General features: G+C 44.1%; 3 protein-coding genes across 4 annotated transcripts in view; all 3 read left to right on the top strand.

The window, feature by feature from the left end:
• The first annotated feature begins 11,672 nt into the window (after nucleotides 1–11,672).
• MTMR11 (myotubularin related protein 11) lies at nucleotides 11,673–26,225 on the top strand. Of its 2 annotated transcripts, none has more exons than XM_053475488.1 (17): nucleotides 11,673–12,015; nucleotides 16,941–17,010; nucleotides 17,500–17,636; nucleotides 18,166–18,238; nucleotides 18,659–18,801; nucleotides 19,074–19,152; nucleotides 19,552–19,693; nucleotides 19,960–20,047; nucleotides 20,122–20,210; nucleotides 20,775–20,899; nucleotides 21,537–21,609; nucleotides 22,344–22,414; nucleotides 22,569–22,741; nucleotides 23,144–23,314; nucleotides 23,575–23,814; nucleotides 23,906–24,175; nucleotides 24,454–26,225. In XM_053475488.1, the coding sequence occupies exons 1-17, from the start codon at nucleotides 11,794–11,796 to the stop codon at nucleotides 24,580–24,582; spliced, it is 2,295 nt and encodes a 764-aa protein (XP_053331463.1). In that variant the 5' UTR covers nucleotides 11,673–11,793; the 3' UTR covers nucleotides 24,583–26,225. The 2 variants fall into 2 exon arrangements, with proteins under 2 accessions (XP_053331463.1, XP_053331464.1); XM_053475489.1 differs by lacking the exon at nucleotides 11,673–12,015 and adding an exon at nucleotides 15,979–16,277.
• Nucleotides 26,226–26,885: 660 nt separating this feature from the next.
• Nucleotides 26,886–38,139, top strand: SF3B4 (splicing factor 3b subunit 4). Its single transcript, XM_053475493.1, has 6 exons — nucleotides 26,886–26,999; nucleotides 27,948–28,076; nucleotides 28,886–29,422; nucleotides 31,914–32,078; nucleotides 36,784–36,930; nucleotides 37,691–38,139. Exons 1-6 carry the CDS (start codon nucleotides 26,966–26,968, stop codon nucleotides 37,852–37,854), a joined length of 1,176 nt encoding a protein of 391 aa, XP_053331468.1. The 5' UTR covers nucleotides 26,886–26,965; the 3' UTR covers nucleotides 37,855–38,139.
• Nucleotides 38,140–63,815: 25,676 nt separating this feature from the next.
• Nucleotides 63,816–66,834, top strand: part of LOC128504392 (CKLF-like MARVEL transmembrane domain-containing protein 3) — a 3,542-nt gene continuing 523 nt past the window's right edge. Inside the window, exons 1-5 of the mRNA XM_053474424.1 lie at nucleotides 63,816–63,873; nucleotides 64,296–64,420; nucleotides 65,296–65,451; nucleotides 65,733–65,853; nucleotides 66,417–66,834. The exon at nucleotides 66,417–66,834 is cut by the window's right edge and continues 523 nt beyond it. Coding sequence (XP_053330399.1) covers nucleotides 63,816–63,873; nucleotides 64,296–64,420; nucleotides 65,296–65,451; nucleotides 65,733–65,853; nucleotides 66,417–66,445 — 489 coding nt within the window. The 3' untranslated portion in view covers nucleotides 66,446–66,834. The remainder of the gene's footprint in view (nucleotides 63,874–64,295; nucleotides 64,421–65,295; nucleotides 65,452–65,732; nucleotides 65,854–66,416) is intronic.

The raw sequence follows: 66,834 nt of genomic DNA, 5'->3' as shown, positions 1-66,834 counted from the left end.
AACCACTTTGGAAGAACGGACGTCGGGAGCGCAATAAATCCAACTCTGACCCAGACCCTTTCATTATTATTTTTTTTTTCTTCCTGGGCCTTTTTATTTTTGTACCATCTCTAAGATCTGCAATTTTTCAAACAGCGGCTAAAGTGCCTTTATATATTTTTTTGTTCTTTTGCTGGCGTTCCCGGGCCGTAAGTACTGACTGTTCCGTCTTTTTTTCACAGCGAATGATGTCATAGTACAACGTTTCCCTGAGCATTGAATGAACTCGCTCATCCTGCAATAACAAAACAGCGCGGTCACATTTTAATTACTTTTTGGCAAACGAAAACCCCTTTTTTTTTTTTTTTTTTTTTTTTTCCTGTCGTCGTCGGGTGGTAATTTGCGATATGCCTTCTACTAATTGACATAACGATAACTGCCGGGGATTTTCAGCTTGGTAGATTTGTTAAAGCGTGAAAGAAAATGTTAACATCCTAATTATTAAACACGTGATGGTTTTTACTTTATAACACCCAGCAGTGGTTCGCTGGGGGATGTTAGACTGACAAGAAGAGTGTATAAATGTATATACTTTTAACTATGCAATTGTGTTGGTCGTTCTACTTTATCACTGACAACTTACTGGGTATAGGCAAAAGTGTACTTAAAATAAACTATTCTCCATGCCCGACAATTTTTGGTGGTCTCCCTTAAATGTGATTGAATGCGCATGTTCGTGATACGGCCGGCCTCGGAAAAGAGCTGAATAGGGGGACAGTCTGAGCTTCGCAGGTGGATGAGAAAACGGTCTATGTCCCAGCAATTTGGGAATCAGACGACCATCGCAAATCCAAGATCTATTCATGCTTCAAAAAATATCTCTAAACATTTATATGTAAGATCAAAAAAAACAGATGTATTTTTTTTTGTTGTTGTTGAGATATTTCACTTCCTGTTGGGCTCTACCGCAGCTTCCTGTTTAGCAGGTGTAAAGAAAAAATGGTTCCCCCATCTTCAAAAATTCTGTCAAACGAGGGAATTTCAGGATTTATGTTACTTGGCTCTTAAAAATATATCTCCGCCTATCGCACTATTTGTCAAGTGGAAATTCGGGTGAACCCGACGGAATTTCATTCGCCAGAAAAAAAGATTAATAAATGTAGCTGCTACACGAACCTACAAACCCTTAGGACTGCCGGCTACCGGACGTGTATATCAACAGACAGGAAAAGCTAATGTAGTTTGTGAAATGTGTGGTATATATCTATTTTTTTTTTCTTCATTTTTATTTTTTTGGTAACCCTATTAATTCATTTTGCTCTAATTGAACCAATTAACGGTCAACATGCATAGAATACAGGTGCTAGCTTTAAAAGATCTTTGCAACCAAAGAAGGCAGAAACCAACAGAATGTTATGAAAAGTTAAAAAAGAGCGTTTACACGTTAAAGCCAACAACAGGAATATTTTTAATGGATTTTCAGAGCCATATTTGCCATTTTTAGGAATTTTTGCTGAATTGTTAAGTGGCTTCCTGCATCCCTCCTATGCTAATCGTTTTGGCCTTCGGTAGTACAATGGGGATTGAACCAAAGAATTTGCACCTGGTTATTTTACTACACTTTTTTTTTGCTAGCTATATTCTGGTCGAATAGATCATTTTAACACCGTCACTTTAATCACCTTTATATTTTCAGGTCCCTTTATGATATTTAAATCGTTATTTTTCACACGGCCGACGGAGTTAATATCCTCCGAATTTCCCCCGCGACATTCAAGAGATTCCTCCCATTCAATCAATTATTCGTGATTTAATAGTTTAATCGAAATCCGCTTTTGGCTGTTTTAAAGACAAGTAGATAGTAAAGAAAATACTGTTTTTTTTGTTTTTCTTTCTTCTTCTGATAAGTACTTGAAATTTCGCCCACAAGCCCAAAGCGAGCAGCGCATCTCGCGATGTATATATATGTGATTGAATATGTATCGAAGCGTATCGAGCATCTACGTCGTACGGGAAAACACTCTCACCTTGTAACAATATGCAAGCCGGACGTATGGACTGTTCGGTTTAATGGTTCGCACGTCTAAATCTCGTTAATAATATACTGATTGTATTTGCATTTCTGACTGTGGAGTGACTGGCTCCGAATATCTGTAACTTTTAGGTGCGACTAACCCAGGGTATGTTTATTGAGGGTTGTTTTTTGTTGTTTGGGTTCACGTAGAAGGGAAGGGGGCAAAATAAATCTCTGTCCTTCTTACAACGGGTTGGGATGCGGACATTTGGTTTAAAAAAAAAAAAAAAAGAAGTTAGATGTTTGCAGAAAATGGTAAATATAAAGCTTTTATTTTTCTCAAAACATGCTACCTTTGTCTTTTTTTTGCACCCGCACAAAAACATTTGTCTCTGTTCCTGCAATGGACGTCATCTCGTTTTGAGATACTCTTGGGTAATTGACCAAAACAACAAGAAATGTAAAATGATGACAGAAACGACGAACACTCTAACAAAAAGTTCCACGTTGTCTTTCTTAACATCAACCCCCCCCCGCATTATGAGCTGTTCCAGCTTTGAGAGTTCAATGAATTTACTGCCCTTACTGTAAAAAAAAAATTCCGCCATTGATGCCGAAACTGATTTTCTTTTAATCCTAACGTGTATGCCCATTGATGGGATTTATTTGAGAAGAAAACATTGGTACATAGACACCAGGTCGCCTCACAAATCAATTTTTAGGTTTGAGTTTGTAAAAGAAGTAAAATTGGGAAAGGCCAGATACTGAGAATAACATTTACATTTCTACTAAATGCTGCAACGTCCAACCCTTCATGTGTAATGCGATACGCTTCGAAGTGCTTATGATAACAAAACTTTAAAGAAAGTGCCTCCTGTCCACGTAAGAACATATTGACCTCTTAGAACCATTTTTTTTAGCAATATTCCAAGGCTGTATCTAACTGGTGGCTTCTGGGAGAAAGATCCCGATACCTTGATTTTCTTCGGACATCCCCTGTACTTTAACCAGCTCTGTTATTAAAAAATTGTACCAAAACTGGACTTGTGTTTTGACGCGTCTTCACCTTGGCTTGACCACCAGGAATTCCCTTAAAGATGGTCTGTTGTTCTACGTGTCTCTCGTCAGTCCTATTAATGGCTCTTAATGGTCTATAGTCTGTGAAACATCCAGAATTACAGTCGGATTAAGTCTCCCTGCGAAACATTGGTAAAGAAGCAGCCCTACTTGTTCCAAGGAGTGACTCTTAGTGGGTAGTCCTTCTATTGTCCTAAGGATCTGCAGTTGAATTTCAAGGCTCATGCCCATACTCTGCGGTTAGCATAGACCCAAGGGTCATTTTTGGGAGCAATCTGACAATGACTTGAAGCACTTGACCACTTAAGTACTCGATCAGGTTCAGGACTCCATAATGCCCTCTCTTAATAGTCCACGGAATTCCGTGCTTGTCTTACTACTGACCTACGAAGAAAGATCCGTGTATCTGCTACTTTATTAAATTCTCACATTTGCGCAGTCCTGATCTGTATCGTTATTTCCATTTGGTGGAATGTTGGCTGTTTAAGTGAGGATTGAAGAAGCAAGCGGAGCTCAAATGAATGGCTGTGCCTGGTTCTTCACATAAAGCATGAGAGAGGGAAGTCCCACCAGTAGGTGCTCCACAGCAGGTCCTCCACAGCAGGTCCATGCATGGGGTCTACTAACCTTAAATGGAGATATTAGGAAGTAACTCATTTCAAGACACCCAGCCATGTTTTCCCAGACTCTGTAGTGTGAGCAATATATACAATTCTCTTGAGTATCTGCGATTGTATATCCCATCACAGGAATGCTACAGTTTTGTTGTCTTGGATAATCTTCTTCCAAACTCTTGGGGTCTTCTACAGAACTTCTCCAGGTACCGCTACAGACCAACAATGGAATTCCTCTGGTCCGTAGCTGCTGTCTCCGTGTCCCTCGCTCACCAAAATAATTGCCCATTAAAAGAGCTTGGTCTCTCATTAAAAGACAATATCATCCTCGGTAAGAAACGGGATTAGGTGAGTATGATGGCTGTTTCCAAGTGTGCATGCTCACAAGACAGATACAGACCATGACAAACATCACTGATGTCTACAGGCATTCTTGTTTTATGTGTCTGCTCATGTAAATTAGCTTAATACGTGGTCAATCTCATTTAGACCCTCAATCACAGAGCACTTTTCAACCTTTTGGCCACATTGGCAATTTTATTGCAAAGTTCCAAACCCGTAGTGAGTTTCTGATCTGGAACTTTGCAAATAATGTCTATTAAATTTGTTCTAAAACAAGATTACTTTCTCATATGTAGCTGTCTTCATGTTATCCCTCAACACACGTCAAATGTCGTCTGCTAGGAGAGCAGTAGCCTAATTTTTCTCATTTGCATTTCTTTAGGTCAGGAGTTTCCAATGTTCGCAAAAAGCGATGCAGAAAACCGCTACCCATCATTCAGAGGTAATTTATCTTTCTTATGTATCATTTATTTTCCCTTACGTGTGGCATCTCCTACAGATCAGAACAAACACATCCTGAACAAAGGAATTTTGTTTATAATTTATATTATTTTTTTATTTTTTTTTTAAATCATGTTTAAAAAATATATTTTTAAACCCCTGGGGATAAAAGAACATATGCATGGTTTATTTAAGTACACTTCTAAGCCCTAATATCTAGAGATGGTGGGGGCTGTATTTGAAAGTATTTTTTTATCGCAGAAATGTATCCGCGTAACATTTTCCACCGGTTTATACAAGATAAGCAAGCCTTGTGTTTTCGGACAAAATATTTCGGGTTTGACATGCAGCGTGAAGCTACTACAGTAGGTGGCGCTAGAGGGCTAGTGTGCTTTTTGGCTCCATATAAAACACCAATGAAAAACTAGGAATTCCCATTCCAGAAAAGTAATTAAGTATTTAAAATTCATGACGAAGGGGGGCGAACAATCTAGTAGTGTTTTGGTAGGTAGTCTAGTTACACATCATGTGGATTTGGAGGTGTTCTGCTTGCATGCGGATCTTAAATGTACAATGCAGAGTTTATTCGCTTGGTTTTGGGAGCGATATATATATTTCACGCGTTTGGCTTTAACGTTTATTTGCAAAGAGCGAGACGTTTTTATGTTATGTTGGAGACACCAGGGGTTGATTTATCCAGATTGGTGATCTCTATACTAGCTCTAGAATACAATCTAAAATGTATTCGCTAACCCACAAAGCCCACCTTTCCAAAATGCTGAAACTGTTATGTCCCCTCCGCCAACCGATGCTCTACAAGTTCTTACAACCGCAAAACTTTTGTTCCTGTTCGGAAATGCTGTTCCTTCCGCTATCAGATTCTCTCGTTGTGGTTTACCTTCTTTAAAAGGCTTCCTCAAAGCCCATCTTCTGTAATATGTGTCTTCGTTTTATGTAAAATAACCCAAATTACTCTCAGAATCTCCTTTTTTTTATGGAGTCAAACTTGGGACATTTTCCCATTTAACCCCGTGGGTCACAGCTAATATTTATGGTGTCTATTGGATTTGCCAACTTCACCAACACTTCCGCCTGTTGGATCCTTATGTTACAGTCTGTTTCGGTTTCTATTAGGAATGTTTGGAAATATATATATATATATAAAAGCTACGTCCCGAAGCGCATACTGTCTGCTCGTGCTCCTGGGAGTACGTTATGTTCCTTGACAGGACTGGATTGTTCTAAAGAGAAGATTGAAGGGTATTTGAACGCATTTCTGCTGTTTCCTGCACTTTCCTCCCTTCTGTAATGTATCCGGCACAAACAGCTGAATGACAAATCGTTGAAGTGGACTGCGTGGTCACGAGCTGTTCAGATGTGGGCAGGAAAAGTATGTGGATTAGCGAAGCCCGGCCTTTACTCTCTCTGGCCAGAAAAAACAATGGCATTTCTCAGTGTATGTAGATTACACGCGTCCGCTGTAAGAAAGAGCATGTTCATAAATATTTATAGAAACGTCCCCAAAAAGCTCATTATTATTATTATCGGCAGGCTGGGGGGAAGGAATTTCATTGTACGCTCAGGTCTTCTTTGGGCATTTCAAGCATGTGTAGGTCAGGACGCGGGGAGATCGACAGACATTTGATTGCTCTGGATAGGAAAAAAACAAGGCCAGGTAGGACGATACAGCCCAAAAGAAGAGGTCCACCTTAAGCTCCATCTTAACACAATACAATGCCAAGATGGAGCTTAAGGTTGATTCACAAACATTCATGAACAATGTAGGAAAATCCTGTGATTTCCTCTCAGTACTTCTTAAAACACCTCCTAGTAAACCAAGTCCAGTTTGTGGAAGAGCGTATCATAGTCCAGAGGGTTCTACTCCTCAACATGGCAGAGCCCGTCCAGTGACTTAAGAATCTAGAGTCTTTTCTGTCTCCAGAAGTGGATTTCATTCTAACTGTAACATTGGAGGTGATTCCAGTAGATCTTGTCAGGTTTTGGCTTTGAAATGGTTCCAGTTTTTAAGCCATCCAGTGGTGGCAACACAATCGCAAACCCTTGCCTCTGGTAACCATCATCGTAGCAACTTGGTGGAACCATAGCGAGACTCTCAATGATCAAAGTAGTGGTGAAATTCACAAGTTTTACCCCCAAGATGAGCGCCTTAAAAAAAAAAACCCTCAATGAACAGCCCAAAAGAAGAGGTCCCAGAGGATTCTCGTCTCGTTCTATTCTACTGTCCACTCAACACTTACCGAATGACCACCATTGAATTTTTTATCGCTTGTGCTGATAGGGCAGACCCCCAATCCATTTGTAGACATGGCTTATCCCCAAATCACCTTTTTATTTGATTTTACCTGGACCGTATTGGTTTTTGGGCCACTATCTCAGCACAGAAGTCTCCCAACTCCAAATTCCTAACTGTCTGTTGCTCCAGACTTGATGCTCCCTACGGTCTGCCGGCCAAATGTACGAATTTGGCCCGGACGTCTTCAAGATTTTAATAAGCAGAATGAATAGCTTTGTTAAGATGACGGAGAAGCCAACCCTCCCATATCCCAGCTGTTTTCATTTTGCATTTCTCTGATGTGAAAAACAACTGCTCTGTATTCTTGCCAGATATTCACGTGGCTTTCGAAAGATAATCTTCTCTGTTCGGATGACATATTAAAAAAAAAACAAAAAAAAACATTTCTTCCAAACACACCCTGCACATTTTTTAACACAAATATCTCATAATCCTTTATTAGGATCTTTTTTGCCGTTTTTCTCTTTTCATTTCCATTTGGATATCCGTTGCTGTTTGTCTTTATGGATTCCAAAGAACTTTGTGAACTGCGAATGAACCAAATCTGGTTTGTTTTAGAAGGCGTTCGGAGCAGTTTTAAATACTTGGAATCGATTGAATCTAAGTAGTACTCCAACGCCGTTATACGCCCGAAGCATGGATGTTGTTATTAATAGGAGCAGACCGTCTCTGGGCAAATATGTGGTTTTCCATAAAAATATGTTGTTTTGATGTTTTTGAATGAATAACCAAAAATTTTAGTCTAACCCGTGACTCTTAAACTTGGAATATAGTTCCGGGCTCATTTAACAAGACGGTGTTCTGCCTCGATCTCCGGGAGAAAGCTTGGGACTTTTGATTGGACAAGAGGTCAACCTAATGCAAAATTTGGCGACAGCAGAACAGCCGCTGGCGGCTTTGGGGCTTTAATTTGTAAATTGTGATGCGTCTTCAACCCCCTCACTTTACTTTATGAAAACCACCTACAAGAATATCTAGATTGGTCTTGTCAATGAATTGGTAAAAAAAAAAAGGCTTTATGCAGGGCCGGCTCCGCCATTCTTCAAGGAGAGCATTTCCAGGGTTGACCGTTCATAATCCATGTCAACAGAGCCGGACTGGGAATTAAAATCCTCCCTGCGCTCTTATGCTCTCTCAGCGTGCGGACGCGTGTATCCAGGCCGTGGAGTATAAGAGTGTATTTATCGAATTACTAAATCTGCCATAATGTAGGTACGTGGGAAGGTTCACTGGACACCGGCCCACCAGAAATTTGCCCTCACCACCATGTGAAATATCATGATGTTGGTTGCCTCTGCCCTACAGTCCTCGTGTTGAACAGGACCAATTTAGACTACAAGCTCTTTGGCCCGTTTAACGGAGGCTCTGTTTGTTTCTATGTATCCGTCTGTATTGTTTGTTTATGTTGAATGCGCATTCCTATAGAGTAAGCCGCTGCCTGCACGCCTCACACATGGTCGCCACGTTTGCTAATTGACTTCAGTATCCTCCGCGAGGAGTCTTGCAGTGGGCAGTAACGCGCACTCGTCTGCCAGATGGGACGTTGCGTAATCCTTCTGGAGATCCAAGAGAGGGATTCCCATTCCTCTGAATTAACCCCTTTCCTCGCAGTACGTAAAACTGGACAGTCTGAGCTTATTTTCAGGAAGGTAACAAGTTCCACAACCTGATCTCATCGCATCTCTGTCCCTTCCTTTTGGTCCAGATAGAGAGTCCCACGCGATCTTCATGATGCGTCGGATCTTAGCGCTTGTGGGCACTCAGCAAGAAAATGGATAACATAACCCATGAGGAGCGCAGACTTGTAACGGAGAGGTTAAATCAACTACATTATTATGGCTTGCTAATGTTCTGAGCTCCTAGGAAAGAGGAGCATCGGGAAGGGGAAAGGGGTACATGGGTTTGAGACTCAGAGGTACTGGTCATAGTGAACACGGAACCTTTAGGAGATATGCAATGAAACTTCCCCAAATGAATACGAGTAGCTGCTATGTAGGGTCGTCCCCTAGCCACAGGTTTAGAGACAGGCTAGTAGAAAACGAGAAGTTCCGAGAGGTCTTCTACCACAATACAGTTTTCAGGCGAGGTACTGCGAGTTATGGCCATTTCAGCTCTCAATAAATCTAAAATGCTGCTGTGGAAAGCAGGGCACCCGGAGAGATCCACGATGGTGCGCATCCAAAAAGCCGTCCGCGTCCAGGCCGAATTTCTATGTGCAGATTACACGATGTGGAAGAAATGAGCAGTCTCAGGCTAGCGAGGCAATTCCCGCTGATCTCTTCCAGATGGGCTTCTGTAGGAGCGGGGCGCGCGTCTCTACCCCCCTCCCGTCCTAAAAATACACTGATTCCGGAGCAGGGCTGAAGTACGTGTGGCCAAGACCGGCTTCCATCTGGAGAAAAATATAAAAATAAAACCGCGTGACTGCTCCCAGCCGCAGGAGGACGCGCATGACACTTTAACCCTTTTATTCCTAATAAAAATGTACAATGCCACGTTCCCCAAATCGTACACTTTTGGTGCATAAAATAATTCTAATGGTGTTTTCACATAAGTATGTATATTTGTTAAAAAGCCTCCTCATCTGTATACCATGGGAGCAGTCGCCTTAACTGCCTGTTATCAGATTCTGCATGGTTATTTCACCCCATTAAGTTCTTTCACCCCTTGCTGATTGTTACTGGATTGGATAATGCAATAACATGCATCAAATAACAAAAAGAATAAGCTACGGGAAGTTTTAACCTCAACATCTTCTCATTTTTGCAGCCGATAGCTCTTCAGAGGCCGATGACGCACAACTCCCAATACCCTCTGCCGGCCACGGATTGGACGAATCACGGGCACTGAATCACCCGGCGAAGGTGAGTTGCTTTGGATGAAGTTACATTATTCTGTTTAAAATGGAACCTTCTACCAAAAAAAAGGATGGAAATTAATCAACAAGACATGAAAATGTTGGTGTTATTTTTAGGCCGAGTGGTTAAAATCTGCACTTTATGACATCATCTAAACAGAACTCTACGGATTAAGCCATTTCCTGCTGTTTCTGTACACACTGTGACGTTTGGGGCAGCTGAGTGCAGGATTATGGCGCTGTCACCGGCGTTAAATAATAGATGGGGATCGGGCTATTCTTACAAACTATATTGCAACGGGATCCAGAGTCTCACGGGGTGTCCGTTTCCAAACCCCGGGTCACTTTGAGCTTGTCGGCAATTAAAGTCATCCCTTAACCCATGCAGCGGCTCAAATGACTTAATAGGACTGTTTTGTTAAGTATTATTTATACGATATACGTGACCAGCATTCCCACTATTTCCCAACATTCCAAAGAAAAAGGAGAAAATAAATAGAAAAAAAAATACACAATATGGTCACAGTGACTCTAAACCATGCATTTTCCACATGGAATAACTTCCACGCCACCTTAGAGGGAACAGTCGTACTGGAACCCCGATACAGCCGTGATTTCTTATTATTTTACGTTTTATTATATAGTGCCAGCAGATTCAGTAGCCGTGTCACATAATAGAGAATTAAAAATAACATTAAAAAAAAGAGAAAAAATATACAAAATAAATAGCAGCGTAAGCAGATCGAAAGGAGGAGAAGACCTTGCCCCAGTGAGCTTACAATCTATTGGCGAGTGCATTTGTTCGAATGCCCGTGTGTTTAATAAGGTTTCATGTTTCGGCTGGAAGGGCCGCTTTACTGTAACCGGCAGCTCTTTGTGCCGGGGCTCTCCTGTCATTGTGAGAATGTGGCGATTAAACAGCTGACGACCAGAGTCCATTAGAACAGCCGAGTGTTACAACGAACAGTCAAGATCCGGGCAAACTCCACATTCTTCCTGCTCCGGATATATTTAACTCTTCATAGCCTCGTATTCAGATATTAATAAGTCATACGCATACAATGTTGTGATTTTTATGGGACGATGACTTGGTGAAACTCCCAGAGACGCCATATTTTATAAGCGCCTGGAAAATAAAGGGACTGCAGGGTGGAGGCAAAGCCAGGGTTTAAAGGGCCACCTTTGAAAGTTGTTTTGGGACGATTTATGGGGTTTTTGTGGTCAATTTAGGGCCCAAGTTACCCCCCATTTTAAAGCCGAATAATATAATTCCCTCCATGGGTATCTGTGTTTAAAGAAATAAAACTGCCCCCCCCAGCAAAAAGACCCCCTTCAACATGGACTATGTTGGCCATACACAACCCGCTTTGGGATCAGTTCCCATATCCCCCCAACGGACACGGAGTGCTTTAGGCGAGATCTGAACCCCTTCTTCAGCACCGTCCGTTATAATGTACTCGTTTTCTACTTGAACCCACAAAATAGGGCTATGGAGAGAAGTGTAAAAGCTTAAGTCAGCTTTCCGTACGTTTATTGAGAGATATTGAGCCGGTCCGGAAATCATTCCCCCTCCATCTAGTCTGAACGTTTCTCTTAAATCAGCCGTTGGTGTCGTCTTAGATTCAAGAGCCGTATGTCCATTCCATGCATGTTTAAATCCCCTCGCTGTATTACCCTCTACCACTTCTGCTGGGAGGCTGTTCCACTTATCTACTGCCTTCTCAGTACTGTGAACCTCCCTTACATCCCATGTAAGCCTCTGACCCTCTAGTGTTAGCTTCTGGTCTCTTTGAAATAAACTTGTACTTTGTTAAACCCCTTTATGTATTGAATTGTTTCTGTCACCCCCCCCCTTTCCCTCCTCCAGAGGGGTTAAAGAAGTTTATTTGTTTAAAGATATGCTTTTCTCAGTTATTCCACATGCTGTTTTTATTTTGCTAAGAAGAGAAGGAGTTAATGAGTGTAAGCTTAGCATGCGGTGAGCCTGGCTGTGTCTGCCCCTTTAAGGCATGAGATCAGCGTGTGGCTGGCTGATCAGCGCCTCCGTGCATCAGACGGTGTAGCAGGAGGCTGGGCGGCTGTCTGGACCCCCCCTGCAGGGTCGGGGAGAAGGAGGGAGCCCCCCATATACCCCACAGGAGAGAAGCTCCACTGCATGGTCTGCTGGGGGCTGCCATTCCCACCGCACTCAGCCCAGGACAAAGTCCTCTCTGTTCCTTCATCATGGAAGCTGCTCTGGGGACCTAATTCTGCCCCCTTCTCATTGTTTTTACGTTTTTTTAGCCCCTCTCCGGAAGAAAGGCACCCAGACCCATCTATGATGCTGCCCAGACCCATGACCTCTTTCACTCTCAAGCAAGACCCCCTGGAAGACATGGTAAGGGTCTCACATTCTACATGTCGTGTGTGTGTGTGTGTGTGTGTGGGGGGGTATTTACGTTTGATTATAATATTTTGTGCTGTTTTGTAAACAGTCTGTGTAATTGTTGCGATTGGCAGCTATGTGAATTTGTGTAAGAAAGGCAGGATTGTAATATATTCTCCCCCCCCATCCTTACGAACGTTCTATTATAAGATACTTTAACTCTGACCACTCTGAGCCATTGGCCAGGGGAGTGAGTTAAAACCCTATCCACACTAAAACCCCCCACAAATCTGATCTAATGAGAGTTACTTGCCAATATGAGAGGAAGGGGTCTGCTAGTCTGGGGGCAAAGGAAGGGGCAGAACCATGATGGGGCTGCTACTGGCTGAGGGTGATGGTAGTTGTGCTTTGGAGGCATAGACAGGGGAGAGCAGTTCTGTTTATTTTACATTGTGTAATATCTCAGCTTTGCGAGAACAGAGGGTTATGAAAATGCTATTCATATCACGAAGCTGTCATTGGATCCCCTGCCCTGCCCCGCAGGACAATGTACCCTCTGTGTTAGGTATCTGGGGCAATGACTGCCTTTGCCTCACCCCCTATTAAAAAACTCACGTTAACCCCTTCAGTGTTCTATGTCACAGTCTCGTCTCCATAAACTGAAACATAAAGGGCTGTTGTACGGGGAATAGAGATAAAAGGGAGCCATCAGCGGCAACATTTCAGCGGTTGCTATGACGACTGCACCGCTTTGCAGCAGAATGATTCTTTATACATAGTTTCTAAGAGGCACGGCAGCCAGACGGGACCTGCCTTGGTGCTGATATCTGGCAGGTTCAGAGCAAAATGTACATCTGCAGAAAGTGTAGTGGAGTCATGGGCAAGCCACCCAGCAGACATGGTAGGAGCCTACTTTTCTTTCTAATAGTCTGTACTGAATGTACGAGGGATACACAGATTCGGGTATGAGTGGAGTCAGACATCTAATCCCTAAAATTATATGTTTTGCTGTAATCCTGTCTGAGGTTCCTCCCCTCATTAAAAGATGGTTTGTTCTAAGCGTGTTTGGGAGTCCCCAATGTAATCCTCAGAGGGGGGATCTGCAGGATCAGCTGGTTAACTCCTTCCTTGCTAGGCAGCTCTCTCACTGAATGGTAAACCGAAAGGTATTTCTTGCCATGGAGTTTGTAGTTTAATGGTCCTGTCATATATCTAGATCAACTTAACCACTTCTTTCTCAACTATTTGTATAAAGCTTCCAAACAAAGGGTTAACCGCTGGTGGCAGCAGCAGCAGCAGCACTGGCCAAGGGTCATTCAGACTGGAGAAACAACATAAAGCAATATAAAGAAGGAAGCGATCATCCCAAAAATACTCATTACCTTAGAAGCAGGTACCCTCACTGCCCACTATTCTCAGCAAGCCCATCGGTGGCTGGCAGAGACTCATGGGAGTTGTTTAATAGTTTCAAGGTGTGCTGAGCAGACTTATGCACTGTCAGCAAATACAGGTGCGTTGTATTTATTTCTCTGGATGAGCTCAGGTGTTTATGAGCAAAACTGCTTTAGAGGCAAGATTCTGCGTGTTACGACAGTAAAGGAGATCATGACGACTCAAACTCATGCATTTCCCAAGGACAGTGTACCCCCCGTGTGCTGCTTAATATATATATATATATATATGTATATATGTACACACACAGTAAATTGGCATTGTATAATCAAACAAGAATTACTGTTCTGTGGGGCAAACTAAAAATGCTAATTCAAATTTTAGCCTTAAAAAAAAGTATTAAGAAAACAGGTAAAATTCATTTATGGGCCAAACTTTCTTGATGCCGTCTGTAGGAACCGCGGGGGCGTTGCCTCGGTTAGCCACTCCCCCGATGTGCATGCTGAGCTTACCGCCACGGATGACTCTGTAAGTAAAACATATGATTGGCCAGGTACCCCCTAAGAATAGCATGGAGGACCTTATAAAGGCGCCCTCTGATTGGCTGCAGCTTTTTTCCCACCGCATCCCTGCGCAGCTCCATCCTGGTTGATCAAGTGTCGGCTGTAAAGCCACCCGCCGCCTGGGGCTTTATCGAGGTCAGGTTTGCATCTCATCGGCTTCCAGACCGCGGTTTTTGGTTTCTTTCAGCCCGTTTCTTTTAGAAGTTCGCACAGATCAGGTCGTATGTCAGTGTAACACGACATTCTCTCTAAAGACGGCAGAGCTAGGGCTACTATACAGTAACGTGGCTGGAAAAAGGGTAGCCACTAGGCAACAAGGCATGGGGGTCAGTATCAGCGGCCTCAGCCGGTGGGAGAGAATACCTAATGCAAATGGGGTGCATATAAAGGGTTGCCAGGGCAACGTTTGAAAAGCGTTCTTCCAATGGAATCTCCATGTAGATTGGACCGTTCCCTTGGTTGCTATGGTGATATGACCACTTTTGTGATCCTTTTCACTCAAATCTCTTTATTTAAGACCACCATTGTGTACTAAATAATATGAATGAAGGAACTGGTTCTGAATGTAGAGGTGAACAAGGGAGGAGTATTTTAATGTCAAATTCCATTATTTAATCATTTCGGTGTTAGTTCTATGGAAACAGACGCTGACGGGACCCGTGATGGGAGGTTTTCGCGTCTCCCTGGAAGGGAATGTCTGTGTTGGAAGAGAAAAACACTTTTATGTCCAGAATGAAAAGGTTTTAGTGAGTCATCCCGGGTTCTTTTGGAAGGAATTTGTACGCAAAACTCTCCTCGGACTCCTTCTATAAATCGATGCCAACATTAAGAGAACACATTAACTTCCAACAGAGAAACATTACGGAAACTTAACGACTTTATTCCGGAAGAGAACGTGCATGAACACGTTAGCTGCTGTTACTATAACTCCCATTATCCGGGACGTTGACGAACGTTTTCGGATCGTGAAAAAATATTCTTCAAAAAAGTTAAATTATAACTTTCTGCTGTAAAGTCTCATACCTTAATCAGCCGTTGGTCTCGTCTTAGATTCAGGAGCTGTATGTCTATCCCATGCATGTTTAAATCCCCTCACTGTATTACCCTCTACCACTTTTACTGGGAGGCTGTTCCGCTTATCTACCACCCTCTCAGTAAAGTAAAACTTCCTTACATTCCACCTAAGCCTCTGACGCTCTAGTTTTAGATCGTGGCCTCTTGTGCTAACATCTCTCCTCCTCGGATATGTTTCATCTCATAGAAAGCCACCTCGGTGTCGGCTGCCAAAAAGCCGCAGCCCCCCTGGCAGCGAAGTGTTAAAACTTTTTAAATACCCTGAAGGTGCGTGAGACCGATTGTACTAACAAGGCCGGGAAGCCCTACCATGACGTATGGAATCCCATACATACATCAGCGTTGTAAAGACCCTGACTCTTTAACCTTTTAAATGCCAGCCGTGTGTGCGATACTGCAGCGTCATCTAAACAGCACTTAACTGTATGAATACAGGGATTTCAAAACCCCGGCGCTGCGGGATCTGCACGCTTTGGATTATCTTGACGTGGCACCAAAATGCAGATGAGCTTATTTGCATGTGTGTTTATATGCAAATTAGCCAATTGCCCTTCCGTGGCTTTTAAAGAGAATGACACAAATAATGGCTCAAGAAGCTGTTCATCTCAACGTCTAATTCCCCCCCCCGTATAGTTTTAGCGCCCGTCTCGTCCGTACGGCGGTCTGTTCCGGGTCTGTGTTTGTTGCGGAGAAATCTGTCCGTCTGTGCGCTCACGTGGCTTCGCACACATATACAATTAACGCGGTTGAAAGATCTGAACGCTCTCCTCGTGTCCTTGGCAGGTGTTTAGAATTTTTCACGGGGTGCGACCAAGTTGGCCGCGATGTTTGGATTCCAGGTCTCATTGTCACTGCTCGCTATAAGAGACGCTCCCCGCTCCCATTCATGGACATGCTGTATGTATAGAGATATATATGTGGATATACATATGTATATATATATATATAGTGTGTACGTGCAGTCAGTTGCGACGCCGCTTGCTGTTTTCCGCGTGCCTTTGTGTCGTGTGCAGGGAGCTGTTAATTATTAAACAACTGGTTAATTGCAAGCTAACATTAGCAGCGCATTCCTCCCCGAGTATGGCAGCTGGGTTCAGAGATTAGGACTTTGGTTGAGGGATCCAGACGTTAACATCGAGGGTTTACCTATACAATGATTGAATAGGTCTTTGTGCACCGCTCCGTTGTCCAGCGGTGATCAGGAAGCTCGCTGACCCGGTTGCCGGTAAGAACAGGCTTGCAGGTGTAAGTGTTAATGAATATTAATGTCTTTCCCGACCGCGGCTTGCGTGGGGCATTATGAGCTAAACAACGCAGCAAAGAGATAACGTAGTCCAACGCAGCGGCAACGGGCATCCCGTAGAGAGGTGACCTGGTTCCTGTAGGCCGTTACTAAAAAGGATCAATAATCTAGAATATAATATTTTTGTGCTAGTTGTTCTTTTTTTGGTGTTCCTTGTGCTATATATTTATATATATATATATAATATGTGTATGTATTTCACGATATATATTTGACAACCATTATTGGAAAAATTTAGAACATTTCTCTGGATGTGGCTGAGGGGTGGCAGCTCGTACCCTTGTGGGTCCATATACAGGGTTAGGGGTTGGTTGAGGCCACAGAAGAAGACGCTTCTTTGTCGCTCCGCGGGTAACATTTGCAGGATTCACATAGTCCAAAAGGTCATGAAAAGATCTGACGTGAGAGCCCAGAACCATGTATATTAGAATCACGCGCATTGTTCTCGGTTCTCGATGTGTTTACACTGCATGACCTCGCAACGATGCGTGTGAGTGATATTTACTTAGTGTATGAATCAGTGCCGTATAATAACATGACACTGACGATGCCGGCCCCGCGACATATTCTTCCTAACAGATCGCCGTCACTTGGTGTCTTTGCAGAACAGGAGCTCAAAGTCTCCGGATATCAGTAATCGCTCAGCCCGCAACGCGGCCATGAAGTTCCTGCCCGGTGAGTGATTTCCATGGAGGGGGGGGCAAAATCCGTTATGGGGGATCTATCACCCATCTGCTAGGGAAACATAGGCAGATCAGACCCATTCGGCCCGTCTAGGCGGCCCGTTTTGGGAAAACGATGGAATGATCGTCCTCCCGACATTCCACCTGTCACTGAATCCCGACATACGGAATGAATTGTACCGGTTTGTTGATACAAGTGTGTATCGTGTTATTGTCTATAAATATTCACGATTGTATACAAAATACACATTTGGTTACTCGTTTTGTATGAAACAATTTCTTTGCAAAAGCTGAGCTTAAAAAAAAAAAAGCTTGGCAAGTTTTTATCGCATTCTTTAATCGTTCCAGCGGTTATCTAGATTAAAAAACGACGACCGACATAAAAATCATTTATACGCGATTGCAAGAGGTCAGGCGGCGGGGTCCTTTCAATGTTTTCATGTATTGAATGTTCTGTTAACGAGAGACTTCTGTTCTTCAGGGGAAACCTTGTGCGAAGAACCGATAAGAGTGAAAAAGCGCCTCCTTTTTCAAGATGGCTGCGCCAACGTGCCCGGCACGCTATACTGCACCAACTACAGAATAGCCTTCCGACCAGAGACCCCCCACCCCTCGCAAGTGAGACCACCTCGTACACCCCCATAGCGACTGCCTAGAAAGTCAATACACGCAGCGGTGACGCCATACTTTGCGTCTGCATGTCTCACCCTATGTAGTGGTAATATCAACTGAATCCATGTGCATTCAATTGAGGCCTGTAGGGCTGTCCGATTCTCAAGACTGTCCGGCCTGAATTGTTATTGTTGGCAAGTATTTTATGTGTTAGGCGTATGAACATGTCTTGCCTTCGTCAAACCGAACGGTAGCCATGTGACCTCAGGTTATCAACGATACAATGTATTTACCTCATAAATGATTCCATTCATTATTCATTACATTAGATTAGCGATTGATTTTAAAAAAGCATGGACAATTTTTTGTTGTTAAAGAAAAGTTATCAAACTTTTCTGTGGAAAACTTCTGGGTTCTTTTCTTTGATTTTATACACTTTTTCCTTAACTTTTTTGAAAAGAAAAAAAAAATGTAGTTGTGTTATTCCCCGGAGCTGTAAGGGTTAACAAACGTCTTTATTTTCTTTCTGCGGCAGGATCCGTCCAGCGAGGTGCTGTTCGACAATGCCAACGACATAGCCCTACCCTGCGTTGAAAGGTTCTTGGCCGGTGAGTGCCTGGTGCCTTATCTCGCCAAGACAAGCAGAGCAACTAAAAATAAGAGCTGGTGGGAAAAAGATTAAGGGCAAAAAAAAAAATCAGGATTGCTATAGAGACGAGTGAGCCAAGATTCTGGTTCTAGAAGAGGGGGTGTTAGCTCTCTGGCTGCTTGGGAACTACAGTTCCCATGATGCTTAGTGCCTGTGAGTCAGGGCTGCCATCAGAAATCTTAGGGCCCAGAACAAACCAAAAGACGGGGTCCCCCTACCCTATCCCTCCTGTGCCCTGTCCCAAAGTCTGCAAGGGCCCAGACATGGGTAACAGGCCATAAGAGCCCAGTCCCAGGTAGTTGGCCACAAGACCCAATGAGGGGCCATACATCGGTTCCACATTTGCTCATTGTCTCCCCTAATGATTTTACATTTGCAGTGGCCAGCCAGACCAAAGCAAAGGTAGTGACCGCCCAGTCGAACCTAAAGTTTATCCCAGAAGAACTGCTTATTTATCACAGAGGATTCCGGGTCGTCCACTTTCAATTTAGTGACACCGGCCTACAGCCTCTGGCTTACAAGGTAAGAAACTGTTACCCGTCTTCAAGTAGCCTTAACCCTAATCTGAAATCCTGCTGCTGGCCAGGAGACTACGTTGGGCCTGGAATGGTTCAATGACCACGAATCACTAGAAAGTATTCTAGAAAGAAAACCTCTAAACTCCAAATCCTTCACATAAATTAGCCTCTATATCTGTAGGTTGAAAAGTTTTTATCGTTTTTGTTGATCGTACGCTGGCTGGTCCGCATTGTCTGATTCTAGATGCCTGTTCTGTACACACCTTCCGGTTCTAGATCACAAAAGCCATGCTGGTGAGCCAACAGAAGAGCAGCTTGAAGATGCAGTTTGGGAACAAGGTGTTCCAGAGCTTGGGTGAGAAGCCTAGAACCCTAAAACCGGAGAGGATTTCCGGAAAACCTTAATTAAAAACCCACATTTATCAAAGCCCATGAATCAATCGACCTAGAATCCAAAAGAACATTTCCTTTGATTGTTCCAAAGTTAGTTATTTGGAGATACCTTGTGTTGGTCTGAAGAAATAACTCTCCTATCCTCAAAGACGGGTTAACTGCCAAGTGATTGTCGTAAATAAGTTCACATCGTTACTTATAACAAGTATATATCCTAGCATTGATCGTACAAACTACAATTACTGCTCCCTGGCACTATCCTGAGAGTTATCGCTGTTATTTCCGGCTTCTAAGCGTAATCCTAAATTTCGTTCCTCTGAAGTTTCTCACCACACGGTGGGTTTTCTGTCCTTCCATGCAGATAACAGGCCGGCCCATGCGTCCATGGACTTCCCTACGCGTTTGTTTGAGTCGTCGGCCGACTGGGAGAATGAAATAGAGAGGTTGGGAGCCTCGGCCTGGAGAGTGAGCTCGGTCAATGAGCGCTGCGACGCCTCTACCAGGTGACTGATACGGGGTAGCAGATAACGCCTGGTGATACGCTGTAGTATTGTATGGCAAGCTGTCTAATATGACAAGACAGGTCACTACCCAGAATCCGTAGCTGCGGGTCTATCAGATCCTCTTGGTTTTTAGAGCTTCTTGTGTTAAACGGAAGCGCTTATTACCACTAGTAACGATTGCAGGGTAGCTATGTTTGCTTTTTTAATAGTTCCGTGGTATAAAGCCTGAGCCGATATTCTCATTTTTGTTAAACTTGTTCTTTTAGCCTTTCCAAATACTTTGTGGTTCCATGCAAGCTCCTGGACCATGATCTGAAGAAGACCTTTGGACACTTCATCCAGAGGCGTGTTCCTGTAAGTTTTCTTTTTTTCATGAGACTTAGATTGATAAATAACTCACAGGGCTGACTTAGACTACTGCTTTCCAGAGATGGTCTTGGCATCACCCAGCGGGCAGTGACCTACTGAGGTCAGCCGGATCCCAAACCAACACAGATCCAAACAAGGACGATGTGAGGTGAGAGCATCAGAGCATCCTAAACCTTTTCCCCTTACATATATTCCCCTTCGGTACACATTCTTCAATTATTTCCACCCCAGTTGTTCTGAAGGCTGCTGCTTATAGAAGGGAGATCTGACCTAAATGTAAACACAAAGGGGATCTCCTAGAACCCATAGTGATTTCTGACAACAGCGGCCCAACCCAACTACTCAAACGCAGAAACCTTCTAAAGATCAGAAAATGGGTATTGGAACGAAGGGATAGACATGCATCCATTTCTGATAAGACGTGTAAATAATAACAATTTATACAATGTATGAATTAATGGGGTGCTCGGTGTATGTATATGTGTGTATATGTACGTGTCATATATATACTGTATGATGTCCTTTGTCAGAGACATTGATGTATTACTTATGACCTATCATAAAAAGGTGAATACTTCATTTGTAACAAGCCCAGTGAGCGTGCTTCTTTTTGGACTTTGTGGCTGAAGCTTCTTGCACCCGGGCATTTGTTGTTCTTATTTATTGGAGCCGAGTGCATTTGTATCTATAATGAATTCATTATCGATTTCAGATCTATAAGGTCCCTGCTCTTTGCCAACCATTCTCAATGCGTGGTTGTCGACACAAGTGAGGACCTTCCTGGTGTTTCCGACATCCAAATGTCCTACGTTAAGCTGCGCGGCCTGTGTCTCGCTGGTACGTAAGCCTCGTTGTTACCGTAACGCTCTATACACACTGCATGCCGGTCCAGACCATAACTATAGGTCGTCTGCATAATGGATAACATAGGGCTTGTCTACAACTAATCCGGATGGAAGTATTCTAATCGGATTCATATTAATCTTCAGGAAGCAAACTTTAAACCCAGGTGATCGATAAGAGAATTATAAAGAGACAGAAAACAAGTCGTTTCCGACTTCGGCAAATTGTAATGAACTCCGAGTCATTGTGTAAATGTTTTAACTGCATGATGTATAACATCATTCTCTCTAACATTTTGTGATTGTCACTGGTATAGACAGATACGTGGATATGCTTAAAGAAATATTTGGTGTGTAGCTGGAAAAAATATATATCACCTACGGCCATATAATACACAGTCATATATTCCAGACATATATTTAATGCCGTGTAATATCATATTTTCTAACGGCTTGTTAACTCTGCTGCGTGTCAGTGGTCCATATTGAAGATAAAGTAGATATTTCGTTGACCTCATGCCAACAGATGTCCATCCTGAGCTTGGCGACCATCTTGCTTAGAGCTATTAGATCTATTAGATGCCGAAATATGGGGATTTTAAAAACCTCTTTTTTTGTCTTTCTTGATTCAGATCCTTCTCCGCAGGTGTCAGACGAGAAGTGGCTTTCTACTTTGGAAAGTACTCATTGGCTGGACCATGTAAGGTAACTGTCTCCAGTTATTAAAGGACTATGCTTTTGTCAACAGCCACAATGTCAAAAATGGCCGCCCAAAGACTTAAAGCGAGTCTCTCGTTTTCCAAATACTCACACTAATGGGGTCATTCTTTTTGACCTGATAAATGTTATACGACGAATAATGTACATGCCGAGCACTACCCTGTACAGCTTTCTATGAGCGAACGCCACTAATGGCCACCTAAACTCCGGTTACAAAGCAATATGGAAACCGCTTCATTCATCTATATTTAGATTTAGAATTCGAAGACTTTATTTATGCTTACAGTAGTTAAAAGTGCTCTAAATTCTTAGTTATTTTCACCCCGATTCCTTCTTTTTTTTTGTTATTTGCTGGGTTACATTTTGCTAAAATAGGTTTTTTGGGGTGGGGGGATTTGAAGCATTTAAGAAACCCATCGTGTTAATAGATGGTGGGTTGGGGTGAAAATGAGCGGCCGGTCCCTATGAGTATCTTTTAGACCTGCTAAAAGTTAATACAGTGTGACAATAGTAATGCTGATTTGGGGGGAAAACCGACGATGTGGCCATTTTAGGTATTAACCACAAAACAGCTCACCATCAGCAGTTCTACAGTTACTGAAAAAACGTCGACATTTATGCATAAAATATCTTTCTATTTTTCTTTCTTAGAAATAGATGGGGAGGATCTGTTTGTTATATTACGTTTATAAACTCTTGAATCTGGATCCCTCTTCTAGGTTATGTCTAAAGAAGGCCTCTGAAGTCTCCATTTTGCTTAGTGAAAAAAGATTATCGGTGGTCCTTCAAGGTAAGTAAAAAAAAAAAATGAAAACACCTAAAAATAGCTATTAAGAACAGAAACATCTTGGTTGGAGAGATGCAAAGGAGAGATTACATACAGTATGTATGTAATGTTGTTAGTACAGCCTCCTTTAACCCTTTAACCACATTCCCTCCTGTAGAGCCTGAAGACCGTGATATGAACTGCGTGGTGACTTCATTGGTCCAGGTGATCTCGGACCCGCATGCCCGTACCTTGTCTGGCTTCCAGAGTTTGGTGCAGAAGGAGTGGGTGTCAGCTGGTCATCCCTTCCTGCAAAGAATAAATCCCTTCAAATACACCGATAAAGAAGAAGTGAGTATCTGATGGGGCAACATCAACTAAATATGCAAAATGTTCCCCTAAGGGCTCTGCAGAGTGTTTGATGAGATCACCATGTGATGTGTTTTATATTTGTTTGTTCTTCACGCGGTGATAATCCTAATAATAAATTATCACTGGTCGGATGTCATAGTTGGGGTTCCTGGCCACTGTAGACCATGTAGAGCTTAGCGTTGAATATAGATTGTCACTCTACTATAATGGGTCCCCTTCCCGTTAACCTGCTGGGTCCCAACCTCTGCCATGTCACCTTTGGGGTTTCAGGATTGGAAAAATCCAATTTTTTTGTCGTGTACGTTCATGACTTCCTGCAAATTCACCGTGAAGACCAAGTTCATATACAGATATGCGGCATCTTTCATTTTCCTTTTCCAGTCTCCTGTGTTCTTGCTTTTTCTCGACTGCGTCTGGCAAGTGATGCACCAGTTCCCGACAGCCTTTGAGTTGACGGAGAGCTACCTGATCGCGCTGCAGGACAGCACCTACAACCTCTTCTGTAGTAGCTTCGCACACAACTGTCAGTGGGATAGGATCCGGGGGAGTCAGGTAAGCGCTTGCTTTGTGCTGTGGTGGGAACATTGTGGCTGCAGTATGTCCAGTAAGTCATTTTAGATGTTTCCTACACCCCTGGCTGAGCTTCGGTTCGGGTTGGAAATGATTTGCAATGTGGATTATATTATCATTCTATACGAGTTCTCCTTATTCGGTATTTCAATGATCAAACCAAACAAACTTTGTGTGTTTCCAATATTGTTCATACGGACCCACCTGTGGTGTGGAACTTATGTTGTGTCTTGTTGATTCAGAGGCACTCATTTACCCCGACGTACACCCCTGTGAACGGTTGGAGAGATATTGTGCGGGAGAAGATATTTCTCAACGGAGACTACAAGACGGCGGAAGAAAAAAAGACTGCTCCCCCAACCGTCTGGGACTGGCACCTCTTCTATAATCGCTTGCATCGGCAGCAGTTCCGGAATCCCACGTACCAAATTCCAGAACGCGGCGTATTGAACGGAAACGGTATCTCACACAATGCAGACAAGGCGAGTTTGACCGTAACCGGGTGAAGGGGGGGCAGTTCAAGGTGTCTTTGACTTTTACAAACGAAGTTAATTTGTTTTTCGCATCTTTCAGCTGGAAGCCCCCAACTCTAGCAATGTATTCCTGCTTTCCAAAGGATTCCTTATCCCGCAGTCTCCCTTATTCCCGTGGAAAAGCGGCACGGTGTCCAAGCGTAGCAACCGTCGGGCCCAGTCATTGGAAAACTTGTTGGAGGAGGACAGGCAGCTCCGAAGTAACATTGACTCTTCCAGCGCCCCGACGGATCTCCTGCTCCCTGTGTGCTTCGGACCTTTCATTCGGCTCTGGAAAAGGTGCTATTTGCGCTTTGATCTAGAAAAGCAGGTAACGCGTCACAAGCCCCCCCCCCGGTCTTTGCTTAACCTTTTCATAGATAAGGAAAAGGCCTTTGTTTTTTAAACTGTAAAATTCTCCCCTGCCTGGAGCTTTTCTATATTGTATGCCTTGTGCCCCCTTCCTTCTTCCCAATACTGGAGGGTCTCTCACATTCATAACTTTTCATTTTTCCGTATCATTCACGTGCACCACGCATTGATGTGATCTCTTATTCACCGTTATAAGAAATGCTAACTCTGAGTCTTATTCGCCTTCCCTCCGCTCAGAACAAGTTGGCACCTCCAGCGGAGACTCCCTTGGCCAAGGAGGTTACGTCTCTCCAGGAGAAACTAAGAAACCATCCTTTACACACCAGACACGATATAAACGGGCTGTCCCCGTCATCCTGCCGGTAACAGGACCATACGAGACCTCTCCGTGCATCTAGAAAAAGAAACACAAAAGTGGGACAGCTCAATCGCACAGGCCATGAAATATCTGTTATCAGCGGGGCTGTGCGTGTCTTTGCTTGTGATGGACCATCGAAGATGGTTCCGGGAGCTGGAGAATAAGCCCCCAGGCAGAACGCTGTGATTCAAAAAGAGTTGGGTGTCCCATTGAGATTCGGGGGGAAAACCCTTCTGCTTTTACCTACATACATATGCTATATAGAACAATGTAGATAGTCATCTGGAGATCAGAGCTTTTAGGAGAACCAAGCCAAGCCCTTTTTGCTGCTTATAGCTCTATTTTTATGGCTCGACACACATAGTATTAACGCATCACGACCATTGGCTCACCCAGAACAGGCATTTAGCCCAAGGCTACCACACTTCACCTTGGGCTCGTCACACTTCAATATCTCAGTAGCAATTTATGTGGGGGGGTTCTGCACCACAAGGCATCCCGGAACACTTTGCTTTCCCCCAAACGGTCATCCGTCGTTATAAATATCATCAAATGGAAAGTTTAACAAGAAGGATCTCCATCTTGGTTCTGTGCATGGAATGTGGTACTTGTTCCTATTTATATAAATATTTATTGATGAAAATGTTATATTTGCAACGAGAAAGTGAGTCGGTTTATTGAATCGCGCCGTTCAGTTGGTGATAGGCGGCCATTTTGAGATAATAGAACTCTCGTTACTTAAGTCAAAACAACCAAACAAAATGGCCGCTCTCACGACAAATGATTTACAAAGAAAGCTGAATCATTGGAGCCTGACAAAGAAAATGATACTTAGCGTTACATATGATTAAAGCCTAATTGGGGCGAGGGATACATGCCCCTTAGATTGATTATAATGCTTATTAGAGCATTTAAACACTGTTTATCTGTTCCCGATCGCGAGATTATTGCACTAGAATTCCTGTATTAAAAAGGACTAATAACCTGCGGCTGCTGAAGCGCACCTAATCTTATTTTTAAAGAATTTTTCTTATTTATACAGCTCTTCCATAACTCGAGACGTAAGCCCTTATGGGATCCACTCGTAACCATCTTTGCAGCTCTTCTACGTATCGCTCGCGTGCGAGTCCCGCACCAGTTAGAAGATGTCAGATTTAAAGGAACAGTTGCCTCCAAATACTGTTGTGACTTTTGTTTTGTTTCATATTAAACGGAAATAAATATACGCAGTTTTCCATAAGGGAGGCAATATGGCGCCTTTCCAGCGACCTTTCTCTACGCCACGTTAAATGTACGAAGCATATGATAGGAGGTAAGTGTTTGGGCTGCATTAGATATATCTCAAATGATGGGAATCGCTGTCCCTTTACAAAAATTCAGAATAAGCAGCCAATCAGGAAGAGAAGTGAAATGCATTGTGGAGCGTATTCTAAGCACGGGAGACAGGCATGGTGGAAATGTATTATGATAAATAAGGACTACAACTCCCATGATGTTCAGTATTGAAGCAACATCTGTATTTCCATAGCTAATTAAGGATCATGGGAATTTTAGTGCATTTATGGATGCCGAGGACACTCCGTGAAATGACGCACGTCATGATTTCATGCCGAATGTTTGTATATTTTTGTAGTAAACATATTTATGTTCAGATTGTTTCTTTTGTACTTTTTGTGTCTAGTTACCTTTAGTGTTTGATGTATTTGTTTCTTAAAGCCGTCTTCTGGGGACCCCTAAAGACAGGAGCTCCCCTGCCCAGTCCCACCCCATGCTTCTCCCGTCAACTTGCCCTTTGCTTGCATGTTTTCGGATTAAGTAGGTGGGTTTTATCTATTGATTCCTGTTCATACATCATTCCTCACGTTGCCGGGAACACTTAATTGTGACGCAAAATCACTGACCAGCAGGTTGTTGGCATAGAAACTGGCCAAAGCTGTTTGAACGCTGTTCCCGTAAACAATTGCTGGATAAAAATGTCATAGTTGTTTACAGATCTGTCTAGGCCTGTTTAATGCTGCAATGGGTATGTAGCACATAGGTGACATTGGGACGCTACAAGGTATGATGTCATACCTGTGCATGATGTCAATGCAACTTTTGGCAACCATAAGCATTTTATTTTATAAACTACACTCTAAAGGCAATGAAACCACCGTCATATTTGTATTTATTTAGATTATATGTAATATTAATGTATGATATATATTTAACATGGCGCATGGGTATCAGCAACCAGCTTCTGAGTTTGGCAAAAGAAATGATTTGAAACACTGAGCTTGTTAATAAAGTTATGTGAAAAAAAGACCAGCAAGAACAGTAGAGCGGATGTGAGGTAACGGAAGCTGGAATCCTGAGGAAAGCGCGAGGCGTTTGTGCGACTGTGGAGGCATCATGGCGGCCGGGCCGATTTCTGAGAGGAACCAGGGTGAGAAAAAAGTGGCATGAGGGCAGAAATTGGGTATATAAAAGACCGAGGGTAGCTGGTAAAAGGGCAGGAAGGTTGGTAGAAGAATTCGGATAACAGAGTGTGGCATAGGCTAGAAAAGGTGCTGGGAGTTAGCGGTCACAGTGCTGGTTCTGTCCCGCATATGACTGTATTGCAGCCGCTTATTTACAGGCGCAATATACTCCAAATAGAGATAACGTAAAGCACAACTAACCCACTTTATCACTTGAGTTTATTGTATCACGTTCTTTATATGTGGGAAGGGAAACCCCATTGACAATGAGCAGCTTCTGTGGGGTTTAGGCGCTCGAATTGTGAAATATTAATTACAGAAAGGCCCAGCTCAGGCAAGTAGGGCTCCTTGGCAGGGTTTCCATGAGGGGACTTTTAGATGGGTTTTGGACGTGCGGTTAGCAACGACATGGAACCTTTCAAGTGCCCTAGGGGTTAACTAGCATGTACCCCTAATTAATAGCTTATGTTTTGGGAGGGGGTGTCACCCCTTAGACCCCAGCCCGTGCTTGCTGCGGATGAGTGTAGTGAGGGGGCTTCTACCCAACTTCTCTCCTGTACATACAGTTATTTGTTGCACAATGAAAGTAGTGTTTATGTGAGAAACGCTGTGTGAATAAAACGATTCTGATGCAAAGTGTGAAAATCTACATATCAACCGGTAGAGTGGTGCACAGTCTTCTGGTTGCTATGGTGATAAAGCCAGCAGTTTCCTAGAAACGGTGGTCAGACAGCAGAGACAGAGCAACGTCCATCATTTACTTCATTGGTCCCGGCAAAAAACCCAAAATGGGCGCACGTGCCTCTTTGAGATGAACCTGTGGTGACGTTCAATGACAGGGGGAGGAAGAATGTGACCTTGTTTTACTTATTCTCGTACATGTGCCCTACGTCATTGTTATCATTCTTTCCTAGACGCCACGGTTTATGTTGGAGGACTTGATGAGAAGGTGACGGAACCTCTGTTATGGGAGTTATTCTTGCAAGCCGGACCGGTGGTGAACACACACATGCCCAAAGATAGGGTAACAGGGCAGCACCAAGGTGAGACTGTGCATCAGTGGCAACATTTTACTCCCAGGACGTCTGACAGCCTGTTATGAGTGACATCATATGAGTGACATCATATATAGTGTTTTATATATTAAATGCAACTTGAGGCTTTTGCTTCCTGATTTTGGTTGGTCACTGATTTTTATGCATGGTCCCTTTCAGTAGCCCTCATAATTGGTGTTAATATGCTTGCGATGTGAGAGTATTTTTACAATTTGCTTTTTTGACCACATTGACGGCCTCTGCTCGCTAATCCTTTTGTTTTTTATTTACATTGTGCCATTGTTTTAAATCAGTAACGTTCACTTCATATCGGGTTTTAACCCCCCAGTTCTTCTGTGTAAACCTGAGCCCTGCCCCTAGGGCAGAAAAGAACCGACCCCAGACTGCTGTGCATGCTCCACAGCAAAAGAGGCAATTGATAAAGATACAGCTGTGTGTGTGTGTCTGGGCGCTCCTCACACATGGATATTCGATCGTTATGATTATATAATACTTTGTTAAATAATCTATAACCGGTGTATCCGTGAAATGGTAAAGCGGTATGACCGTAGATCATTTTTATTATGTCAGCTACACATTTTATAACAAAGTGAATATAATAGTGCCAACCGTATGCTAGCGTACGTCTAGCCAAGAACAGAGTCAGAGGGGTCATACCTGCTCGCAACTGTTTGTTTAGTGTTACAGACGGCATTTTAGGTGCCCCCCCATGTTTACATTTAATGGTGGCCGTGAACCGCTTTTACTGATTAGATTACTTTGCGTTTTCAATGAGCTGTTGGTTCTCTCATCCCCAGGTTATGGTTTTGTGGAGTTCCTGAGTGAGGAAGATGCAGATTACGCTATAAAAATTATGAATATGATAAAGCTGTACGGGAAGCCCATCCGAGTGAATAAGGCTTCAGCACACAACAAGAATCTGGATGTCGGCGCCAACATCTTCATCGGAAACCTGGATCCGGAGATTGACGAGAAGCTGTTGTACGACACGTTCAGCGCGTTCGGGGTTATCTTGCAGACCCCAAAGATTATGCGAGACCCAGACACTGGGAACTCAAAGGGCTACGCCTTCATCAATTTCGCCAGCTTTGATGCCTCTGATGCATCCATTGAGGCCATGAATGGACAGTATTTGTGCAATCGGCCCATCACAGTGTCTTATGCCTTTAAGAAGGACTCTAAGGGTGAGCGGCATGGTTCGGCAGCCGAGAGACTGCTGGCTGCACAGAACCCGCTTTCCCAGGCCGACCGACCTCACCAGCTCTTTGCAGATGCCCCGCCCCCTCCCAGCGTACCGGCCGTCATTACGTCTCTCACAAGTGCAGTGGCAGCTGGTGAGTAAAGCTTCGTGTTACACGCTCACGATGGGTGCATTTTGAGAGGTCACTTACTGAATTCAGGGCGCTCTGTCGCTTGGTGTTCTAGAATGGGGTTTCCCCGTGTTGGTACTCAAGTACGCCTGTTACTAGTGGCTCTCTTATTAGCACTGATCTATATGGCAGATGTTGTTTTAGCAGCTTGTGCTGATTTAAGTCAGGTTGCAGGTACAAGGCAATGACACCCTTCCCTGACGTGTTAAAGTACAACTGTCATTTTAAAAGCCTTCCTCATTCACAATGGCAGCAAAGGCTTTCAGCCTACCAGGGCACACTCCTTGTGTCACCTGACTGCAGACTTTGAGCCCATTCGGTAGTGTTTTGGGGTGTTTAAATGTGATAAAGTTGTGGGAAGCCTGTGTGAGTAAATAAGGAAACACATTGTCTCAAGCGGAAGTGGGAATAAGTGCTTGATCCATGCATCGTCCTGCGGTTCTGCTGGCAATGTAAACGTTGCATGCTGTCTTTTTGCTTCCCCACTCTGAAGTCCTCCACTGGCTCTCTGTAACCTTAACTCCTTCAATCCCAGGGGTTTTTGGTACCTCAAAGCCCAGAGCAATTTTGCCATTTTTGGGGTATGTCGGTTTAGAGATGATTCTCTTTTCCTGTGAATAGTGTACCCATGTAAACTATATATTGTTTTTTCAAGGAGAGATAGAGCTTTCGTTTGATGCCATAGTTGGATGATTAGCTGAAAATTTAGAATGAGAAATTTAGTAAAAACTAGCGAAGATTAGAAAAAAAAAATATTTTTTTACATTTTCCCTCTGAATCCTCACAAAATTAGGTAAAGTGATGGAAAATCCCCTCCAAGTTTATCAATTCAGGTGTCCTGATTTCAGAAATACCTAATTTATATAGATTTTCCAGACTTTCCCAGCACCAGGGAGCATACTATTAGGTGCACAATTTTGTGTAATTTTTATGCCTATGGCTTAACGGGTTTGGGGGTTGTGAACGGGGGCAGGAGGGTTATACTGGCTAGATGTTATGCTAGGGCAATGGGAAGTAAGGTTTTTTATTATCTTTTTTTATATATTTTTAATTTTTTTGAATTTAAATTTTTTTGAATTTAAATTTTTTTTACGTATTTTTTATATATATTTTTTTTTTACAAAGTAATGGTTAGAGGTCCTCCTAGGGACCTCCTGAACATGCCAGAGATGTCACAATGACATCACAGCTGACATTATAATTTTTTTTAGTATTATTTATATCATTATTTTAATGATTTATTTAATATTATTTTTTAAATGGTTTAACTTTTTTTTTTTTTTTCAGCTTTTCCATTTCAGGACGGGAGGGGGAGTGAGAGAGATGGTTTCTCACTCCTCTCCCCGCGATCCCCCTGCACCGATCACACTGTGATCTCCATGCAGGTCCTCACAGACCTGCGTAGAGATCGCAGCGTCTCTGTGCCGTCAGCAGTGACGCAACCCGGAAGGGAATGCCCGATCGCTGCTTTGCAACTGCATTTGAAACAGCTTACCGGCTTCTGCTGCCAGGGGGGAGTCCAGGCTGTCAAACGACAGCCTGGTCTCCCGTGCAGCAGCAGGGATGTGTCCCTGACGCTGCACGAAGGGCTGGACGTACCGGGACGTCCATAGGGGTTTCTTAGTGGGCGTTTTTTGGACGTCCCGGTACGTCTATAGGGGATTGAAGGGGTTAATTACCATATTTGCTCGATTTATAAGATGAAACCTTGTCTCATATTCGAGGTTGTTTTATAATCCAATCTCAAATAGAGGTCTGACTACAAGACTAAAATCCAGATCCCCCGGAGCGCTGCCGGGGGGGACCTGTATCCTCCTCTTTGGCGGCCGGCGGACATCTGTGTGATGCTGGGCCTTCAATGATGGAACGCTGGCGTGACATGACCTTCCGGTGCCCCACCATAGAAGTACCGGCCAGCAGCAGCAGAGGTCTTCCACCAGCTGCCCCCCACTTGACACCAGGGAGTCTGGAGTACAGGGGTACAAGTCTAGGGATGCATTGGTGGCAAATAGGGGGGAATTAGGCATATAGGGGGGGCAGAGTAGCAAGCTGTGGGGCAGATGTGCCTAATGTATTAGTTTTCCTTAGTTTGTCATTCTAGTCTTGTTGGACCCCTTGAATATATGATTTGTGAGAAGCGCTATATGAATAAAATATAATAACCACAATTTCTTTCCTTTGTGTATGTTTTTCGATGATTGGTCAGCTGTAATACCCGATCCATAATTGGTCTTAATAGTCTATTAGGTAGGAAATAGTAAATATGACAGAGCTCTCCTGCTTATCATCAGGTTTACTTACACTTTATCTTTTATTTAGGTATTCAAAAAACATCTTCCTTCAAGATCTTGAGTTCCGTCACTTTTTTTAAATTCCATTTTAATCCTTCAAATTTTGTCTGCTTTTAACCTGTAAATGTTCTAATCTCACTTGTTTCTTTTTCTTTGCCCTTTAGGAATGCCTGCGTTCCCTCCTGTCCCCCCGCCCGGAGCAATGCCTCCTGGGATGCCCCCTTCTATGCCTCCTCCACCCATGTCTCCAGTTACCGGTGCTGGCCAAGCTGGAGCTGGGGGTCATCCTCAGGTGCCACATCCCTTCCAGTCTGCGGGTCTGCATCCTGGTAAGTCTCCACTTTATGTCGTACTCAAGTTGCCATTTCTGGCCTGTTTGACGTTTATTTTCTATTACATTATGAAGGGCCCGCCCTTCAAAAAAGCATACATAGTACGATCAGGGAATCAAAATGCTCAACTCTCCTCCTTTAGTGAATACACCCCATTTTGGGGAGTTCTTCTACCTTGCACAAAACCTCACGCTGGGGAGTGTTTTTGTGGGTAGACAACGTCATGAAGTAGTTGTGCCACTATCCCTGATCCAGCATTTTACAGTAAACAAATGTGATAGTGTTTCAGGATTCTACTATGTCTTGTAAATGTAAGGAGAAGATTTTTTAGTGTGTATACCGTAAAAAAAGGTATCAGAATTTAGCATTCTCAGGATCTCCATGATTATTCCTCCCCATTATGTTACATCTCTCCTGCTGTTAACTGGCTCCTTGTTGATTGGTTCAGGCTGCCTTTGTAAGTGTGGGGTAAGGAGAAGGGACACTTCAGGACATAGCTGGCTTTGACATAGACCTCATCTTCGTTAAGATAGAGTCCCTTACGTTTAAATGAAATATCCAAAACCACCACACTGCTTGGAAATCAAACCCCGCGCTGTACCATGTTTAACCCCTTAACGTCCATTGCCGGGTCATGCAAAACGGTCACGTGCCTGACACGTCATGAGTCTTAAACAAGCTCGATGTCGAGGCATTCAGCAACACCGAGATCAGCATCATGGGCTATATCAGACCCCTCCCCGCGGGCGTCAACATCCGCCATACACTGTATGGAGGCGGACGTCCGTTTTAAAAGTTTAGGAAGCGATCAACGATCACCTCCTAAACTTCAATGATGTTGCTGAAATGTGACTTCGCCAACCGCAAGATGGCGGCCGCCCTGAAAAAAAGTTGAAAAAGGTTCGCTAGATGGTCTCCAGACGCTCTAGAGAACTCTGGCTCAACTTGCAGGTTGAATACAGGTACTGCGTTCATGGAGCCCAGCTTTCTAATCACTATGTGATTAGTAAAATATAAAAAAAAAAAAATAAAGTTAACATTTAAAAATTATTATGCATCAGAGGAACCATCCAGTTTCAGCAATATGTAAAAAAAAAAAAAAAAAAAAAAAAAGAATAAAATAAATACAATTTTATTAAAGGTTTATTATTATGAGCAAGTGCTAAAATTAGCGCTGTATCTTCACAAAAATCCTGACATGGAAAAATTTAAATAAAACCATTTCAAATACCCAAGGGGTGTCTAATTTAAAAAAATGAATGGTTTTATAGGGTAAATTGGAGTGGCCGGTCTCAAAGATAGGGCATAGGCACAGACTGACCAAAATGGGGGGGGAGCGCACTTCCAAAATGTGGCCTTTTAACCCCAAACAGCAGTCAAACTCATGCATGGGTGGTATCACTGTACTCGAGATGTTGTTGAACACACATTGGGGTGTTGTTTGATAGTAACGTATACCTGGAGCTATAAATGTATGCCCAAAATACAATTTGTGTAAAAAAAACCACCAAAAAAATACTACCACAAAGTGTAGCAAAGGTTGGTGGTAGAATCTCATGCATGGAAAGGGTTAAATACTAGCATTTGAAATACCTGTGTCTAGTTCTCAAAAATATATGGTTTGATGTAGGGCTGCAACTAACGATTATTTTAATAATCGATTAGTTGGCCGATTATTTTTTCGATTAATCGGATAAAAAAAATGAATGTAAATTTTTCATTTATTTAAAATAATTTACTAAACAAATGATGTTAAATACAAACAGCAGAATAAAAAAAGTTTGATAATACATTTCTTGTCTTTATATCCCAACCAGCCCCCCAATATATGCACATTTGAGCCCAGGCTTGCTACGCTGCCTCCCAGACATGCCATGCTGCCCCCCCCCACATATGCCACGCTGCCTACCACAGCACTCCACGCTGCCTCCCACATATACCACACCACGCTGCCTCCCACATCTGCCACTCCACGCTGCCTCCCACATCTGCCACTCCACGCTGCCTCCCACATCTGCCACTCCACGCTGCCTCCCACATCTGCCACGCCACGCTGCCTCCCACATCTGCCACTCCACTATACCCCCCACATGCCACTGTGCCTGATACGCCTTATACCCCCTGAAACACCACTCCATCCTCCCCAGACATGCCACCCTGCCTCCCAGACATGCCACTTCTCTACCCCCAGATATGCCACTCTACCCCCAGATATGCCTTATACACCCTGATACACCACTCCGTCCTCCCCAGACATGCCACACTGCCCTCCCCACATATGCCTTATATACTGTATATGCCTTATACCCCCAGATATGTCACTTCACTGCCCCCAGGATTTAGATTCCCCTAAATTAACCCTAAACTCCCCATTAACCATAACTGCCCCTAAATTAACCCTAAAGACCCCATCAACCACAGCATCCCCTAAATTAACCCTAAAGACCCCATCAACCACAGCATCCCCTAAATTAACCCTAAACACACCATTAACCACAACTGCCTCAAATTAACCCCAAACACCCCATTAACCACAGCTGCTCCTAAATTAACCCTAAACACCCTATTAACATAACTGCCCCTAAATTAACCCTAAACACCCAATTAACCATAACTGCCCCTAAATTAACCCTAAACACCCCACTAACCATAACTGCCCCTAAATTAACCCCCACCTCCCCTAACTTTCAGTAGCCCAAATATATATATATTACATACATATATACACATATATATATATATACACACATACACATTATATATATATATATATATATACACATTATATATATATACATATATATATATATATATACATATACTTACAGTTAGATGAGTGTCACAGCCATGTGGTTCTGGCCTGGAGAAGGAAGGGGCGGGGCCAGTTGTCACAGTGATTACAGGGAGGGGGAGTAAGTAGGAGCTGCTGCTGTGAGACGGTGAGTCAGACTAAACGGATTATATAATGAGGGGGATTTTTCAGAGCGTTTGCTCTGAAAAAACCCTCATTTTATAATCGATAATAATCGATTCAACTAATCGATAATGAAATTCGTTGCCAACGAATTTCATTATCGATTATTATCGATTTTACCGATTAGTTGTTGCAGCCCTAGTTTGATGGAGTAAATTGAATTAGCCGGCTTCAAAGATGGCCCTATTAGGACATGGGGGCAGTAGGACCCGATATTAATAAGCAATCACTGTACTCGGGAGATGTTGCTGAACATATTGGGGTGTTGTTTGAAAGTGATGTATACCAGGAGCTGTAAATCCATACCTGAAGCGCAATTTTAGTGATAAAAAAAACCCACAATAAATTACTACCACAAAGTTTGACAAAGACTGGTGGTAGAATTAGTGCATGGCAAGAGTTAAAATTCTAGCATTTGAAATACCCTGGGGTGTCTAGTTTTCAAAAATATATATTTCATGGGGGTAAATTGTGTTGGCCGGCTTCAAAGAGACCTGAAATGGCACATGGGGGGAAGAATTACCAGATTTGGAAAAAATGGTTTTGAAATAGCAAAACGCTACTTGAACTTATTGCTCCATAACGTGCAGAAAAAGGCAAAAAAACATAAAAACATTGGGTATTTCTAAACTCAGGATAAATAATTGAATCTATTTAGTAGGTTTTTTCATTAGCTTTTTTGGATGAGTAAAAGATTTTTTGGGTAAAAGTCAGAAAATGTTTGTTTTTTTTTGTTTGTTTTTTTTTAAATTTTTCATCATATTTTTTTTATTTTTGAAGGGGTTAACGCTGCACTTTTGCTCTCATGGAGCGATCAGGCAGCAGGGGGATGTTGTGTCAGGTCCCCACACTTGTGTGGTGACCCAATCAACACTCAACCCCCTTTCCTGAAGCTGCCTGTGGCAGCTGAAAAGCCTACAGAATCACACTCAGCCTACAGAATCAGACTCTTGGGCAGACAGCAGCGCCCCCGCGATCACAGGCTGACAAACACCTAGGCGGGATTTGTTGAGCCCTGCCTTAAGGGGTTAAAGAATTCCATTTATTGACGCTAAAAGCTGTTTGGGTGTTAACTCCTTCCATCCTCCGTTGGCTGCCGAAAAGCACTTCCGCTGCAATTTTCCCTGTGTAACGAGTAAGCACGATGTTTATCCGTAAAGTGTGACCAACATTTTAAAGCAGATAAGAGGAAGGGGGAATGTGGCTCTGTATAGAGTTTGGAGTGACTCTTAAACACGCGGCAGGAGCTTTACTAAACGGACAGACATTTCACACCTTGAACTTAACCTAAAAGATTTGGACTGTCTAGAATCGGGTCGGGGGTACAACGTGTTTTTATAAAGCTACAAGCAGCATCCTCTTAATACCCCGATTGTAAACCTTTTGCTTAAAAAAAAAATAAAAAAGTTACGTTCTTTGCTATTCATTGTTTGTACGCGCTGCTCCTGCTACGAGCGCTGCTCCTGCTACTACCGCAGGGGCCAGGCTGCTTACCTGTGCATTGGTTGCACAGTGTGCAAGCAGCGTCTCTCGTACCAGCCAGGAAAAGCAGGAACCCAGCGGAGTCACGTGCATGCACGTCACATGACTCTGCTCCGTTCCTTTTTACTAATAGTAGTGCTGCTCCTGCTGCTACTACTACTACTGCTATTGTTTTTATATGGGATCCTTCTTTATGGTGAATACCGGGCTGAGTTTGAATTGAGCACTGACCTATTTGTTTTACAGGGATGCAGATTCCACATCCTGGGGCCCACAACTTGGGACCCGGTCACCCAGGAGTGTCACAGCTTGCAGCTCGTCCTCACACTATGGGCCATCCTGGGCCACCACCGATGGGAATGCCTCCACGAGCACCACCATTTGGCGCCATGAGTAAGTTGCATTTTTTAAAATTTACATTTATGCTCCTAGATTCCGTTTTAGAGCTCTGTTTTGCCTCTGCTCCAAGATGGTGTGCTAAAGATGCTGCTCCTCTTCGACCAATCGTTGAGCAGGTCGTTATTTTCTTAGCTTCTGTACAGTTTGCTGCCGTGAGTAAACCTATAGCAAAAGACTGTGTGGCGTTTAAAGAGTTTAACAGCACTGCTAGTTATTTCTAATGCTGTCTTGGTTATGAGGAGAGTTAAGCCTGGCCGAGCAGGTGGCCTCTGCTATTGGCTATGCCATATGTACGATAAAATTGCTCCCCTGCCCTGTATGCTAGGCAAAGCTTTATCCAGCAACGAAGCATATGACACCGTTTTATACGTAACCCCTATATACTCCTTTGTAAAAATGCAGAGCTTGACAGACCATGTAGATGTTTGTTTGCTGACAGGGATTGCAGATGAGTGGTTAGTGTTGCTGTGTTAATTAAGAATGGGGGGGCAGCTCACTTCCTGTATAGTGCATTGGCACCCACTCTCTCTCTCTCTTACGTAGTGGACTGGCGCCACCCGCTTTTATACAATGCACCCACAGCCACTCAGTCTAGCGTCATGCGCTAACAGCTCGCACTCAGTGTTCCTGCAGATAGGTCCATTGTAACTGCGTTGCACAACAACTGTTGTTTAAACAAAACCCCCATTTGGGCTTTAGATGTTCTTGGTGGTATAGATGTCTGGTGAACAACCCACTTTCTGCCCTTTCACAGGTCACCCAGGAATGCCACCAGGCATGCGCCCTCCACCTCTGATGCCACCACACGGCTACAACGGCCCGCCCAGACCTCCTCCATACGGATACCAGCGTGGCCCTCTGCCCCCACCCCGGCCTGCTCCACCTCGGGGTCCCATGAGGCTCCCCATGTCCCAATGAGCAGGAGACGGACCTTTCAGCTCTGCATGTTTTACACCTCTTCACATGGACAGGTCTACTTTATTTCTTACCTTCTTTACCAAGTCTGTTTACAAAGAGCGGCGGAAACCAGCAGTCGAGATGAATTCAAGCCATTACAGATTTACATTCCACGCCAAGGAAGCAAGGCGTTTCCCTAGAGATGTGTTAAACATGCAAACCGTTTGTTTTCTAATTTTGTTAACTTCTATTAAGCATGTTTTTGTAAATGGTAGATTGTAATAAAGAAATGGTTGCCTGTTTAAATTAAGTTTTATTAAGCACCAACACCTACATGCTCACTGGCTCTAGCACCATTGGATAACGCCTACTCAGTTACCTGTGACACTGCGCTGACACCCACCCACTCGGTTACTCCATGACACTGCATGCTAACAGGGAACTTATGCACCCACCAGACATCCACCCACTTCTGCACCCACCAGGGAACTTCTGCACCCACCAGGGAACTTCTGCACCAACCAGACATCCACCAACCAGCAAACTTATGCACCACCCAGACATCCACCCACCAGGGAACTTCTGCACCCACCAGGGAACTTCTGCACCCACCAGGGAACTTCTGCACCCACCAGGGAACTTCTGCACCCACCAGGGAACTTCTGCACCCACCAGGGAACTTCTGCACCCACCAGGGAACTTCTGCACCCACCAGGGAACTTCTGCACCCACCAGGGAACTTATGTACCCACCAAGGAACTTCTGCACCACCCGGACATCCACCCACCAAGGAACTTATGCACCAACCAGACATCCACCCACCAGGAAACTTATGCACCCACCAGGACACTTAGACACCCACCAGGAAACATATGCACCAACCAGACATCCATCCACCAACCAGGGAACTTCTGCACCAACCAGACATCCACCCACCAGGGAACTTTTGCACCCACCAGGGAACTTTTGCACCCACCAGGGAACTTATGCACCCACCAGGGAACCACCCAACAAGGAACTTATGCACCAACCAGGGAACTTATGAACCCACCAGACATCCACCCACCAGGGAACGTATGCGCCCACCAGGGAACGTATGCGCCCACCAGGTAACTTATGCACCCACCAGACATCCACCAACCAGCAAACTTATGCACCAACCAGACATCCACCCACTTCTGCACCCACCAGGGAACTTCTGCACCCACCAGGGAACTTCTGCACCAACCAGACATCCACCAACCAGCAAACTTATGCACCACCCAGACATCCACCCACCAGGGAACTTCTGCACCCACCAGGGAACTTCTGCACCCACCAGGGAACTTCTGCACCCACCAGGGAACTTCTGCACCCACCAGGGAACTTATGTACCCACCAAGGAACTTCTGCACCACCCGGACATCCACCCACCAAGGAACTTATGCACCAACCAGACATCCACCCACCAGGAAACTTATGCACCCACCAGGACACTTATACACCCACCCACCCACCAGGAAACATATGCACCAACCAGACATCCATCCACCAACCAGGGAACTTCTGCACCAACCAGACATCCACCCACCAGGGAACTTTTGCACCCACCAGGGAACTTTTGCACCCACCAGGGAACTTTTGCACCCACCAGGGAACTTATGCACCCACCAGGGAACCACCCAACAAGGAACTTATGCACCAACCAGGGAACTTATGAACCCACCAGACATCCACCCACCAGGGAACGTATGCGCCCACCAGGGAACGTATGCGCCCACCAGGGAACGTATGCGCCCACCAGGTAACTTATGCACCCACCAGACATCCACCAACCAGCAAACTTATGCACCAACCAGACATCCACCCACCAAGGAACTTATGCACCAACTAGACAATCACCCACCAGGAAACATATGCACCAACCATGGAACTTATGCCCCAACCAGACATCCACCCACTAGGGAACTGATACACTCTACTACACTCTTTTACACTCTACTACACTCTCTTACACTCTGGTATTGTCTCTTACACTCTGCTACGGTCTGTTACTCTCTGCTACTATCTCTTATACTCTGTTAGACTCTGCTACTGTCTCCTATACTCTGTTATACTGTCTTACACTCTGTTACTGTCTCTTATACTCTGAACTTAAGCTCCAACCAGGTAACCTATGCACCAACCAAGGGACATGTGCACCAACCAGACATCCACCCACCTGGGAAACTTATGCACCAACCAGACATCCACCCATTAGGGAACTGATACACTCTACTACACTCTCTTACACTCTGCTACTGTCTCTTATACTCTGTTACTGTCTCTTATACTCTGTTACTCTCTTACACTCTCTTACACTCTGTTACTGTCTCTTTCACTCACCTACACTCTGTTACACTCTCTTACGCTCTGTTACTGTATCTCACACTCTGCTGCTGTCTCTTACACTCTCTTACACTCTGCAAATGTCTCTTACACTCTCTTACACTCTGTTACTGTGTCCTACACTCTACTACACTCTCTTACACTCTGTTACTGTCTTTTACACTCTGTTACACTCTCTTACACTCTGTTACTGTCTCTTATACTCTCTTACACTCAGCTACTGTCTCTTACACTCTCTTACTGTCTCTTACACTCTGTTACTGTCTCCTATACTCTGCTACACTCTCTTACACTCTGTTACTGTCTCCTATACTCTTTTACTGTCTTCCATACTCTGCTACTGTCTCTTACTCTCTGCTACTGTCTCTTACTCTCTGCTACTGTCTCTTACTCTCTGCTACTGTCTCTTACACAGGTTTACGGTGTCTATGCGAAGAGATCCCCGAAGACATTCACAGTACTCTGAGATCATTTGGGACTATGTGATCCTAGAGGATGGTATATGCCATGTGACACTCTCTTACACTCTACTACACTCTACTACTGTCTCTTTCACTCTGCTACACTCTCTTACACTCTGCTATTATCTCTTACACTCTGCTATTGTCTCTTACACTCTCCTACACTCTGCTACTGTCTCTTACACTCTCTTGCACTCTGTTACTGTCTCTTACACTCTACTACACTCTTACACTCTTACCCTCTGCCACTGTCTCTTATACTCTGCTACTGTCTCTTGTACTCTGTTACACTCTGCTACTGTCTCTTACACTCTGCTACTGTCTCTTACACTCTGCTACTGTCTCTTACACTCTGCTACTGTCTCTGTCTCTTACGCTCTGCTACTGTCTCTTACACTATCTTACACTCTGTTACTGTGTCTTACACTCTGTTACTGTCTTACACTATACTACACTCTCTTACACTATGTTACTGTCTCTTACACTCTGCTACTGTCTCTTACACTCTACTACACTCTCTTACACTCTTACCCTCTGCCACTGTCTCTTATACTCTGCTACTGTCTCTTGTACTCTGTTACACTCTGCTACTGTCTCTTACACTCTGCTACTGTCTCTTACACTCTGCTACTGTCTCTTACACTCTGCTACTGTCTCTGTCTCTTACGCTCTGCTACTGTCTCTTACACTATCTTACACTCTGTTACTGTGTCTTACACTCTGTTACTGTCTTACACTATACTACACTCTCTTACACTATGTTACTGTCTCTTACACTCTGCTACTGTCTCTTACACTCTACTACACTCTCTTACACTCTTACCCTCTGCCACTGCCTCTTACGCTCTGCTACTGTATTTTATACTCTGTCACTGTCTCTTACACTCTGCTACTGTCTCTTGTACTCTGTTACGTTCTGCTACTGTCTCTTACACTCTGCTACTGTCTCTTACGCTCTGCTACTGTCTCTGTCTCTTACGCTCTGCTACTGTCTCTTACACTATCTTACACTCTGTTACTGTGTCTTACACTCTGTTACTGTCTTACACTATACTACACTCTCTTACACTCTGTTACTGTCTCTTACAGTAACAGAGTGTAAGAGAGTGTAAGAGACAGTAGCAGAGTGTAAGAGACTGTAGCAGAGTGAAAGAGAGTAGTAGAGTGTAGTAGAGTGTAAGAGAGTGTCACATGGCATATACCATCCTCTAGGATCACATAGTCCCAAATGATCTCAGTGTACTGTGAATGTCTTCGGGGATCTCTGCTACACTCTGCTACTATCTCTTACACTCTGTTACTGTGTCTTACACTCTGTTACTGTCTCTTACACTCTCTTAACCGCGCTTCCACCACCTTTGGAGACAGAACTGTTATGGCTCCTGATCGCTTGCGTTGCTGCGTGAGTAGAAAATCCCTGGATAAACCGAGTTGGCTCGTGGCCTGCACCCTGCATTATTCATCGACGGATACTGGTGTAAAGTCCAACCACAGCAGGACTTTTTTCAATGCTGTCTCGTGTCCCAAGCCCCAGCTTGGCAGGCTTACCCAGTCCCATGTTCGCTGTGGGCCACCCAGGGCATTTCCATGCTCTGGTCCTGTTGCATGTTCCTGTGGCCAATTGAGAAAGGGGTGAAGATTTTGCCTGTTTTTGTGTGTTTTTTACAGAAATACTTTGATGGATTGAATGGTTTCTTCGGTGTTTGTTTCCATCCCGATATCCTCATCTAGAAATTCTAAAGCAGCAAATCTTTTCCAAAGACTACTGATGGCTTGTTCGCTCTGTTAGTGACCATCGCTTTTTACACAGTGAAGCCAAACCGTTTATTTTCACATAAACAATGTTCACATTTCTGTCTGGCATCAAATAAATCATTTATATCATATGTAACTGTATGTTGTGAAAATGCTGACCCCTGTTGGTCACTTGTGCGCATGACAGTTCCATTAACAATATTAAGTTGGAATTTGCTGTACTTTGGTGCCGTCGTGTGGACATACTCTGTAATTACATGTCTGCTTTAATGGTGTGACGCTGTGATTTGACATCCTTTGGCGCCATCTTGTGGAGTGAGCGTGAGTGAAGGGCAGTGAGTGTGGCACGCTTAAGAAGATGCTGAGTGCGTGTAACAAAATCAATATGACAACATGAGGGAGGAGAGTTGTGTGAGTGACATCACAATGTTGCAGGTGAGTGTGAGTAAAATATTCTTAATATTTTATGTTGTTTCCTAGCGAATCGAAATGTTATGGTGAATCAAATTCTTTTAGAGCGTTTTTCCCCATTCAGCTGGACACCGGCAAGAACAGCTGCTAAATAATCACGCTATTTCCATTATCTGAATTTTGAGGGATTTCATCCCGTTTTGGGATATATAGCACGGCTTATGAGACGGTAGCTGATATCCTGAAACCACGGCAACGCCGAGCGCGGTATTTAGCGGAGAATTTAGTGTGTGAAGATTGCCAATATTTCTGTCTAGTAATAATATCCGGATAATCTGGAAATATTGCGTCTTTATTAATTGCCGTTACTAGTAACATTAGAACGGACTAGTGCATGCCATTTTTGGCTTCATTATTGCTTAGTAAGCATTTGGTGAGTACACGTGGTGATGTCATTTTGATGAGAGTGACATGTTTCTGCGCTGTGATGTAATGCTTGTGCTGTACATCGGTATGAGTTGGAGCTATAACCCAGCGAGTTCCAGCCGAATAATAGACATATTTTGGGATCTTTTTCATGTTGAGAAGGTAAATGCACGTTTTCACAATAAATTCTCTCTCTATTACCTTCCGCCATGATGTCATTTATCGACTGTATTTTGGGGGGATTTGAAAGAATTTTGGATCAGAGGTAAAACGTAGAATCTCTCTTTATGTTGGCTGCGCTCCTGTTAAGTGGAAATGCCCCACAATCTGCATATGCGATAGAATATTAATCCCCCATTCATATCCCTAACAGTGTGATTCCTCTTGGTTGAAGAGCCGGTGTGTATTTGATTTGAGGATATCTATCACGGACGAGCTTGCTTGGGTCGCTGCTCTTGCGGCTCGGTGCTAGGCGCTTTGCCTGCTATGTAGTTGCTCTTTGGTTCTAATCTCCGTGAGTCCTGGCGAGTGGTTGTGGTTGTGATGAGAATGTGTATGAGTATGATCGGTGGAGTATGATTGGTGGAGTGTGAAAGGAGTGTGGGTCAGGACGAATGGGATTTAGAACCAGGAGGCGAAGCACCTAGTTTTTTGTCCCCGATGTAAATATAATTAATGTAAAAATATAACATTCCAGTGTTTATTTATTTTTAGGTATCAGGTAAGGTGTTTCTAGGGGGAACTGAACCCATGCTCCGCAGCACCGCGGGTATCACACCTACCCGTTACACCACCCAGCAGTTTGACTGTGTTGTGTCCCACGTACATATTATGCCTGACCCACTAAAACTTTAACTATACAGAGCACCTTTTTATTTTTAATTAGTTATATTAGTTTTTCGTCCTCCGTCTCCCGTGATGCTTTTTGAGCGGCTTTAATGGCGAGGTTGGTTTCTTCTAACGTTTTTTACTTCATCATCCTAGGCGTTGAGGAAGCGCAGAGCAAAGCATACAGCATTGTGAGTACCTTACCTTCCAGCTATAGGTGGCAGAGAGACAGATGACACCTAGAGGAGGCAGAGAGAGAGAGAGACACCTAGAGGAGGGAGAGAGAGAAAGACACCTAGAGGAGGCAGAGAGAGAGAGACACCTAGAGGAGGCAGAGAGAGAGAGAGACACCTAGAGGAGGGAGAGAGAGAAAGACACCTAGAGGAGGCAGAGAGAGAGAGACACCTAGAGGAGGCAGAGAGACAGACACCTAGAGGAGGCAGAGAGACAGACACCTAGAGGAGGCAGAGAGACAGACACCTAGAGGAGGCAGAGAGACAGACACGACACCTAGAGGAGGCAGAGAGAAGGACACCTAGAGGAGGCAGAGAGAAGGACACCTAGAGGAGGCAGAGAGAAAGACACCTAGAGGAGGCAGAGAGAAAGACACCTAGAGGAGGCAGAGGGACAGACACGACACCTAGAGGAGGCAGAGAGGGAGACACCTATTGACAGCTATAGGTGGCAGAGAGACACAGGGGGACAGCTATAGGTGGCAGAGAGACACAGGGGGACAGCTATAGGTGGCACAGAGACACGGGGGGGACAGCTATAGGTGGCAGAGAGACACGGGGGGCAGCTATAGGTGGCAGAGACACACGGGGGACAGCTATAGGTGGCAGAGACTTAGGTTCCCCCCACAGTTGGCCGCTTTGTTTGTTTTTAGGTAGCAGGTAAGGTGTTTTCCGCAGCACTGTAGGTGACCCGCTAAAACTATATATATATACAGACTGTCTTTATAACAGCCTCCAGTGCTCACCTGAAAATAGAGCCAACAACCCCCTGGATGTTAGTTAACACAATTACCCTCTACACCACCAGACAGCCGGATTGTGTTCCTCCTCCTGACTCACATACACTCAAAAGCACCCACTCAGTGGATCTGGAACAGACAGGCATAATATGGCCGGGGGAAGGCAGAAAGTGTGGCTTCTTTGTGGTGTAAAGGTTATGCCGCTATCTATAATACACTGTGAGATGATTCTAACCCCCTTGCCGTCTCCATATGTGGCAAGAGAGAGACACACACAAGGGGGCAGCCGTAGGTGGCATGGGGAAAGAGAGGGAGACACCTAGAGGAGGCTGATGAGGGCAACACCTAGAGGAGGCTGAGAGGGCGACACCTAGAGGAGGCTGAGAGGGCGACACCTAGAGGAGGCTGAGAGAGAGGCACACACAGGGGTGACAGAAATAAAATGCGCGGTTACAGCTATTCACAGCCAACTATCTGCCCCCAATGCTTCCTCCTCCTCCAGTTGGGAAGCCCTTTGATCTCACGCCTCGTGCTTCCCCCTCAGCTCAGGCATTGCTCCCGGAGTGTGAATGGCAGGAGGCGGGGACATACTAATGGTTGATTTGACGGGGAAGGGCTAGTTTTAGAGCACTGCCCCCTGAGTGTGAATGGTAGGGGGCGGAAACAAACAAACGCATGCACTACGAACTGTTACTTCGGGTACTGTAACTGTATGCGGCAACCAACATCAAGTTCAGCCATGCCACCGTGGATCTGCCTCGCGTTATGTGTCCCACGGTTGTTTGATATTCCCCGCGGAGTACTGTGTGCCCAGGCCAAAGTATGGCCGTGATTGGGCTTTATTTACTAAACAGGGAACTCTTTTTAGATGGTAACAGCCCCCCCGTTTCCATGGAGGGGTATTAATGGCAGGGGTCACCCTGTATAATGCATAGTAATGCAGTGACATCATTACAGCTCACAGTGAGGCAAAATAACCCCAGTGAGGGCAAGTGTTACAGAGCAGCAGTGCCCCACCTCCATTCCTGCTCCTCATTACTGCTCAAGGGGGCTTTAAACACCTGCAGGGGACAAATCTTACCACTTCCCAGGCTCCGCAGATGGCCCCTCATGAAAAGAACATCTTTATTCCACCCCATAAGAGAGCAGCGAGCACCCAGAGCCTGGATTGGTGAAAAGTTCCGAATCTGTGGACCTTCCCGTGTGGAGCGCGTCGTGGATTAGTCCCCCAGCGACATAAGTGTAAGTGTGAGTTATATTATGAGTGCAGCCGGCCCCTCCGAGCGGGGTCTGCAATCTGACTTGGTGGTGGTGACCCTGTTGGGCCGACAGCCGTTATCATTGAGAATAATATTTAACGCTGTTGTAAGAATCAAATCTGAGGACAAATCAGCCATCTGGTTATGAGATTAAAATACTTTGTGTAAACCCCACTCATGTCGCTTTCCTCGCTCACCCAAGACAGTTCCACATGTTTGTAGCGTTAGCGCCATGCGCCGGTGCGCTTCTGCTTTATGTATGTATGTATGTATGTATGCGTGTGTACATATGTATGTGTGTATGTATATAGATAAAGTTATCGGTAGTGTCCGTAAGCTCCATCTGTTCACTGTCAGTGGGAGAATGATTTCTGAAGGCAAATGTAAAATTTTACCAAAAACCCCTTTATTTGATGGAGCATTGAGAGCGGCAGAAGGCGTAATGCGTTTGCAGCCCTATAACTGATAACGGGGGCTATTATTATCCTGCATGTTATGTGTGTATATATAGATATATATATCTATATATATATATATAGTATGTGTGCATATTGGTTCAGAATCCTTACCATATATGATATTGAAACTAAATTGTATCATAAATTGCACTCACCTTGCCCTCTTTAGCAGGTAATTGCAGCTTGATTTAGGATAATGATTCTAAGTTAGCCCCCAGGTGATGTCTGGACGAGTCGTGTTTTAGGAGAAGTCAAACTACTGACTGAGACGCATGAGAGTTCTTTATTTCATTTGCTTTTCTACTGTAAGTAATAATGATTGGGCTTATAAAATGCATGGGTCAAATGGAAGAGGCAGATTTTGTGTGTGTGTGTATGTATATATAATATATATATATATATGTGTGTATATATATGTTGTGTATCTGTAAATATATATATATATATATATATATATATATATATATATATATATATACTGTATCTAATCGTGACTTGATGGCCAGCCAGGCTGCAGTTATTATTCTGGTGGTCCGCCTGGGTGCGGTTATTATTCTCGTGGTCCGTCTGGGTGACTTGGTGGCCGGCGAGGGTGCAGTTATTATTCTCGTGGTCCGTCTGGGTGACATGGTTGCCGGGGTGCAGTTATTATTCTCGTGGTCCGTCTGGGTGACGTGGTTACCGGGGTGCAGTTATTATTCTCGTGGTCCGTCTGGGTGACTTGGTTGCTGTACAAGTAGCCTTTCTCTGTGGAAAGCTTGTTTTTTGTGTGATTAATGTTACATTGAATATATACATGTTCCCGCCGGTGACCTGTGGGATGTATGTTTCGTGCTGTACACGGCGTTACTTTGTAGCGAGTGTCACACAGGCAGTGTGTTCGGAGTCCATTTGTGGCCTGTAGGTTACCACGAATTGCCCGCAATCTCCTTTTTGTGGCTGCTGGTATCTCAGGAGGCAGGGTAGGGCTGGCAGCCTAAGGCCTAGGGGGCAAGTCAAGTCAAGTCAAGTGGCCCGTTGTGCCACCGAATCAGCCCAAAATACATGCCCATCTTTTCCTGATTTTCTAACGCATATTGATTATAAAAATACAAATATGATTCAAATGTGGGTTAACATAAGTCAATTTAATAGCAACAAAGGATGGTGAAAAACCTAATGTCCCCCTGATGCTCAGTCAGTTAAATTCCCCAAGATACGAGCTGATTGGGGACAGAGGTGACACTGAAGAGCTGAATGGGGACAGCAATCACATGGGAGGGCTGAATAGGGACAGAGGTGACACTGAGAGGGGCTGATTGGGGACAGAGGTGACATGGGGGAGCTGAATGGGGACAGCAATCACATGGGGTGTGAATGGGGACAGAGGTGACACTGAGAGGGGCTGATTGGGGACAGAGGTAACACTGAAGAGCTGAATGGGGACAGCAATCACATGGGGGCTGAATGGGGACAGAGGTGACACTTGGGCTGATTGGGGACAGAGGTGACACAGAGATTTCTTTTTTTGTTTAATAATTTAAAAAAGCATTATGTTGTTTGTCCCCCCCGGACACACTTGCATACATACACACACATACCGATTTTAACGAATACAAATAAATATTATATAGTTTGTACAAAAATAAATTGATTTACTAACCTTCTACTTCTTCCACTTTGTGGGGTTTTCGTCTAGACCTCCGTCGTCTGTTAGCTGCAGACTGTTTTCTATGCTAACAGGATGTCAGCGACACGACATCCGGTGCTCCAGCAGGCTGAGTGCGAGGGGGCGGAGCTTTCACCCCTCACGCTGCTCCCATCACTATGCGGCCATCAGATTGCAGGAAATCTAAACGGCCGCTGGGTGCTGATGCCACCGGCCGGCGCTAATGCCACCGGCCGGCGCTACTTTAATCGGCGCTACTGGATCGGCTTGCCATATTAAATAATAAAAAAAAGTATTATAGTAGCGCCGCTGCAGCAACCCCCCAGCAGCCGTTTAGATTAGATTTCAGGCGGCCTGGGGGGCAATTGCGCCTGTCAGGAGATTTTCTCTGGGGATATTGAAGGCTTTCTGTATTTGAGAGTCTGTGATTTTTATACGGAAACCACGTTTGCTGAACTCCTTCCTGAGGTTCTGAAGATGTTTATCCCGGTTTGTAGAATCCGAACGCATGCAATGATATCTGGCGGCTGGGCTGTAGATGATCGGGTTTTGGGGATGTCTGTGGTGTTTCAGGTAGGTTGGTCTATCTGTTGGTTTGCGGTTGAGTAATGTGTGGATGGACTTGTTCTTCATGTAAATGGTTATGTCTACGAATTGGATGTTTGTGTGAAAGTAGCTCAGCTTTAAGTTTATGTTGGGATCGAAGGCATTATAGTCTTTATGGAATCTGAGGGGTCCCTGTCATTCTTTATTTGCTAGAGATCTGTGTCCTAAACTGGGGTGGAATGTTGGCCCTCTGGTAGCCCTCAAAACTTCTTGCTACACAAGTAGACCCTTTGAAACTGGCACTAATGACATCTGCTGCTTGCTAGTACCGTATTTGCTCGATTATAAGACAACCCTGATTATAAGACGACCCCCCAAAATCTGATTATTAATTTAGGCAAAAAAGAAGCCTGGATATAAGACGACCCTATAAGAAAAGAGTTTTACCAGTAAATGTTAATTAATGTAAACTATTTTTGAATAAAAGCTATGATTGTGAAAAATATTTAGTTTTTAATTCCTTTTATTTTCCAACCCGCCCCCCAGTTATGCACATCTGCCCCCAGGCTTGTTTCTCTGCCCCATAAATGCCTTAAACCCCTATATGCCACTGTGCCCCATGATATGCCTTTTAACCCTCTAAATGCCACTGTGCCCCATGATATGCCTTTTAACCCTCTTTATGCCACTCTGCCTCCAGAAATGCCTTACACCCCTACATGCCACTCTGGCATTTAGGGGGTTAAAAGGCATATTATGGGGCAGAGTGGCATATAGGGAGGTATTAGGCATTTCAGAGAGAATTCCCCGGTGAGGAGAACTCTGATCAATGACAGCCGGGGATGGTCTGCGCGATGGACGCAGACAACCCCCGCTGCTAACCGCACCTCCTTCCGGCTGCAGCGGAAATTGCCTACGCGAATCGCGTAGACATCACACGTTTCCCGGACAACACACCGGCAGTCATAAGCACCGGTAAGTTTGGGGGGGGGCAGGAGGATCCAGGTCTCCTGCAGCGCTGCTGGGGATCTGGATCTTAGTCTCATAGTCGGACCTATTTTAGGTCTGATTATAAGACGAGGGGTATTTTTCAGTGTTCTGTGACGCGGCCATTTAGATCGGCAACATCTGGATGACGTCCTGCTTCGTGTGGAATCCTTTGGCATTCCTTTGGAACATCTGCAACTATATTTTCCTAGAATGAAAAGTCACGCTGAGAGATCATGATTCTCACCCACCTGCCCCTGGTTCATCCACGTGGCTAGAAAACCATCTGGTGGCCTTTAAGGACCACTTCTTGGTAGGCGATATAGCCTTGAAGGTTTATAAAGGATGCATTGAAATTGGGATACTTTGACGTAGTTGCGGTTCTAAGCAATATATGGACGCTGTTGAGTTTGTTGGTCATTTCAGCAGCACCCCGGAATCTGAATGTGTATCTCCAAAATATTTAGGAGTCTTGCCCCCCCCCCCCCGAATTATGTTTTTAGATTACCAGCCTGGCAGTAAATTAAAGGATGTTTATTGGGGCAAAAGACTCATGGTTTTTGTGTTTTAGTGTCACTGCCAAAGATCCGATTCTTTCAAGGTCTTATATCCGGAACCCTGTGCACTCCTGTGGGGTTGCGGTTAAGCGAGTGCCGTGATGCTACCCTGCAGGGTCACATAACATGCGCTACGTGACCCCACTGGGTGCTTCGTACCACCACCTGCTTCACCGCAAGGAAAACATAGGCTGCCGGATTCCCGATGGTTCCCCCTCCGTGGTTTGCTGAGCTCTTTAGAGTTTTTTTGGGGGCAAGAATAAGTTGGCCACGCTCAGGTTTTCTAGTCGAGCATTTTATCGCAAGGACAACGTGATGTGGGATTTCTGGGGATTGTGCGGTTTGTATGTGTTTGTATTTGATGACATGTATGTGTTTTATATTTGATGATGTGACCTGTCTATGGCGCTTATTATTTTGGCTCGTCGCTGGTATCAGTTCTACCAGAGGGCACACAGAGCGGAGGAGACGTTTCAGTTTGGTTGTCAGACGGACTTCCCATGTTAACACGGCTTATAGGCTTTCGGATTTTATGGGTTCATGTCAAATGTTTACACTTCTAGGCTTGAGGGTCACTGTGGGTGATTAAGACCAAGTCATTCTATAGTTTCCCACAAACATTCAAATGGCTCATATGCAGCTGCCTTAAAAACTGTGTTCTTACACCGAGAAAACAATTCAATATTTTTTTTGAAAATGTATTTTGCGACGCTAATTAAATAAATAAATAATCGAACGTTCATAATACGGTAATAATAATTGGATGGTCGTTCCTTTTTTATTTAAAAGCAACCTGACATTACGTGTAGCATTAGTATTGTTATCACGCTGTATACGTGAAGAACAGTGTTTGAAGTAAAGGTATCCAATTTAAATCATCTTATTCTGTAATAATAGTGATTTTTATATTTTACCCACCGCAGGTAACGGAAATGTTAACCAGAAGTCTTATCATAGACGGCAGAAAATAGAAAACAATTGGCCCAAATCCTGCAAGCAGAGAGACGTCTTAAAGCCGGTATGCGGAGTGATTCTTACTCTGACGTAGAAGGACGGCGTTGGGCAGGTATGGACGTTTTATACACGCAGTTATCATTATTGTTTGCGGTGTTTGCCGTTACTTAACTGCCTAATTAATTCTACATCTAAGCTTTTGTTATATTTTGTGTGTTTTGTATTAGTATGACATCATTTAAATGTTTAAGCTTTCATTATATTTTTTACATCATTCAAATATTTACATGTTTATTTTATTTGTGTGTTTCGTATTGGGTACTTTTCTACTAGTATGACATCATTCTAGGGCTGCAACTAACGATTATTTTCATAATCGATTAGTTGGCCGATTATTTTTTCGATTTTTTTCGATTAATCGGATAAAAAAAATGAATGTAAATTTTTCATTTAGTTAAAATAATTTAATAAACAAATGATGTTAAATACAAACAGCAGAATAAAAAAAAACTTTGATAAAATGCATTTATTGTATTTATTTCCACTGTATGCCACTCCACGCTGCCTCCCACATATGCCACTCCACATATGCCACTCCACATATGCCACTCCACGCTGCCTCCCAAACAGAGCCGGCCTTAGGTGTTCTGGCGCCCTGTGCGGACTACTCCTTTGGCGCCCCCCCATCCCAAAAAAAGAAAGGAATAAAAACTTGTAACAAAACCCCAATCACTATATACTACGCCAAACATTGATGTGGTGTAGGCCTACCACTTCATTGTCTGGCTTAGTAGTAGGGATGCACCGAAACGAATTCTGGACTGAAACCGAAAGTGCAGCATTTACCTGGCCAAAACCGAATATGACCCCCCCCCACACCATAAAGAAATCTAACACTTTTAGTTAAAGTAAGTAACACACCAAAATAGGACAAAACAATTAAATAACAATATTATATATATATATATATATATATATATATATAATTAACAGCAATCACATTCATATCATGCCCAGGCATACCCAGATTCCAGGATGTACTCGCAGACTTGGCATGATAGGAGTATGATTGCCCTATCTACACCCTTTCCCCTGCCTCACTCCCTTCTCCCTATCTACCCCCTCCTTTCCCTCTTTGAAGTTCACTTACCTTTCAGGAGTCCTGCGGTGGGGGTGCAAGACCTCTGCCTCCCAGCTCTGCCACTGTATGGAACAGTATAGAGTGATGGGAGTTATGATGTACTTTTAGAGCATAATTAGAACATGAAAAAGACATTGGAAATGGTACAGCATAACACCCATCACTCTCACACACTTACCAATCCACGCGTATACCAATCCACGCGTATACCAATCCACGCGTATACCAATCCACGCGTATACCAATCCACGCGTATACCAATCCACGCGTATACCAATCCACGCGTATACCAATCCACGCGTATACCAATCCACACACATAACAATCCACACACATAACAATCCACACATATATACCAATCCACACGTACACCAATCCACACGTACACCAATCCACACGTACACCAATCCACACGTACACCAATCCACACGTACACCAATCCACACATATATACCAATCCACACACATATATACCAATCCGCACAGATATACCAATCCACACACATATATACCAATCCGCACATATATACCAATCCGCACATATATACCAATCCGCACATATATACCAATCCGCACATATATACCAATCCGCACATATATACCAATTCGCACATATATACCACTCCGCACATATATACCACTCCACACACATATATACCAATCCACACACATATATACCAATCCACACATATATACCAATCCACACATATATACCAATCCACACATATATACCTATGCACACATATACCAATCCACACATACCAATCCACTCTCACTGAATGCTTTCCTACCTTTCCTCTTTTCACCTTACAGCTTCTTTTCCTCCTCTTCGCTCCTCTTCTTCAGTTCTTCTGTCCTCTCTGTCTTCTTCCGGGTCAGAGGGCACGGACAGCGGTGGGCGCGGCTTCAGTGCTGTGCGCCGGGATCTCACAACAAACCCCGGCGCACAGCAGCTGTTGCCGCGCGGATCACAAGGGTGCGATATCGGAGGTCTTTAACAGACCTCCGGCTCCCTTGAGCGATTTTAAGCCGGGTTCAGGGGAGATCCTTGCGAGCCTGCTCCTCCAGCGGCGGACATTACTGTCCGTCTCTGGAGGGGTGCCGTGTGCCCCCCTGATGAGCGGCACCCGGTGCGGACCCCCCCCCCGCTAGGTACGCTACTGGCGCCAGCGGACCCCGCGGCGGCGGCGGACCCCGCGGCGGCGCCCCCTGGAGTGTGGCGCCCTGTGCGGTCGCACAGGTCGCACACCCCAAAGGCCGGCCCTGCTCCCACATATACCACTCCATGCTGCCTCCCACATATGCCACGCCGCCTCCCACATATACCACTCCACGCCGCCTCCCACATATACCACTCCACGCCGCCTCCCACATATACCACTCCACGCCGCCTCCCACATATACCACTCCACGCTGCCTCCCACATATGCCACTCCACGCTGCCTCCCACATATGCCACGCTGCCTCCCACATATGCCACGCTGCCTCCCACATATGCCACGCTGCCTCCCACATATGCCACGCTGCCTCCCACATATGCCACCCTGCCTCCCACATATGCCACCCTGCCTCCCACATATGCCACCCTGCCTCCCACATATGCCACCCTGCCTCCCACATATGCCACTCCACGCTGCCTCCCACATATGCCACTCCACGCTGCCTCCCACATATGCCACTCCACGCTGCCTCCCACATATGCCACTCCACGCTGCCTCCCACATACGCCACTCCACGCTGCCTCCCACATACGCCACTCCACGCTGCCTCCCACATACGCCACTCCACTCTACCCCCACATACGCCACTCCACGTTGCCTCCCACATACGCCACTCCACGCTGCCTCCCACATACGCCACTCCACGCTGCCTCCCACATACGCCACTCCACGCTGCCTCCCACATATGCCACTCCACGCTGCCTCCCAGATATACCACTCCACGCTGCCTCCCAGATATGCCACTCCACGCTGCCTCCCAGATATGCCACTCCACGCTGCCTCCCACATATGCCACTCCACGCTGCCTCCCACATACGCCACTCCACTCTACCCCCACATATGCCACTCCACACTGCCTCCCACATATGCCACTGTGCCTGATACACCACTCCATCCTCCCCAGACATGCCACACTGTCTCCCAGACATGCCACGCTGCCCTCCCCAGATATGCCACTCCACTCTACCCCCAGATATGCCACTGTGGCCCCAGATATGCCTTATACACCCTGATACACCACTCCGTCCTCCCCACATATGCCTTATATACCCAGGGGCGTACCTGGAGTATTTGGCACCCGGGCCGGATCCTGTAAGTGGCACCCGGGGGGGGGGTGCCACTTACAGGATCCGCCCCGGGTGCCAAATACTCCAGGTACGATTGTAGATGTCTTTACATTTTGGGGGGGGGCCCAAAATGTAAAGACATCTACAAAATTATGTTGGCAAGAATATTTATTGCACCAATTTGTAAACTGTATGTCAACTGTAAACAACAAGAAATCTGAAAAAATAAATTAATAACTTATAAGTAAAATAAATACGTTTAAATAACATTTACTGAACATATAATAGTGCTTTCTTTAATAACCCTCCAAAAAAACCGGCGTCCACATTGCCCACATAGAACCTGACCAGCACCCAAATTACACACACATAGGACGTGCCATCTTTGCCCCCAAACAGCCCAGCATGAGTCAGCATTGTTCCCAAACAGCCGAGTGTACGCCATCTTTGTCCCATAAACACGCTACCTGTGCCATCTTTGTCCCATAAACACCCTGCCTGTGCTATTTTTGTCCCATAAACACCCTGCCTGTGCTATTTTTGTCACATATTCATTGATGCACATATTTGTCACATATTCATTGATGCATTCTCACAAATTCATTAATTCTCTCACTCATTCACACAATTCATCCACACATTAATCCATTCATTTTCGCTCTCTCATTCTGACTCTTTATTTCAATATTCTTGCTACCCTCCTTTCTCCCTATCTACCCATTCTCACCCCCTATCCCCCCGTCTCACTCCCTTCCCCCAATCTACCCCCCCTAACTATCTACCCTCTCCCCCCCTTTGAAGTTCACTTACCTTTCAGGAGTCCTGGGGTGGGGGTGCAAGGCCTCTGTCTCCCAGATCTGCCACTGTATGGAACAGCATGGTAAGTGTGGATTGGTAAATGTGTGAGAGTGATGGGAGTTATGATGTACTTTAGAGCAGGGCTTGACAAATTTGTTGTGAATCTCGGCGCCAGGTAAAAAAGTTAGGAGCCAGGATTTTTTTAAACTAACAGTTGGTCAGGAGTGATCTGATCATCACCGGCCCACTTACTAAACTCACAGCGCTTGACCTGGAAGCACCCTGGACTTTCAGGTCAGTGCTGTTTTTTTTCAATTAATTTTTTAATTTTTTTTTTAACTCTTTCGATGCTGATGTTCCATTGGAGCACAGCATTGATTGATATTTAGTCCCCACAAGCTTGTGGGGACAAATGTTAACCCCTGCAATGCCACGAATGTGTCATACACAATTGTGGCATTGAAGGGGTTAACGCTGCACTGTCGCTCTCATGGAGCGATCAGACAGCAGGGGGGTGTTGGGGCTGGTCTCCACACTCATGTGGAGACCGAAGAAGCATCTCCCCTGTCCCTGAAGCTGCCTCTGGCAGCTGGGACTCAATTGCTGGTCTATAGACCAGCCATTGCAGGGAGGGGAGTCTTTGATGACTGCTGTAGGCTTCCATGCCTACAGGAATCATCAAAGGGCTTGTGGGGGCTCGTTTTTGCTGTTGCTGGTCTGCCTGGGCTTCCAGGCAGACCACCAGCAGCAGAGCCCCGTACAAAACGGGAATTAACCCCTAAATGCCGCGATCGCGGCATTGAAGGGGTTAACGCTGCACTGTCGCTCTCATGGAGCGATCAGGCAGCTGGGGTGTGTTGGGTCAGGTCCCCACACTTGTGTGGGGACCCAATCAACACACAAACCCCCTCCCTGAAGCTGCCTGTGGCAGCTGAAAACACGATTGCTGGTTTTGCAGCAACCGCGTTTTCAGCCTACAGGCTCACTCCGTGGGAGTGATCTCAGGCTCGGGGGCGGGCTCTGAGTGGCTGTGCTGTCTGCCCAGACTCCTGGGCAGACAGATGCATCAGCGCCCCCATGTGGTGACTCAGCCTCTTACATCCACAATCTTTTTTGGATGTAAGAGGCTGACAAAACCTAGGCGCCAGGACAAAATTCTCTGTCGCCATGGCGACCTGGCGCCTGGGATTTGTCGAGCCCTGCTTTAGAGCATAATTATATAACGAAAAAGACATTGGAAATGGTACAGCATAACACCCATCACTCTCACACATTTACCAATCCACACTTACCATTCCAGATTCCACACATACCAATCCACAGATTCCACACATACCAATCCACACATACCAATCCACAGATTCCACACATACCAATCCACAGATTCCACACATACCAATCCACACTAACCAATCCACAGATTCCACACATACCAATCCACACTTACCAATCCACAGATTCCACACATACCAATCCACAGATTCCACATTTACCAATCCACAGATTTCACACTTACCAATCCACAGATTTCACATTTACCAATCCACACATACCAATCCACAGATTCCACACATACCAATCCACATTTACCAATCCACAGATTTCACACTTACCAATCCACACATACCAATCCACAGATTCCACACATACCAATCCACACATAACCATCCACTCTCATTGTCACTCTAACTGAATGATTTCCTACCTTTCCTCTTTTCTTCTTACAACAGTCAGCTCCTTTTCTTTCTCTTCGCTCCTCTTCTTCTGTCTTCTTCGTGGTTCGGTGGGCGCGGCTTCAGTGTTGTGCGCCGGGATCTGACAACAAACCCCGGCGCACAGCAGCAGTTGCCGCGCAGATCGCGAGGAAGCGGTATCGGAGGTCTTTAACAGACCTCCGGCTCCCTTGAGTGATTTTAAGCAGGTTCAAGTTAGAGGTAAAGGGGGGCAGACTAAGGGGAATCTAAATCCTGGGGGCAGTGAAGATTAACCCAGTACTTATTTATAAAAGTATGGTGTCAGTGTGCTGCGAACGGGTCTGTGACTCTATGAGGGCACTATGAGATATCTGGGGGGGGTATAAGGTATATCTGGGGAGGACGGAGTGACATATCTGGGGGTATAAGGCATATACGGTATATAAGGCATATGTGGGGAGGGCAGCGTGGCATGTCTGAGGAGGATGGAGTGGTGTATCAGGGGGTATAAGGCATATCAGGCACAGTGGCATATGTGGAGAGGCAGCGTGGAGTGGTATATGTGCGAGGCAGCGTGGAGTGGCATATGTGGGAGGCAGCGTGGAGTGGTATATGTGGGAGGCAGCGTGGAGTGGCATATGTGGGAGGCAGCGTCGAGTGGCATATGTGGGAGGCAGCGTGGAGTGGTATATGTGGGAGGCAGCGTGGAGTGGCATATGTGGGAGGCAGCGTGGAGTGGCATATGTGGGAGGCAGCGTGGAGTGGCATATGTGGGAGGCAGCGTGGAGTGGCATATGTGGGAGGCAGCGTGGAGTGGCATATGTGGGAGGCAGCGTGGAGTGGCATATGTGGGAGGCAGCGTGGAGTGGCATATGTGGGAGGCAGCGTGGAGTGGTATATGTGGGAGGCAGCGTGGAGTGGTATATGTGGGAGGCAGCGTGGAATGGTATATGTGGGAGGCAGCGTGGAGTGGTATATGTGGGAGGCAGCGTGGGAGGCAGCGTGGAGTGGCAGATGTGGGAGGCAGCGTGGCAAGCCTGGGCTCAAATGTGCATAAATTGGGGGGGCTGGTTTGGAAATAAAGACAAGAAATGCATTTTATCAAAGTATTTTTTTATTCTGCTGTCTGTATTTAACATCATTTGTTTATTAAATTATTTTTAAAAAATGAAAAATTTACATTCATTTTTTTTATCCGATTAATCGATTAATCGACCAACTAATCGATTATGAAAATAATCGTTAGTTGCAGCCCTAGTATTATGTATAGTATCTTTTTCATAATCATATTTCTTCCAATCTCAATGTTATAAAACTGCATTTTGAGTGATTATTTTATGTCTGTCTAAAATCTGGTCTTGATATTTATATTTTTAGATTGAAATTTTAAACTTGTTTTTTACCGTGTATTAGGCTCAAAAAAGTTTGACAAAATTTCCTGCTTTAAAATGTAATGTTTTCAATCTTAGCTAGAAACTTGTGTTCAAGAACATATAAAAAATGTATTCTGTGATTTCCTTTCGCGACCAAATGTCTCAAAGATTGACATTTCTATAGATTGAAACAATCGTTCCCGTCCTAATCTAATCCCGATGTGTTGACTTTTATACCTCGTACGTGTGATAGGAAAAATGGCGCTCGAGCGTCAGAAAATTGTGTCCAAATAGTGTCTAAAACTGCTTTCTAATCAATGGTGAAATGTGAAATTATTATATATAATAATCCAAGTGGTTAACTGGTGTCTAAAATGTGTGTTTTTACTAATCCAAGCAAATTCTAATTTCAACAACTCCTTATTAATCCGCAATGTACATTTTTCAAACAGCCGCCAAATTGTATTATCTGCAAATTGTTTTATTGAAATTCAAAAAGGAAAACCTTTATGTCTAAAATGGCGTCTCCGAGAGTTGATGACATATTTAAAGGCTAGAATTTGTGTTCCAGAGCATCTGAAAAACGTATTATGTGACTTTCTTTCAAAATGAAATCTCTGAAAGATTGACATTTCCGTACCTTCCAACGATTGTTCGCGTCCTAATCTAAATCCGATGCGTTGACTTGTATACCTCGTACGTGTCATAGGATAAAATGCTGCTCGTGCTTCTGAAAATTGTGTCTGTAACTGCTTTCTAAACCAAGGCTTTTGAATAAATGTGAAATTCTGGTGTTTTAAAGAGAAATGTGTGCTCTAAAAGGGGTTTTAAACATTGTGGGGGGTTTTGGTAACCACAGTGTCTACATTTTCTACGATTTGGGTTCATGACGAATGCATAAAACGATGAAAGGGTTGGTGTTCTTCTTAATCCTCGTCGGCGTATTTTCAGGGCTCTTTAAAATAATCTTCCTGCTCTATCAAAAACAAACTGGTTTTATATCGAAACGGCCAATAAAATGTTCACTTTTACCACGTCGTCAAAACAACAAACACGGGACTTCAAATGGTGTTTCCAGAATTCTAATCCCAGCGTCAGACATAATCTATTATTAATCCCTTTATCACTCGTGTGACGTAAATTGGGTTTTCTCTTCCGATAAACGCGTTTTAAGGTCTGACTTTGTCATTTGATTTCTGTACATTTGAAATGAATTGCGTGTCTTTTACAATGCAGGTTAGATTGTAAGCTCTTTTGAGCAGGGGTGCGTCTTACCTCTTCTTTCAAATCAAATGATGTCCTGTTTACCCGTTGTACAACGCCGCGGAATATGATGGTGCTATATAAAACAATAATAATGCAGGTTACCTCTAGATTATAAACTCTTCGAGCAGGGTCCGTCTTACCTCTTCTTTCAAATCAAATGATGTCCTGTTTACCCGTTGTACAACGCCGCGGAATATGATGGCGCTATATAAAACACTAATAATGGAGGTTACCTCTGGATTGTAAACTCTTTGAGCAGGGTCCGTGTTACCTATTCTATCAAATCAAATTATGTCCTGGTTACCCATTGTACAGCACTGCGGAATATGATGGCGCTATATAAAACACTAATAATGGAGGTTACCTCTAGATTGTAAGCTCTTTCGAGCAGGGTCCGTCTAACCTCTTCTTTCAAATCAAATTATATCCTGTTTACCCGTTGTACAACGCCGCGGAATGTGATGGCGCTATATGAAACAAATAATAACAATGCAGGTGTTTCTAATAAGAGACGTGAGTTTAAATTTGCGCTTAAACTGTGTCTAAAATTGTAAAATTTAAAAGAAATTCCTACTAAATCTGGTCTCTGTTTTAACCAAATGACAGATTATGTTCTGTTTCAAACTGTTTGATTCCCCCCCAAATAACTAAAATCTTCAGTAATTGGTTTGGGAAATGTATTGTTTGTAAGACAAAAGTCTGAAATGTATTTTCTGATTCTTTTGGTTTTATTTCCTTCAAGTTTATTTTATCTTCTTATCGGTGTTCAAAAATCCAAGTGCTTTAATGTTTTTTAAACTTGGCGTCTTTTGTAACTGCAAATACCCAAATGTGTTACTAAAAAACCAAAAAGAATTCTGTTTTCAACCAGTTGTCACATTGTGTTATCCGTGAAATAGTTTTGAAATCCAGATTACAGGGCAGTAAATTAGAGTGTGATTGGTGCAAGTGGATCCCATGGCTTCCGCTTGGCGGCGGTTTATCAACTCGTCACGTATTGGTAAGTAAAATGCTTTCTGCTTTGTGCTTTCTTTGTCCGGTGTGATGTCATGCGATGTGCTTAAAATAAATGTTATTCCAGCCTGTAAAGGAATCGCTAATAAGATGGCATCTATTAAAATGACTTTTCAGTTCAGTGGGACTGCCAGTTTGCCACGTTTTTGTCCCGGTGTTGGAGGACGGGTATTCTTTACGCTGGAGATAGTAGTCATTGGTAAACGTATTGATCGGTGTCTATTAAGTCAACGTTAATTGCCGTTATCGCTGAGAGGCAATGAAACGTCTCTTGGGGCTAATGGTTCTCTCCCAGGAGCCCCGATACTGTGTACATAATATATGGTTTTATGTGTACAATTCCAAAAATGACTTCTGTCCGTGCGAGTAAAACATTTTATTCCGTTTCTGTTGAAGTGGTGTAAGGAAGGGACTGGTGCAAAGGCAGGGGTTCAATTATTATTTATTTATTAACCACTTAATAATGTTTTTGTCTCTACTGCATGAATACAAATGGGTCCAATAACTCTTCTGTGTAAAACATTTGTTATTTCAATCCTTACTTCAAGTTTTTTTTATTTCTTTACATTTCACATTTTGAATTCATTTTAATCTTGCATGTTTTTTTAAAAAGAAATATATATGTTTGTTTTTGGTAATTTGTTGCCAATTTTGAGACTTGTTGAACTGATTTTATGGTCTCAGCTGTTAGCCGGGAAAATTGAACTGAAATGATGGTGGATTTCTTATAATGTTTTTATTTAAGTGAAATATTTCTCGGGTATATTTGACATGTCGAAGCTCTTGATAACCCAAATGTATAAAACATTGTGATTAGATGCTGTCAGTCCTGTTCTTGAAAGAACATCTCGCGGTCCAGATGCTGTACGAATAGTTATGCCTTTCTTATGAGTTTGAAATATTTATCTACAATAAAGTGTATTAAAAAAATTATTGGGGGAAAAATACTTATGACATCATTTTAATCAACTGAACATGGTTTTTATTTTAAGCCGCACGGCAAATTGTTGAGGTATTTAAATGTTTTTCCTTCCTTCCCTTATTTAAATGTGGCTCTTAATAGATGTTTGTTTGAAAAAGGTGTTTTTAAAGGATTTCTAAAACTGTTGCGAAAAATTCTTCAATTCAAACTTTTCAAATTAGGTTGTTACTAACCCAAAAGTCAAAACCGGTACGCTCGAGAGTTATTAAAGGATTCCAGGTTTCCATTTTATGCAGTTCTCGGTAGTGATGCATTTGATTTTACTTACGTAAAATGACACTGTTTTTATTAATTTCACACGTTTAAAATAAAATTTAAATTGTTAATTCTCAAATGTGTTTAATGAGTGTCTAAAACAGTTCTTTATGTGGCTAAAATGAAGTTTACATTTTTTTGTTGGCGCCTGTGTTCAAAGAGTTGTAGTATACAGATGGTTTTGAATTCGTATAAAATGTAGTTCGTTTTTAGCCTCTATATGACAAGGCGGTGTACTCGGCGCTGTGCGGGCTGCGGATGAAGAGAATACTGCGAATGGTAAGTGCTCAAATGATGAATTATCTGCTCTTCTGTCTTTTCAATTTTGGTGTATAATTAATGCTATTAAGTCAACATAAATGTGTGCAAAATAGGATTTTTGTAGCCTTTTGCTAATACGTTTATAATTTAGACTTCTCACAGTCTTTACATTTTACCTAAAATTGTTATTTCATGCTAAATCTGTTTGAACTACTCGTCAAATGATCGTTTTTAAAGGCTGGCTTTCCTCTAATCTGTTTTTAGCGAATGTATTCTGAAATAGCCTTTTTAATCTTAATTTTGTTATGATTTTGTTCATGTGCGTAAAGAGGTTACTAAGAAATCGCGTGTCTGAAAATATTTGGCGTCTGTCTAAATGTTTCAAATATTGTGGTTAAATATTGTGTAAAATGGCGTCCGCTCTAGTTTTGGTGTTTTGGTGCGGTTTCACTCGTAACGGCCCGCGTGGCAAACCGCTGTTACAGACTAATTCACGGTTTCTGTTTCCAAGCAAATGTCAAAGTGTTGTGTTTTTGAATAATTTTGATTGATCACATCTGTCAGAAATCAAAGTTGTCTCCACATCGTGGTTCTGAAACATTTGATTTGTGAGATGCTGAAATTATATAAAAATTTCTGAAACATGAAATTCTAACCGAAATGTGTAAAATTTCATTAATGTACGCTTTCCATCCTCAGCCGACCTGTTGAAAAACAGGACTAGCTTTTAACGCTTGCGTCTTTTAGACTTTTATATGAATTGTGTCAGATGTTGTTTTAAGAGCTCGCCGCGTTTCCATGGTTTTAATTTTTTGGCGTACTTACAATGTCTTTGATCTGCTTACATGTTTTCACACAGAAGACGTTCTCATGCTTTAGGAAATTACAATTTTGTACATCATTTATTATTTTTGTCCTCAGCGTGACTTTAATTTCCGGCGGCGTAGCCCTAGGGATAACCAGGACCGGAGCCGCCTGCTGCCTTTCCCCCCGGTGCCGCCTGCTGCCTTTCCCCCCGGTGCTGCTGTCCTTTCTGCTGGATGCCGGGATATATCAGGAAACACGTATGTAATGCAAAAATTCTTACTTCTATCCATCATAATTTTGTAATTATTGAGCCTTTTTAAGTGTCTTAGTAAAGAAAGTTGTAATTAATAGTTTTCTACAGTGGCTTTATACAGAACTTTAAATAAAACTATAATTTTTGGGGGGTTTTCCTCATGAATCCGATGTATCCTACCCCGATAGTCTTTATTTTATGTTTAGGCCTTATATTCCAAGATGGCGGCTTCTAGCAGTCGCAGTGATGTCATCAAAGAGCTGCTGGTGAGGCTGGTTTGTAACGTGCGTGCTGATTGGTAGCCGGTAAAGCCTCGTGCAGATTCCTGCTCTTGCCCTACGGTAGCTGCCTGCTTTCAGTGGCAAAATGCTGCACCTGGATGTCAAATAAATATATGAAAAGTACCCCGGGGGTAGTCAAACTTACACGGCTGGTGAGCCTGGCAGCCTGCGCTGGGTGTACAGTCAGTGTGGGGGGGATGCATTGGATATCGGGGTGCAATATAAGATACAAAGATCTTTGCGGGGCTGTATGACATGATAGTACTTTATGGGGAAAATGCTAATGAGACAGCTTCTGTTGTGAGACTTTTACTCTTGTAATGCTCAGCCGGCCTGGCAATGTTACAATCGTTGTTTTAACAAATAATTCCAATGTGTTTTATTCCGGTGATAATCTGTAATGTCTCGGTGGTCGTGCAGCCTTCGCTGGAGTTTCTTGCAGTGGATTGTCCGTGTCCATCGTCTCTATCGAGAGCCTGATGGCCGGGTCCCTCACGTTCCTCTACGTCACCAAACTCCATCAAAAGTTCTCCTGGCCCACCATGGTGAGTGTGCGCTTCTCTTTTAATCCCCAGTTTATAAATGTATCTATAGATTACGGCCCAAGACTAAGGTGAGCAAAGAACCAGCCCCCCTTCTATCCCCCACAGATCGTATGAATAAGAGATTTATTTATTCTCCGTTATTTTTGAGGATAGTTTGTGGCATTTCTGTGAAAAGCTCTATAGAGTTCTTCTCTGAGTACCATTGGCATACTGGCTGTTTCTCCTCAGGGAGGTGCCGTAGACCATTCGACCAAGAGTCGGCCACACCTGCCCAGTGAACATGGCTAGTTTGCCTGAAAGATGGGCCGCGGTGAAGCAAATCCAGCTTCCCTGCTTTAAACCTCTCATATATAACACCGGCGAGCGTGTAAACGCGCAGTGTGTGATGAGCACAGTGTATGGGTTCATTGTGGTGCAGTTGTCGTAGCGACCATTGGAACGTTCCTGCGGATTGCGTAACTTTTGCAATGAGAAATCGGTGTCCTTTCTCTACAGCATGTGTGGCTTTTTATGTACAGTCACCACGGAGGAAGCTGAATTTGTCATCACTGATCTCTCCCCCACCCCTACTTATTACCCACAGACCTCCTTTCCTTTAACCCTTTCGGTACTGTAAGCAAAGCTCTACATTGTGTTGCTCCCTATTCCAGCAGTGAAAGCGATATGTGCGCAGGCTATCCGATTACCATACTTTTCAGTCATTGTGTTCACTGAATATACTGCCCCCCAGGGACCCCTTTTGGGGTGTAGGCAGAGATTAGTGGGGTCTTGGGTTATGATGTCATAAAGTAGGGTCTGCTGTTCACTGCTTGGAAGCGCACAGGATCCCTGCCATGGTCACTGCTGGTAACGGATCTTATTCTTTTTGCCCGCAGGTGGTTTCGTTTCTCACTTTTATTTGTTACGTGGCTTCCACCGCTGTGGCTCTGATGACCGTTCCACTCATAGAATTCCACTGGGCTCGCTTTACTTTCTTCGCGTATTCCACTAAACTAAATGAGCAGATGAAAGGACTTCTATGGCCTCTGCTGGTAAGTGGCGTCCCTGTGTCAGTTATTCAGGTCAATGTGGAAGAGGGGTCCTGCCACTCACAAGATGGCGGCACCCATTCAAAATAAATGTGTCCAGAGAGTCTGTCTAAAGAAAGCTTCTTTTCCTGAATAAGGTGAAAGCCATGAAATGCGGCAGAGGCGACGGTTGTGTTTCAGCCGTTAACTCTTTCAGTTCTTCGCTGTGACGTAAAGCACTCTTTGTAGCCTTAGAGCCGCTTGGCATTGAGGGTTCAACACGTTCCTTCTTCTCTGTTCTCCAGGTCCTCGGCTTCATCGCCACAATATTTTTTGCCTTTGATTTCTACCTGATCTTCAACGACTTGACCAAGTTCCTTGAGAAAGAAGAGCCCACAGGAGAGACGGAGGCGCAGAAATCAGACGGTACGTTGGAGTGCGATGCTCAGGGAGCCGGGACACTGCTTATAATCTAACAAGAATACAAAATGAATTAAATAGGACTCCCCCACTTTGGTCTCAAAGACTGAAGTCCCAGTAATTCTTGCAATTATGCTGGAATTATTAAAGGGACTAATGCATTGTCTAGTAGTACTTTGTGATATGCATCCGTTGCAGTGCAATGATCCTATCTTCATCAGGGCTGTTTGCGCATGGTGGGGTTGATGTCAAGGAAGGCAGTTCTGGAACTGATGAGATTTAATTATCCCGCAGAATCCCCCCCCAATGCATCCACACTGGGAACAAAGTGCAGTACAGGGTATATTACGGGAGAGACAGCTGATATGTACGATGCGCTGAACAGTCCGGCAGACAAACTGTTAAAGGGGGCACTCCAGCCATCAAATGCACCTTAATGTGACACGTCAAATACTTACTGCCAGTGAGCTGCAGCTTCTCCCTAAGGTAAATAGAATAAGGCTCAGATTTAAAGAATGCATATGAAAGTTCAGACATGTCTCATGATACACTTTTTTCCCCCCTCGTAGATGAAGAATTTGATTCAGACTCGGATTAAACGTGAACTTTACTGCACCTTTACTGCAACCATCGGGAGGGAGCTTTGGGTCGTTCCAAGCGTTTGAACTTCATCTCAGGCTGAAGAAAACCGGATTCCGCTGCAATAGTTGGATGTGGAAGATACTGAAATTCTCTGGACCCCCGCTGGACGTGACTGCTACGTCCCACACACTGCAGCGGTAACCTGGGGATGGGACCAAATATTTAACCGTCACAATATTCTGGAATTACTGCCTTAATAGTATTTTTGTCTTTAAAGCCATAATGTGCAAAGTCTGGGTCAGTGACCTGCTTGACAGAGGGGGGGGGGGGTCATTTGCACTGATTATCTATATCTGAAAAACAACCAAGGTTCCTAAAACCTTGAGCTCCCCCAATTCTGGATGA

Source organism: Spea bombifrons, chromosome 9 (assembly GCF_027358695.1).
Source record: "Spea bombifrons isolate aSpeBom1 chromosome 9, aSpeBom1.2.pri, whole genome shotgun sequence".
Lineage (NCBI taxonomy): Eukaryota > Metazoa > Chordata > Amphibia > Anura > Pelobatidae > Spea > Spea bombifrons.
The sequence above is the reverse complement of the archived record's forward strand: the minus strand, read 5'-3'. Positions and strand labels throughout refer to the sequence as shown.

Excerpts from the sequence above, each read along its gene's own strand:
- SF3B4 (XM_053475493.1), top strand. The coding sequence starts at position 26,966 with ATGGCGGCCGGGCCGATTTCTGAGAGGAACCAGG. Across the intron at positions 29,423-31,913 it reads CACAAGTGCAGTGGCAGCTG|GAATGCCTGCGTTCCCTCCT; the intron begins GTGAGTAAAGCT and ends TTTGCCCTTTAG. Across the intron at positions 32,079-36,783 it reads GTCTGCGGGTCTGCATCCTG|GGATGCAGATTCCACATCCT; the intron begins GTAAGTCTCCAC and ends TTTGTTTTACAG.
- MTMR11 (XM_053475488.1), top strand. The coding sequence starts at position 11,794 with ATGGTCTGCTGGGGGCTGCCATTCCCACCGCACTCAGCCCAGGACAAA. Across the intron at positions 17,637-18,165 it reads AGACCCCCCACCCCTCGCAA|GATCCGTCCAGCGAGGTGCT; the intron begins GTGAGACCACCT and ends TTTCTGCGGCAG. Across the intron at positions 20,211-20,774 it reads CCAAACAAGGACGATGTGAG|ATCTATAAGGTCCCTGCTCT; the intron begins GTGAGAGCATCA and ends TATCGATTTCAG.